The 52,851-nt window shown below is 37.4% G+C and overlaps 1 protein-coding gene across 5 annotated transcripts; it reads right to left on the bottom strand.

The window, feature by feature from the left end:
- Positions 1–974: 974 nt before the first annotated feature.
- On the bottom strand, positions 975–51,313 carry THOC1 (THO complex subunit 1). Of its 5 annotated transcripts, none has more exons than XM_063796018.1 (22): positions 50,905–51,010; positions 50,460–50,821; positions 47,976–48,049; positions 47,822–47,882; positions 46,540–46,606; positions 42,686–42,804; positions 42,183–42,231; positions 41,680–41,775; positions 36,771–36,853; positions 35,046–35,119; positions 33,573–33,681; positions 32,040–32,171; positions 12,827–12,927; positions 11,266–11,332; positions 11,018–11,068; positions 10,853–10,923; positions 10,043–10,138; positions 9,408–9,473; positions 5,350–5,433; positions 2,947–3,094; positions 1,890–1,965; positions 975–1,375 (listed from the first exon to the last, which is right to left on the bottom strand). In XM_063796018.1, the coding sequence occupies exons 2-22, from the start codon at positions 50,511–50,513 to the stop codon at positions 1,080–1,082; spliced, it is 1,974 nt and encodes a 657-aa protein (XP_063652088.1). In that variant the 5' UTR covers positions 50,514–50,821; positions 50,905–51,010; the 3' UTR covers positions 975–1,079. The 5 variants fall into 5 exon arrangements, with proteins under 5 accessions (XP_063652088.1, XP_054527986.1, XP_512049.2 ...); XM_054672011.2 differs by lacking the exons at positions 50,460–50,821; positions 50,905–51,010 and adding exons at positions 48,538–48,647; positions 48,749–49,387 and having other exon boundaries at positions 10,043–10,159; XM_512049.9 differs by having other exon boundaries at positions 50,460–51,313.
- Between the last annotated feature and the right edge of the window lie 1,538 nt (positions 51,314–52,851).

Raw genomic sequence — 52,851 nt, 5'->3', positions numbered from 1 at the left:
TAGGCCAAAAAAAAAAAAAAGTCTTGATTCCTGAATGTGCCTTATATGCTGTGCCACTCACACCAAGGCCATCATCATCTCAACATTAGACTTGTGCTGGATTACTGCTTGACTGACTAGCTAGGTTAGGCCTAAGAGTGAGTGTTTACAGAATAATCTGCACTCAGTAGCCCTTCTTCAGGATTAAAAACGATGATGACCTCATCTTAGAGCCCTAAAGGGAAATGCTTATGTGGGAACAGGAAAAGTTGGTGGTACTGTCTTCTGCTACTACTACTTAGTGCTTTGCTGTGTATAGGGTGTGTTAACATATATCTCAATTGAATGTCACAAGAATCCCTGAAGTGATTGATTAAAAGTCTTGAGAGGTCAGGCAATTTTTGTAAGGCCAGAAGGAAAAGTGAGGTTTTAGACTTCATTTCTTTTAAAGAAGTTGGCAAACATTTTCTGTAATGGATGAGATAGATTAGATAGATGATTGATAGTAAATTATTTCAGGCTTTGCAGGCTATAAAGTGTTGCAGCTCCTTAGCTTTGCTGTTATAGTGCAGCTGGAGCCATAGACAGTTAGTTAGTTAGTTATGAGTGAGCACAGCTGGGTGCCAGTACAATTTTAATGATCAAGACTCGTGGCAGGCAGAAAAAAACATCATTTGTTGATCCTCTGCTTGAAAGCACGAATAAGTGAGAACAGAGCAGTCATATGGTTTCAGAAAGTGTTATTCTGGGATTTCAGGATAAATTTTGTAACTACTAACAAACAGCACACAGGAAACTAATTTGGTATAAGAAACGACATATCCCTAAATAGTGCTTATTTAACTTCATTATAAATATATCTACTTAACAAAAATATATTTTGTGATCTTGAGGTCACTTCGTTTAGGTCATTATCTCAACCCAACCTCCCCAAACTCTGGTTTGAGCCAATATGTGTTCTATTGTTCTCAGAGCACCAGTCGACTGTACAACAATTGTTATAAAAATGTTTATTGTTTACCAAAACCAGTGGACCTCTTATCAAATGCTGCTTGGTAACAAAATCTATCACAGTTTTAATAAAAAGAAAAAAAAAGAAGCTAACTATTTGTCTCATTGTCATTAGTTAGACTTTCTGCAAGGTCACTTAATCCAGACTTATTCAGTGCATTAATCAGATTCTCAGGTGTTGCATGAACTCCCTCTTGATCTTGCCAGGCAACCAGAAGCTGCTTAGCTCTCATCTTCATGTCTTCACTGTCACACTCAATCTGCCTAATTTCTGAGTCTTTCATTTCCAAGTAGGGAGCCAGAATCTTCCATTGTTCACCCAGCTTGTTGGCAAATACCTCTATTTGTTCTCCTGTTACAGGTTTGTCTCGCCGAACATCAGGACCTAGAAAATGAAGAAAATATAAATTATGTGCAATTCTAAGTATACAACAGAAATGGAAAGCTATGGGGCCAATAAGTTTTATTAACCACCTTTAGTAGACTTTATTTTAAAAGTAAACAATTATTTTTTATATTCTCCATAAGTTGAATACCACTCTTAATAAGCATGGTCAATAATCAAAGCTAAAGCTGTTACCTATGTTATAATTATGTAGGCTTTCCCTGAAATGAGGTGCTCCCCCTCCAATAACCAATAATTAACAGAGCTATGGGTCGCCTTCAAATGTATTTTCATTCCCTTTTAAAGTACCATTACTTCCCAATTTTATTGCATAAAATGTAGTGTTTTAAAAGTTATTATTAAGCAATGTTTTAAATTCCTCACTATAAGTCAGAAACAGTTGAGATAAAATGGGAGAAGTTGAGAAGTCGATCAAATTAAATAATGTACCTATCAACAAAGAACCCCAATCTTCTTCAATTTTGTTAAATAACCAAGAAAATTCAGTTCTTACTTTCATTTTCCTTCAGTAAAGCATCATTATCTTCCTCATCTTCATCCTCACCTGTTTTTATTTCTTCAGAAGGAGGCTAAAAATGAGAAAGAAGAATGTTTGAAAGAATGCCAGCCTCTGAAGTAAGGTAACAGGTATTTTGTTTGGATAAGGACGGTTGTGAGATTCCAAGTACAGGGTGCCAGAACCTCACCCCTGAGAGCGTTAAATGACAGTGTCAGGTAAGGATCCTAAGTGGGACTATCTTCACCTGCAGAAGGAGTGAACTTGGGAAGACCTCAGAGTTGGAAAGACTCCCCACCCCCAATCTGGGAAGCAGGAAGTCAGTAAAAAGCACAGTTCCAGGATTTGCAAATACCCAGGGTTTATTTAGTAAAGACGGCCTCAAGGAAGCCAGTAGCAACAGTGTCCTTAAAAGTTTCTGATTCTTATCTTTTATCTTTGATAAAAGACAATATAATGCATTGGCAAACAGGAAAAAATTCATGTCTGTGTGTATAGATGCATAACAGTTTACCTTAAGTATCACGAACTTTAATTTTTTGAGACAGAGTCTTGCTCTGTTGCCAGGCTGGAGTGCAATGGCGAGATCTCGGCTCACTGCAACCTCCGCCTCCCAGGTTCAAGCAATTCCCTTGCCTCAGCCTCTTGAGTAGCTGGGACTACAGGCACGTGCCACCACGCCTGGCTAATTTTTTATATTTTAGTAGAGACGGGGTTTCACCATATTGGCCAGGATGGTCTCAATCTCCTGACCTCGTGATCCACCCGCCTAGGCCTCCCACAGTGCTGGGATTACAGGCGTGAGCCACCACACCCACAGCCCTGTTGAACTTTAAATTACATGCTGTACAGAAAATTATCAGTTACTTCTTTATCAACTCATGTATTTCCTGTAAATGTATATTCCAATGTGTTTTTCCCTCATTCTAAAACATGGGAGCTTGTGGATCACTGGTTTTTCACATGATTAAGTCAGTTTTTTGCTCACATAGTGACAGCAATTTTAAAGAAGATGTCAACTAAAGGGTATGAAAAGTTGATCTATGGTACTTACCGGTAATTCCTTGGCTAGCTTTATTACCATATTTTCAAGATATTCTGGTAAACTTTTAAACTGCTGGTTGGTTGGCTGGAAGAAGTGAGGGCTTCTCCGTGCTAATAGTCTCAGGGCTCTCCAACCATAATTTGAATTGTTCACAGCCCTATAAAAAGAGGTGTCAGGCTTGTAATTTATAGTTTTGTATTTCTGTATTCCCTTCTGCTCAGTTCTGCCATGTGTAATTCTGTATTTAAGGTAAATGGCTCAAAGTGCCATTCTTTGTATTTGAATCTTATTCCTAAAGAACTTTTCGGTATGTAGTCCACTGATAATAACAAACCAATAGATGCACATGTAACTAATCACAGGAACCAACAATGCCTGAAGAGGCAGGCTCATATGCAGCAAACACATTTTCAAAGTTTCCGTTCATTCTGTTTAATTTTAACAAGTCAACAAGTGTGTGCAGTACTGGCTGGATGCAGTATGTATACAACAGGAATCATCCATCTAGCTATTTGGAATCCATGAACTGTTGCCTAATGAAGTATAACAATGATCAGGGTGGTATACAATCAGGTGAGAAACAAACTGCAGAGAAATTCTAAAGATAATGCTCCAGAAATATGCAATGCTGCAGAAGAAACCAAACCACAAATTTATTCCATTTAAGAGTTTTGGATTGGAAGTCTCTCCCTCCCCTAAGAATAGCAATTTGGTTTATTTGGTCACCTCTTATAAATGAGCATATGTTACCTTTAGGATGTGCAGGTACCACTGAAGACTTAACAAAAACTACCCATAGACATTGGGGACTCTTCCCAAGTTAACACCTGCTGTGAGGCTTTGCCTAAACAGTTAAGAGCCTTCCTCTCTGACATATCTCTGTTTAGACAATTTGATTATTTTAGGCATTTTCAAAATTCACTGTCAATTATACACATCATTTTTCTTATTCTCCACAAAACCCTCTTTGGAGATAATAATTTGAACTATCACTTTAGGAATGAGTCCACCTAGTCTTATGTAACAGTGATAAATTAATATTCTTTCAATCGACAAACACTTTTGAGCCAGGCACTCAGTAGCTGTGGAGAGTACCTGAGGCACAGTAAGGCAGGCATTGCTAGTGATAAACACACAAGGTATAAGACAATTTCATAAGGATGAGGAAAACTTGAGAAATGAGAAAGTGGTAAGTGCCACCTTCTCATTTGGATAGTGGTAAGTGCCATGAAATAAAAACCACGAGAATGCAAAAGAGGAGACCAGGGAGGGGAAGAGCTTCCCAGCCAGGGGGACTTAAAGCCACGGCAACCTTGGGGAAGAAGTGGTTCAAGCAAGTGAGACAGTAAAGTGTGAAGGTCCTGACAGGAAAGGGAAAGACAGGACCAAGAGGCCTGCTGTGGTTAAAGCAGAGGGGAGGCATGGCCACACAGGAGAGTATGAGCCAGACCAAGGAGGTCTTTTAGGTCCTGGGAAGGAGTCTGGAATAGGCACTCACTGGGAGATTTTAAGCAGATTAGACTTGGACAATTATTTTAAAGATCACTGGCTGATGCATGGAGCACTGACCACAGCTAGAGAGATTAGTTAAGAGGTCACAGTAATTAACAACTCTGGTCACAGGGTCACACTAGTCACAAATACTGAGTGCTAACTACATGCCCTGTAGGGTTGAAAGTGCACTGTCTTATTTAATCCTCAGAATAACCCTGTGAAATGGGTACTGTTACTATTTAACAGATGAGGAAAGGGAAATGGCGGTTTAAGTATTAAATTAGCCTTAGTTGCCTGGTAAGTGGTAGAGGGGATCGAACCTATGCATTCTGACCAGAGGCCTCTTGCCTTTAAACCACTACTCTTCAATTCCTATTTAAAGCCATGAGACTGTGGTGTCACCCAGAAGGTTCTAGATAAAGAGGCTAAGACCAATTCCTGATGTTACTCCAAAATTTGAGTTAGGCGGAGGATGAGGAGGCTGAAATGGAATGTGAGGTGGAGTGGGCAACGAGGGCAAAGGGCAAACAGAAGAACCATGGATTTGGATTCTCATGGATGCCAAGAGAAGAAAACATTAAGGGGAACAGGATAGGTTAACAGCTGCTGTGAGATACTGTGCTTTGAAGGGTAGAGAGAAAATAACTAATAGTTGGAGAGAAATGGGGGTCAGGGGGAGTTTTTTTTTTTTTCTTATATTTTGAAACAAGGGTGATTCCCAGTCACGCTTAGTTAACAGGAATAATCCTTGAAATCAGGATGTGCACTAACAAGAACTTGGAACATAAACTCACCTAAGAGAAAAAAGCACTACTCTATCTACTGCCTCTCTTAATAGGCTTTCTAGTATACACACAATTCCTAAGGAAAAAACAAATTGAAGAAAATTAAAAGGAGCTAATGAGAAACATTACTTACTTATATTCATTTTCAACCATATTTTCAGGGTCTGCCTGTTCAATGGCTTCTTCAAAGAATTCCTCCAAAGTGGGCATGTATTCCCTGAGCAGGATAAAATAACTAGTGAGGATGACATATATTCTTAATAATAAATACTCATAAAGTGGTGGCAAGACAAGATTCTAATGGCCCCATACTTTTAGTTACAGTTTTGATTACTTGGGAACTCCAGACTTTTAAGGAAGTAAAACCCTCAAAACTAAATTCAAAAAGGACAATAAATAAAGGGGATAGTCTAATACTAAATATTACATAGTATTTACTACATATAATATTATATACTTTAATTACACACTATAATATATAAATATGTTGCTATTCAAAGAGGGCAGCCAGGGGATTTTATAGCATTTGAATTTTACCAGCAAATAAACTTTTACATTAAGTCCCTATCCATGAATTATTTTTTCTTTAAACCAGAATTAAACCAAAACTAATAATCAGACCATAATACGATTTCAAGGGTTTAACCTTTAGCTCTTATTTAAATTGTTACCATGGTAGCATGGTTGATTTTTAAAATGCATCTTTCTTGAATTTGTTTTTAGAAATAAAATTTTGATACAGGGTCAAGCAAAGAAATGAGGTCTCAGGATCAGAAGACATCTTCTAGAGTAAAACTAGGAAAATGGGCTCTCTTAAGAAAACTATCCCAATATCCATTCGTTTTCTAATGCTATAGATACTATATTCCATTTTACGAACATGCCCCAAGTTATCCATGTCCTGCCCAGAGATATTTGTCTTCCCACTCTTTGCTCTGACAATGTTAAATGAACATTCTTGCACCTGTCTCCTTGTAGATGAACTGATTTCTTTAGGCACTGGGCCTTCAAACTTCCACTGCAACCCACAGTAAGAAATTCATTTTACACTGCAACCCAGTACACACATATATGCAAGTATATGTACAGATATATATAAGTAAAGCTAATGCTTCACAAAAGTATATTTCCTATTTCTTTTAAAAAATGCTAGTTGAAATTACTAAATTGACTTTACAAACCACCAATGATTCTCAAACTTAGTTTTTAAAAACACTGTTCTCATCAACACACCTACTAGCGGGGCACAGACATCTTTAACATTCAGATAGAGTGACTGTGCCATCAGATTCCTACCAGCAGCACTGGCAAATTATTTTTATCCATAATTCTTACAAAATCTGGGTATTTTTACATTACTGAGTCTCTTAGCTGTGAAACTGCTTGCTGTAGTTTTTAACTGTACTTCCAGTTACTAGTGAAGTTCCCCATCTTTTCAGAGGTTTATTAAGGTTTCTACTTCTGAATCTGACTATTTGTTTGTCCATTTTTCTACTGGGTTGATTTACTCTCATAGATTTGGCAGGAATCAATCATGTTAGAATTTTATCTATTTTTCCTGGTCTTAAAAAAAAAACTTTTTGATTTTGTTGATCTTCTCTATTGTTTGTTGTCTATTTTACCGATTTCTAATCTTATTTTACTTTCTACTTCTATGAGTTTACTTTTCTTCTGAATGACTCTCAGTGTCAGACTCTTATTAGCTTGGTTTTTAGATTTCATTCTTTTTGAAAGTGTAAACACTTAAGGTTATACATTTCTCTTCTGTGTTCTACTGAGTTAGATCTCAAAGTCTGAACATGTAGTGTGTTCATTATTATTTAGCTCTACATTTTCTAATTTCCATTATGACTTCTTTGATTCAAGAGTTATTTAGAAGTGTGTTTAAAGGAGTTTTAAGTATTTTTGCTTTTGCTATTCACATATAATTTACAAAAACTTGTGGTTTCTGTAAGACCAAGCCTGTTAATTCTTTTGTTAAATTCTAAATGTATTACACTAAGTTTTTTCCACCAAATTTATTAAATTCTGAGAAAGGTCTGTCAAAATCCTACTAGATGGTAGGTTTTCTGGGTGGTGGATGGTGAAAACTGACCCTGGGTCAACTTCTCATTCTAATTTTGTCAAATTTTTGAGAACACATTCTTAGAAAATAAAGTTTAAAATGTGTATATTTCTATTTTTTCCTTTTATCTTTATGCAATGATTGCCTTTATTTTTAATACTGCTTTCTGCTTTTAAGCCTTTTCTATGCCTTTTAAAAATTACGTCTTTTAAAAGTTCTTTCAGTTTCAACCTTTCCATATCTTTATTTTTAAGGTATATTTCTTATAAACATATAGATGGATCTTTTTTTTTTTTTTTTTTTTTTGAGACGGAGTCTCGCTCTGTTGCCCAGGCTGGAGTGCAGTGGTGCAATCTCGACTCACTGCAAGCTCCGCCTCCTAGGTTCACGCCATTCTCCTGCCTCAGCCTCCCAAGTAGCTGAGACTACTACAGGCGCCTGCCACCACACTCGGCTAATTTTTTGTATTTTTAGTAGAGACGGGGTTTCACCGTGTTAGCCAGGATGGTCTCTATCTCCTGACCTCATGATCCGCCCGCCTTGGCCTCCCAAAGTGCTGGGATTACAGGTATGAGCCACCGCGCCTGGCCAATAGATCTTTAAAATATAACACCAATTTCTGTCTTTGAGCCAGAAAGTCCATTTCCATTTATATTTGAATTTAACCATACTGTTTTGTACTTTCTGCTGTGTTTTCTGTTCTTTTTTTCTCCTCTCCTACCTTCTAATTTACTTGCTTAAATTTTCTGTATTTACTTTTACCCCTCAATTTATTTAAAAATTACATATTCCATTTCTTTCACATACTTTACAAGCATGTTTGACTTAAACCATAACATTCTTTAATTCTGACCACGCCTTCTTGTCTTACATGTCACTTTTATCAAGTTTACCTTTTAAAATAACCCTAAATAGTAATTATTACTATTTTATAACAGTGAATTCTTGATAAGATTTATTCAGATTTCTTCATGTTTACCAAAGTGTCTACACAGTAATCCTTTCTGCAATTTACTCCTTTCTGGGTTCAGTTTCCTTAAGACAGCTTTTTTACTGGGGACTGTTGATAATTTCTCATAGTTTTAGTCAATCACTCAACCACAACTGTTTAACTTGTTACAGAATTTTTTAGTTGAAATGTTGAAAAAGCAAGTAATACTTCTAGAAATGAGAAAATATAGTCATTGAATTTACAAAATGAGCAGGTTTAACAGCAGTTTAGACATAGGGAAAGTAAGAATTACTGGATTAATGATTAAGAAATCACCCAGAAAGCAATACAGAAGGAGCAAGAGTTGGAAACTATGAGTTAATGATAGTTGAGGAGGTCCAGCAAACATCTAATGGCAGAAAGAAATAATAGAGAATGTGAAAGACATTTTCAAGCACTCATCCCACTGTCTTCTGATTTCTTTTGTTGTTCTTGAAGTCAACTGTTAGTTTAACTTTGCTCCTTTTTAGGTTGTCTGTTTTTTCTCTCTGGTGACTTTATTATCATGTACAGAGATATGGATTTATTTGGTTTATCCTCCTTAAGTATTATACTTCTTGAACCTATGAATTCATGCCTATTCTTAATAATTAACTCAATTATTGCCTCTTTCCCATTCTCTATTATTTCTTTCTGCCATCAGATGTTTGCTGGACCTCCTCAACTATCATTAAGTCATCGTTTCTAACTCTGCTCCTTCTGTATTGCTTTCTGGGTGATTTCTTAATCATTAATTAACCCATTAATTCTTACTTTACCTATGTCTAGACTGCTATTAAACTTGCCCATTTTGCAAGTTCAATGAACTTTTGTGACTATTAAAACCCAAGTTCCCTGGTTGTCAAAGCTGGCAATCATTAGTACTGCTGCCCTAGAACCGTATCAGTTCATAGGCTTACTCTTCTGTTTGTAGTTTTGATTCCTTTTGTGAATCTTTATTTTTTTGTGATTTCTAAAATTATTTTATCAGCACTTCGAGGAGTTTTATGGTGGGAAGTTATACTCTGCTGTGCCAAAAGTCAACCACAATAAACTTTTAAATTTCATTTGAGCTCTGATCATAGCTGAGAAAAGGCTCCATTCTACTCAACACTTGACAAAAGCAACACTTCAATTTGAAAAATGTTCAACTTGCCTTGTCTCTGATTTACAGGCTTCCATATTATCAGGACAAAGATTCCAAAGCCTTGTTAACTCCTCACTACAAAATAGACACAGAAATAAATACATTTTTTATGGACACCATCCTCATGTGCCTTGAAACTGAACAGAAAAACAATACAATGTAAACAGTGGATTTAGGGATGTTGATAGTATGAGTTTTACTTTTCTCAATAATTTTTGGTATTTAAAATACCTAAAATTATTCTCATATAATCATTAATCATGACTAATGATAATGATATAATCTTTAGTTTTTTCTAAAAATATTCCAGCACAATATAAAGCAATGGATAGTTAACTGGAAGGTAAGAGAACTCAAGGATTATGGTACCTTGCAACAACTGGAATCTAAACAATTCTACTGTCTGAAACGGAAAAAATGGCACAGCCTAGAGACACAGATTTTGGAAGCTGGAGACAAAATGAAGGTTTATCTGGTGCATGAACCCAAACAATGGGCAGTATAGAGAGTGCGGTTTGCTTTGGCTATCTATGTGTGTACCAAACACAATCTCATACTATATTTTGGATGGAGAGTTCTTAAAGTAACATCTTCAAAATATAAAAATAACTAAGAACATCCCACATGAAGACAAGTTGACCTACTTTCCCATCAGAATTTTTTTGCTGGGTCCTTTCCCTAGGAAGTCCTCGGGTGCTGTTCTCTTCCGAATTATTCTCGTAGGTTTGGTATCTGATGTTCTGTGGTGAACAAAACATACACTATTTTTTGAATTACAAATGGATAACAGAAATAGAAGAATGTTTAACGTAAAAGAAAATTTAGTTATTGTTTTCCTCTTAAAAAATATGAAAACTGGCTGGGCATGGTGGCCCATGCCTGTAATCCCAGCACTTTGGGAGGCTGAGGTAGGTGGATCACCTGAGGTCAGGAGTTCGAGACCAGCCTGGTCAACATGGTGAAACCCTGTCTGTACTAAAAATACAAAAATTAGCCAGGCATGGTGGTAGGCGCCTGTAATCCCAGCAACTCAGGAGGCTGAGGCATGAGAATCGCTTGAACCCAAGAGGCGAAGGCTGTGGTGAGCCGAGATCACGCCACTGCACTCCAGCCTGGGTGACAGAGTGAGACTCCCTCTCAAAAAAAAAAAATGAAAACTTCATATTATGATAGAACAATTATCAGATATAAGATAAAAATGCCACATTATATGGCAAATTACACGGAGTAGATATATAGTATTCTTCTCAATAATAAGTTGTTCCAGGAATTTAATGACAAGAAATTTATGAGGGTTAAAAAATACAGAGGTAAATCAAAGTGGTTGTACTCTTACAAAGTTCAACTTACATTTTTTATGTGAAATATATACACGTATTTTTACATGCTATAATCATATCGGAGCATATTTTCAAAAGCCTTTCTCGTCGTTCTTGTGATGAGTATGTATTTACCTTTCTTTCACAAAACTTGGGCAACCTTCATTTTTCCACGAGTTCCAGTTTTCTTCAGTGTTTAATATATGCTGGGAAAAACAAAGCGATTACATTTAGGTTAATGGAATCCTCTGAAGTTCTATTTCGTGCTAAGAAGAGGATGTAAGCATAAAAAACACATACCTCTACCATCTTTGAAAATCTTTCTCCATCGGGGGGGTTTTCAGATAGTAGCTGTGATTAGAAAGAATATACTAAGCTTTCAACAACTTTCTGCATCATAGGAGTGGTTTGTAGGCAGAGAACCAAGGAGTGTTTGTGGTCTTGTACCTGAGCTTAACTTTATCCTTATTTTCCTATTTGGGGCTGAAACAAAGAAAATCCTATATTTCCATTTTTTCAATCATGGGTTTGTTGCGTGTTGAACTTACTTGATAAACTGATTTTGTAGTATCTTCAATCCAAAGTGATTGCTCATCAGTTAAAACATAGTTTGAACTAGGGAACAAAGCAATGAAAGCATGCTTGAGTTACAGCAATGCATATGCAACTTTAAGGTTTAAAAAACACAAGGCATGTAACATGTAACTATACTGTGGATAGTGTCAAAAATTACCAAGACAAGAATAATCACAAATGAGAGGATTATAAGAGAAAATTCTTGCACTTCTTCCTCAAGAGGGTTGGTACTGAAGACATAAAAGCATATGCAGGGAATAAAACATTCAATTAATCAGATTCACTATGAACAGAGCAATATATGTTTCCTAAAATAAGCTGAGTGTGAAACGAAAACTTCTGATTTGATATTAAGATATGTGTATACATGATGCACATTCAGTATGGCATGCTACATTAAGATTCATTCAAAATACAACGAATAAAACACCCAAACCCTAGAAAAGGCAACAGGCAAACCCAAATTGTTAATAGCTGCCACTAACTGAGCTCCCATAATGCACTAGGTGATTTAAAGACATCCAATAAATATTGATGGCTAGGATCTGAACACTTTACATACATTATTCATTGAATTCTCAGAACAAGTACATGTACATATTAAACAGAGACTACCGTGTCTCACTGATTTGCCCAAGGCCATAAAGCTTTAATTCAAACCCACGTCTCACTTCAAAGTCCCTCATCTTCCTACTATGCTGTTATACCAAACCTCCAAAATAGATAGAAGGATAAGAAATAACATTTTTTGAGTGTTTACCATGTGCTACTACCTTAAAATTACAAGTCTGAAAGAGCTGCACTGCAGCCAGCAAATGACGAGCCTGGGATTCAAACCCAGCAGGTAGTGAAGTCATTATACAACTAATACGGCATTGCTCAGTGTCCTTAACACAAATACCGTTAAGTAACAGTGGGCTCCACCTTCAGTTATGGACAGGATAGGAGGAAATGGATGGAAGTATTTAGATAGACAGTAGAGAGCCTAATGAGGTTTTGTGAAACCCCAAATAAATGAACTCCCTTTTGCTTAAAAATTTTCTTTGCATCTTTTAGCTTGAATGTCCTACAGAGCTCCACACCTTGTGAGATATGTATTACTGGCTTAGTCTGCAAATCGGCTTTGGAGGAGGTCTGAGGGAGGTGAGAAGGGAATGACGGAATTTTGGAGCAGAGACCTCCACCTGCCAATAAAGACGACAATTCCTGGCAAGCCCTGGAGTTGGGCAGGAAAAACTCACACTGACAGATATATTTAACATCTTTTCCTTAAATATCCTAATATATAATATATTATATAATATTTAATATATAATATATATTTAATATATTATACATATAATATATATTATATAATATATATAATATATTATATATAATATATTAAAAGCCTTCAATGTATCAGCTGCAATACATGTGTTTTAGGGATACAGCCTTAACATGAAATGGACACATACATAAGAAAAATCATAAGCAAGTCCTTTTTTTTCTTGGCTACTGTTTACAAATTGTTTACTACCCATATTATCTTACCTTTTGAATTTGACCTGCCCCTTGAGATATTGGAATAAAATGAGATACTGCAACAGGATGTGTCGACGAAAGTTACTGTCACTCAGTTGTAAATCCATCAGCTACTCAAGAAACAAGCAAACACATACGAAAACAACACATTAAAATCAAGTTTTTCCTAAAGGTACAAAATGTGCTAATATAGAAATGGAAGATTCCAATTCAATTCAAAAGCCATTTGTTCAGAGTTCACTGCATGTGAGGCATTACCGCACAAGCCCAAAGACAGCCCAGTCAAGGTTTCACTTAGATTTCTTGACTGTTTTATGCCATGACACATTCTTGCTGGTGGATAACAATGCTCTATCTGTGGTCCAGACATGAGGATAAAATAAAGCAGAAATAGAAAAAAGTAAGCTGGGCATGGTGGCACAAAGCCTATTATAGTCCCAGCTACTCAGGAAGCTGAGAAGGAGGATCACTTGAGCTCAGGAGTTCGAGATCAGTCTGAGCAACATAGCAAGACTCTAAATTTAAAAAAAAAAAAAAAATTAAAAGTAAAACTGAGGCTACTACTTTCTCACATATGAAGAAATAATGGCTAAAGAAGATATGGATAACAGCACAATATCAACGGGGACCACTCATTTTTGTAGCCCTATAAAGTGCCTGCAACAGAGGTATTACTTGACAATAAACAAGAAATTAGAGGTGAAGATCATCTCTGATTAGATGGGCTTTGTTTTTTTAGCTTTTAGTGAGAATTACATCATACTTGTATTATCACACAATCTGGATTAGAAAGGACTTGAAGGTCACTTATGAGGAAGTTCTTCTTCAACCACCCTGCCATCCAGCTGTTAAGAATAACCTGCGGTGATGAAGGAAGGTCATTCTGATTATGTGCATGGAACACTGAAGGAAGGCTGAAGTCTGTATCCACAAACTCATGCTCGTTCTGCCTTCAAAAACTACAGTAACAAAGGAAAGCCACGTTCTTCTAAATGAATCACCAGTAAGGCAGCTGGAAGCGTCGAAGATTGGTTTTGGTTCAATGTCCCAAGTGCTGGTGGCTCTGCTTTACGTGGTTGGTACCATTTACGAATGCCACCTAACACGCACAAGCCTTCCTATTCACTAGCAACCCCTTCCACACTGCGACTCCAGGTCTTAAAAAAAAAAATTAATGATCAGCCTTCCAGTCAGGTTTCCCTCACGTTTAAGGACTGAATATATTTGACTGTTATTTATATTAACTCTCCTATCCCAAATTGGAAATGTGAATGGCCGGCCATCAGCCTTCCCTTCCTCCAGCCCCTGGGCAACTTGACTGTCTCCACTCAGGCTGTTAGTTCCTTGCCCTTAACTCCAAGGACAGGCCCATCTCTGCTCCAGCTACCCATTACTGTGGCCACAGCTAGACCTGGGGTCACTCACAGCTGCCCCAGATCTGAAGTCTTCAACTCACAATCCTATCTCACCATAACCTCTATCCTTCCCAGGTCTCTCGCTCAGTTGCTTCCAATATACCTAATATTTGGATCTTACCGAGACTTTAAGGCCCTTGACCCGTCTATTCTCTGCCTGTTAGTCCCATCCCATTTTATTATAATCCTATTTTAGTCTAGATAAGGGGTCAGCAAACTTTTTCCTGAAGTGTCAAATAGTAAGTATTTTTATTAATAGGTTATGTGGGCTAAGAGACATATTATGGATATTATGTAGGTATTTAAACATCTAAAATGTAAGGGGGAAAAAAAAACCAAAATCACCAAAAACAACCAACACAGGTGGTGGGCCAGATTTGGCCTGTAGGCTATAGTCTGCCAACTCTTGGTCTAGACTTCATGGTTAATCTCTTCGGCCATTTTCTTGCCAACTTCCTCAACACACTTGTCCCATATTTCTTTTGTCATGTCTAGTGAGCAAACAGCAACCTTGAATAAACCAACTGTTAGTCACCTTCCCTATACCAACCCTCAGGCTTCCAATCTCAGCTGAAAGTGAGGTGCCTGAGTGAATATACCAAATTACACAGCTATGCAGAAGACACCACTGGTATGTTGTCGCCACCTTAAACATCTGTTTTTAATCAGCAATCTTTCTTTATTCTTCAAGGCCATTCTCTCTCCTATTCTTCACAGTAATGATTTTAAACCTTTTCCACTTAGCAAAAATACTATTTTACCACCCCTTCTCACTTTCAGTAGATAACTACTTTTGCCATCAATGAGGAGAAAAATTAAATTGGAAAGCATTTCATTTCTTGGCCCCCAAAATGACAAATCAGCTGCACCTACACCTTTGTTTACTTCATTTCCTTCTGTCACAACTCCTTCACGGCTAAAGGTATTCCATCTGGATTACCTTCCATCTGGAATCCCAATATCCCTAACAATTGAGTTCCATCAACTAACTGCCCTGGTTTCTGTATCTACAACCTCTTCTTTCCAAGCTCCTTTCCATAAGCATTAAATAAGCTCCCTCAAAAATCTCCCACATTCTCACCTCACCCTTTAACAGCAAAGCTTCTTAAAATAATTGACTGTAGGCACTGTTGCCAACCAGCTCCTCAACCTGCTATCATCTGACCGCCTCATCCACTAATCCATTGAAAGTGTTTTTGTCGGCTGGGTGTGGTGGTTCACGCCTGTAATCCCAGCACTTTGGGAGGCTGAGGCGGGCGGATCACAAGATCAGGAGTTTGAGACCAGCCTGGCCAACATGGTGAAACCCCGTCTCTATTTAAAAAAAAAAAAAAATTAGCGGGGCGTGGTGGTGCATGCCCTGTAATTCCAGCTACTCTGGAGGCTGAGGCAGGAGAATAGCTTAAACCTGGGAGGCGGAGGTTGCATTGAGTCCAGACCATGCCACTGCACTCCAGCCTGGGCAACAGAGCAAGACTTCGTCTTGGGGCAGGGGAAGAAAGTGTTTTGTCAAGATCACCAATGACTTATTTGTTGTTAAATCCTGTGAACACTCTTTACTGTCCTCATCCTATTTGATATGCTTGGCTTCCATGAGTGCATGCTTTTCTAGTTTTTCTCTAATCTCACAGGTTACTCTTCAATCTTCTCCTCTTGTCCCTTCATTCTCCCTTAAACATGGGTTTTCTTCAGGATTTCAGTATTTTCTTCTCTTCTGAATCTACACTCTCCCCTTTAGCTCATTTCATATACTCTACAGTTTGAATTACCATTTATAAACTGGTAACTCCTACAACTATAATCTCAACCTAGATCTTGTTCCTAATCTCCAGATTTGTATACTAGACAACCTATTACACATCTCTACTTGAATGTTCAACTGACACTTGATCAGATTTCATGAACAAAGTAAAACATCAATTTCCTCCACAAAAGCTGTTCTCCAGTGTTGGCTAATTCAATGAGAGGCTCCAACATCCATTTGCCCAAGCAACTCTAGGAAGGCTTCCTGGAGAAAGCAGCATCTAAACTCTCAGCAAGGAACAAACCTAAAGGTGGAGAGTGGGGGTTGGGGGACGGTGGTCCAAGAGGGGGAGCCAAATAAGAGACTGGCCTATTTGAAGGACCAAAGTACACAGTTCAATACATCTGGAGTAGAGATGTGAACCCCTAGCTTAAAGAGACGAACCAAAGTGGCTAGGTGATGCTTACTAGCTGTTCATTTTATTTTTTTATGTTGAAAGATTTTCCTTGATAGAAACAATGGATTGAAAATAGGAGTCAACAAAACACTGAATCAGGGGTGGAAAGGACCTAATGTGATTCAAGCTAACTGCTTCACATTATACTTAAGGAAACTAGGTCCAGAAAAGTTAAAACTACCTAGGCAAGATTACACAGCTAGTTAGCGACACAGCTGAGAGTAAAACTAATACACTCAATTGTACCCTTTCTTTCATAATATCTACTATCTAGTTCCATTTTTCTTTGGTTATTTAAAAAATTATATCATTTACACTATGTCATGGGTCAAACATTTCATTATTATTATTTTTAGCAACAGGGTCTCACTCTGCTTCTCAGGCTGGAGTGCAATGGCACCATCATAGCTCACTGCAGCCTTGAACTCAGGGGCTCAACCAATTCTCTCGCCTCAGCCTCCTGAGTAGCTAGGACCACCGGCATACGCCACAATGCCCAGCTAATTTTTTTCTTTTAAATTTTTTGTAGAGACAGAGTCTCACTTTGTTGCCCAGGCTGTTTTGAACTCCAGGCTGTTTTGAACTTCAAGCAATCCTTCAGCCTCAGCCTTACAAAGTGCTGGGATTACAGGTGTAGGCCATCATGCCTGGCCCAAATGTTTCTTTGTAAATGTCTTTGTATCTTGAGCAAAGGGCTTTTATTATCCTTAGCTGTATGTATGTATGTATTTAGTACAGAAGGGTCTCGCTATGTTGCCCAGGCTGAACTTGAACTCCTAGGCCCAAGTGATCCTCCCGCCCCGGTCTCCTAAATAGCTGGAATTTCAGGCATACATCACTGGACTAGGCTACTGTCCTTAGCTTTTATGGCACATCTTAGCTCAGGCCTCAGTTTTCCTGATATTCTAAACCTAAAAAGGCTCATGCTTTTCATTTTAGTCATCCTTACATGCCTTTCTGTCAATCAATTTTACATATAAATAATATTCCTGGGTAAGATTAAAGTGTATGAAATCTTCCATTTCTATCAATTTAACACAAAATACATAAAAAACATGCTAGAAAACAAAATATTCAGAACATTCTCATTAAAATCTTACCAACTGTCATAACACATCAGCTGAGATCAAATTATCCAATTTTTAAATTATGAAATATTTTAAATGTTCAAAAAGGTATAGTTAAGTAATACAACATTCATGTACCCACTACCCAGCTACATATAAAATCCTAACATTTTTACTTGTTACATATCTGTTAAAGAAACAGAATATCATAGACACTGTTGAAGCTCCCTCTATAACCTCCCCACTCCTATTTCCCTCCCTCCCTCTACTATGGTAACCACTACCATGTATTTCACGGTTAGGATTTTTATACACATTTTATATTACTACATATGTAAACATCTATAAATAATATATGGATGTACTTTGCACTGTTTCAAACTCTACACAGTATGTGCTATTCTGCAATTTGCTATTTTCATACAACACTATGTTTGAAATTTACCCATCTTAATACATGTTGCTCTAGTTCAGGGATTGGCAAATCTTTTAAGGACCAGCCAGAAACTATTTTAGGCTTTATGGACTATATATCTCTGTCACAACTACTTATCTCTGCTGTTACAGAGCAAAAGCAGTCAGAGACAATCTAAATGAATGAGGGTGGCTGTGTTCCAATAAAAATTATTATTCTTATTTATTGTTTTCTGAGATAGGATCTGACTCTGTCACCCAGGCTGGAATGCAGGAGCATGAATATGGCTCACTGCAGCCTTGACCTCCTGAGCTCAAGTGATTCTCCTGCCTCAGCCTCCCCTGTAGCTGGGACTACAGGCATATGCCACCACACTCAGCTCATTTTAAAATTTTTTTGTAGAGATGGGGGTATCACTTTGTTGCTCAGGCTGGTCTCAAACTCCTGGTTTCAAGCAATCCTCCTGTCTTGGCCTCCCAAAGTGCTGGGATTACAGCCACTACACCTGGCCCAATAAAAATTATCTACAAAAATAGATGATAGGCCAGATTTGCCAACCCCTGCTATAATTAATCCATTTTCAGTGCTTTATAGAACTGTCACATAAAATTATCACCCAGTCTTCTGCTTGTGAACATTGACACTGTTTCTAAACTTTCATTTACAAATACATCATTTACAAACAATGGTACAGTGAATCTTCTCAGAGATTTCCTTGTGTATGTGGGTCCTGTGTAGGGGGCCATATTTAGGAACAAATTTTAACTTCACTAGTTTTTACAAAAGTATTCTGCAAAGTGGTTGATTCAATTTATATTTCAACAGTGTATAAAAGTTCTCATTTTCCCACATCTCTGCCAATACTAGTATTGTTAGGCTTTTCAATTTTGGCCAGTTTGCTAAGTGTGAAATGGTTATCTCATATTTTATCTGCACTAGAGATTCTTAGCAACTTTTATAAGCTCATTCACTATTCAGTTTTCTACATCTTTAAATTACTTTTTCTTATCATCTTTTCAGTTTTCCATTTGGTTGTCTTTTATCAATGGAATATTTTGAATACTAATTTTTCCTGGTTATGTAGGTGACAAATAATCTTCTCCCAGTCTGTGCCTTGTCTTTTTACTTTGCCTATGGTATCTTTTGCTATTCAAGACTTTTACATCTTAATATTAAATCTTAAATACTAAATTGATATTTTTCCCTCACAATTTGTGCTTTTTGTAGCTCAAGAAATCTCTCCCTACTCCAAATTTACATATTTCATGTTTTCTTCTAAATGTTTAAAAGTCTTGCTTTTCTCATTCATACTTTCAATTAACCTGGAATTGATTAACCTAGAATTGACTGTACTGAGGTATAGACTGAATTTTAATTTTTCCATATGGATAATGAATTGTCCAAGCAACATTTATTAAGAATAGGCCAGGCCTGGTGGCTCACACCTGTAATCCCAGCACTTTGGGAGGCTGAGGCGGGCAGATCACCTGAGGTTGGGAGTTTGAGACCAGCCTGACCAATATGGAGAAACCTTGTCTGTACTAAAAATATAAAATTACCTGGGCATGGTGGCGCATGCCTGTAATTCCAGTTACTCAGGAGGCTGAGGCAAGAGAATCACTTGAACCCAGGAGGTGGAGGCTGCGATGAGCCAAGATCGCGCCATTGCACTCGCCTGGGCAACAAGAGTGAAACTCTGTCTCAAAATAAATAAATAAATAAATAAATAATTCATCCTTTCCTCACAAGTTTATAATGCAAACTCTTTTGTATATTAACCTTTTCTACAATTTGGACTTTCTATTGTTTTAGTTTTCTTCTTCTGTATATTAGTACTAATAATTACCTGCCCTAATTACTATTGCTGTATAGGTCTTAATATCTGACACAGCAAGTGTCCCCGCTTTCTTCATAGTTTTCTTACTCTTGGCTCTTTGCTTTTCCATAGAAATAGTAAGACTAACTTTTTGAGTTCCCATGAAAAAACCCATTTGGTCTTTATAATAAAACAATTTATATTCCTTTGGGTATAACTCAAATTAAAAAACCCATTTGGATACTGATTCAAAATATACTGAATCAATAAATCTGGGGAGAAGGGGCACTGGGTCTGTATCTATAAATGTAGAAACACTGCTCCATTTTTGTAATGTTTCTCTATGAAGATTACGCCTAGGTATTGGAGAGCTTTCACTGCTATTCTGAATAACATGTTGTAATTGATTACTGGTTTATAAGAACACTATTGATGTTTCTCTTGCAATCTTGCTGAAGTTTCATTAGTTCTAACAGTTTCTTGGTTCTCTTGGATTTTTCTCTGTAGACAGTTATATTGTCTTCAAATGGGGATAGTTTACTCTTTTCTTTCCAATACTTATAACTCTTACTCCTTTTTTGTTTTTTTCTCTTAGTGAAATGGTTAGATCCTCCAGTACGGTGTTGAACAGAAATATGGTTAGTGTCCATCCTTGTCTTCTTTTTGGATTTAACGGGAATACTTTCTAAAGTTTCATAATTGTGTATGATGTTTGCAATAGGGTTTTTAAAATCAGTCCTTTATCAACTCAGAGAACATTCCTTTCTACTTTTTATATTGAATATTAGATTTTATTGAATTTTCTTGGCTTCTGAGATGATCATACAGATCTTAAAAATCTTTAATCTGTTTTTTTTTTCCAGACACGGTCTTGCTGTGTTGCCCAGGATGGTCTTGAACTCCTGGGCTCAAGCAATCCTCCGGCCTTGGCCTCCCAAAGTGCTGGGATTACAGGCGTAAGCCAATACGCCCAGCCAATCTGTTGTTAATCTGGCATTATATTCATCTTTCTGATGAACCATACTTACATTCCTAGGATAAACTGTATGTCTCTATTTTTAAAAAAAAACTACTTCATTTAATTTGTGAGTTTGTAAGACATTTTTTATTTCTATAAATAGAAAACATTCTATTTATATGTGAGATGAATATACATACACATTTTTCCTTGTTCTGTCCTTATTGGGATTTTAAGTTATAATCTTACATAATGAACTGGGGGGCTTCTCCTTTTCTAACTTCTGAAAATTTTCATTTATGGTAGAAATTATTTATTCTTTGAAGTGTTGATAAGATATGCCTAAAAAACCTCTGGGCCTGATGTCACTCAAAAAGTGTCATTCTGGCTGGTATTTCTTTAATGGTTGTTCATTTATTTGGTTTTCTATTTTTTTTTTTTTTGAGAGTCTATTTCGGTCATTAAAATTTTCTAAACAATTCCCATTTTATTAGGCTTCAAAACTTATTCGTAGAAGTTGTTCATAATATCCTCTTAATCATTTGAAATATCTCTATGTCAATTTTTACTGTTAATATTGTTTGCTGGTATCTTTTCATTTTCCTTGCACAAGCTCTGGATTTCTTTTTATAACATTTTCTTTTCAAAGAAACAACTTTCAGTTTTGCTGATATGTTTTAGTTTGTTTTATTTCACTAAGTTGTGCTATTATTACTTCCATTTTCTTGAGCTTTATTTTGTACTTTTTCTAACTTCTTGAGTTGAACGCTCAATTTGTCACTCTTTCTTGACATTTTTTCCATTAATGCATATGAAGCTTTAACTGTCCCTTTACATCTCCCTTTATTTGCAACCCACACTTTGGACATGTAATTCTTCCTATAATTACAATTTTGATATACATTTATTACAAATTTGGAATTTCCATTATGATTTCTTCTTTAACTCCTGAGAAATGCATTTTTATGTTTTCATATATTTGCCTTTTTTTAAGCTATCCTTTTTGCAGCTCTAATTTTAGAATTCTAATTTGATTACAGAGAAATGTGGCCAGAGAATGTGTTCTTCGTGTATAATCTTTGAAATTTGCTGAGAATTTCTTTGTGACCTAGTACATGGTCAAATTTTGTGAATGTTCCACGTATACACAAAAAGAAATATGTTGCTTCTATTTGTTCTATACTACACCAAGCTTATTACTGTCATTGTTCAAATCTTCCATATACTTAACTAATCTTTAGTCAACCTGATCCATCAGAAGCAGTTAAAAATACATACTGTAATTGTGGGCCAACTTTTCATAATTTTGTAAGTTTTTGCTTAATATATTTTGAGGGTATATTGTTAAATACATATAAGTTCATGACACCTTCTTGGTGGTTCATTCCTTTATTATGTAGTGTTCCTTGTCCTATTTATACTTTTTCCCTTAAATTCTATTTTATTTGTTATTTATGTAGCTTTCTTTTTGTTGATATTAGCCTGGTATGTCTCTTTCCATCCTAATATTTCAATCATGAGTTTTGTTTTAGGTATATATCCCTTGTGGATACAAACTGCTCCATCTTCAATTTATTAAATTTTGTGTTCTTTTCTTTTCCATGTAAGTTTTAAGCTTCTTAGGTCCGCTTTTTTCCTTCTTACTGAAAATCATGGAATTACACAACTCAGTTTTGCATAACTAGGAAAGAATAAGATTCTAAGATGCAAACCTCATTAAAAGGAAACTGGTGCCCCCGGAAGACAAATGTACCAATGGCAATTTGGTACATGGGAAGCTCAGAGCATCTGTGTAAATGTGATTTTATGTTTTGCTCTTGAGCCCCAGTGAGGTACAGTACACAAAAGGATCGCTTCTATTAACCTTGAGTTAGTTCAGAATGTTTTCACTCCTTCAAAGTGCTCTTGTATGACCTCTAGTTGGCCTAATAATTTAATAATTTTCCTGTTGACTGAGTGTTAGGCTTTTTTTTTCTTTTATGTGAAAACCCATATGAATTGTGTGTCAGGGAGTGGGCAATAGGGTAGTCTTTCTGTAGCATGACTGCAGGAGTTGCATATTTCTCAAAAAAGTATTAAGTCTCTGAAAAGAACACAGCTGTACAGTTTCTATAGTATATAAGTCTGATCAGACTGTGTGGCTTGAGAGATTTCTAGAAAAGTACTAAATCTCTCATGTACTGGATTTTTTTTTTTTTTATACAGAGTCTTGCTCTGTCACCCAGGCTGGAGTGCAGTGGCACAATCGTGGCTTACTACAACCTCTGCCTCCTGGGTTCAAGCAATTCTGCCTCAGCCTCCTGAGCAGCTGGGACTACAGGTGCGCACTACCACACCCAGCTAAATTTTGTATGTTTAGTAGAGATGGGGTTTCACTATGTTGGCCAGGCTGATCTCAAACTCCTGGCCTCAAGTGATCCACCCACCTTGACCTCTCAAAGTGCTGGGATTACGAGCGTGAGCCACCACACCAGGCTTCACATACTGGATTTCCTTTTTAAATTGTTGAAAGGCACCACTAAGTGCTTACATAATCCTGGACGAGCTGTTAAAATCTGCCCAGACAATTAAGAAATCAAGCCTAAACACCAAATGTTTTGAATATACCCATTTTCTCCCCAGATTACGAAAAAAAAAATACAGGTTCCACAGTTAGTATGTTTACAAATATTTCGCTTTAAACTTTAAACAATTTAAACTTTTAATTTTCACAAATGTGTTAGATATTAAATTAGGGTTTAGAGGACTAAACTGTACAATAGTTTTCTACCTGGAATAGTACCTTCCATATAACTTACTCAACTGAAATAGAAAACATTTGGTTTCTGAGAAAAAGAATGTGTAAACAATTGTATAAAAACAACTAAATTATAAATTTAAATAGTATTCCTTCTTTTTTTTTTTTTTTTTTTGAGATGGAGTCTCACTCTGTTGCCCAGGCTAGAGTGCAGCGGTGCGATCTTGGCTCACCGCAACCTCTGCCTCCCAGGTTCAATGGATCCCCATGCCTCCGCCTCTAGGGTAGCTGGGATTACAGGCACGCACCACCACGCCTGGCTAATTTTTGTATTTTGTGGAGATGGGGTTTCACCATGTTGGCCAGGCTGGTCTCAAACTCCTGACCTCAAGTGATTTGCCCACCTTGGCCTCCCAAGGTGCTAGGATTACAGGTGTGAGCCACTGCACCCAGCTCTACTCTCTAATAATTCTTTTCAAACTGTCTTTCAAAAAAAAGTTCTTAAAAAAATGAAAAATCTAATTTTAGCTTAAAGGTCTCTCAGTGTCCCTGCTGAGTTATAAGATAAAAGGAGATGCCCATTGAAGGCAGGAGCTATCAAGTCTCAATCCTTTTATTTAGTAAAAAGATAACCTGAAGATACAGTCTCAAATTAAAAAGTTTTAAGCAACTTTCTGCACTAATAATGTGTCGCTTACCTACAGGGATACATTCTAAGAAAGGTGTCATTAGGCAATTTCCCCATTGTGTGAATATCATAGAGTGTACTTAACAATAGAATTGCCTACTACACAACTAGGCTATATGGTACAGCCTATGGCTCCTAGGCTACGAACCTGTAGAGCATGTTACTGCACTGAATACTGTAAGCAACTGTAACACAATGGTTAAGGATTTGTGTATCTAAACATAGAAAAGGCAAAGTAAAAATACAGTATTATAATCTATAATCTTACAGAACCACTGTTGTACATGGGGTCCACTGTTGACCAGTTATGTGGTCGTTATGTGGTGCCATTATGGGGTGCATGACTGTACTGTGAAGTAGACTTAGAAGGCTACAGTATTCCTCAATAAAATAAATATCAAAAATTTACATTTCATTTTCCTTAATACTCATAATCAATGTAACACAAACTCTTTAATGTTTTACATTAGTACTGTTTGAAAGTTTTCAGTTTAAAAGATGACTTTATGACTTTTCTTTGATTAAACAACAAGGTAGAAAAAAGATACAAATATAGATTTTTAATAAACATAAGACTTTTCTACCTTTAAAAGGCTAAAATGAAACTTTCTAATTAATATTGGTTATTTTGTTGTTACCTGTATTATTAACTCAGGATTATTTACTCATAAACATGGGTGAACAACTAAATCAAGCTGTGATTAAACAGCCAGTGTTTATATATTGGTTTTCATAAATCTCAGACAATACTGAAAATTATATGAATTTACAGAATATTCTTACGCTACCCGGTAAAGTTTTAATATTCTATAGGATTACAGAGTATTGAAAAAATTTCTACAAAAAGTTAAAATTCAGACACAGAAAACATAAAAAGTCCCTAACACATGATTCTTTTATTTTATTTATTTATTTTTTGAGACAGAGTCTCACTCTGTTGCCCAGGATGGAGTGCAGTGGTGTGATCTCAGCTCACTGCAACCTCTGCCTCCTGGGTTTACGCAATTCTCCTACCTCAGCCTCCCGAGTGGCTGGGATTATAGGCACCTGCCACCACGCCCGGCTAATTTTTTGTATTTTTAGTACAGACAGAGTTTCGCTGTGTTGGCCAGGCTGGTCTCAAACACCTGACCTCAAGTGATCTGTCTGCCTCGGCCTCCCAGAGTGCTGGGACACAGGTGTGAGCCATTGTGCCTGGCCTGATTCATGTTTTTAAACCTATGTATCTCTGACTATACCTTAACATGTTTGTTCTTCATAACACTCAGGATGAAATAAATCAGTTAATGTTTACATATTAAACATGATTGATAGAATTGTTTTAAAAACCAATTTCAAAGTTTTAAATAATACTGTTATTAAACACTGATCTATTAAAACATGCATATCAAAGTATACTGAAAACTAATAAACACTTGTATATAATAGAGGAGGGAGCCCAATTAACGCAGATAAAAAATTTTTTTTTCCTCTGGGTATGAAGTCCATTTATAACCAGGTAATATTTTTTTGCCCTCTACAGAGTCTGTCCAGGAGTCCAAAATTATTGTCCTCATCAGAGAACATTTTCTTTTCAAAGGTCTATTAACATTTATAAATATGACTTTGTTATGCTTTTGTGTAATCATGACTATACACTGTTGTAAAAATAATGAGTTCTCATTTCTAGAGGATCTAAAATTTGTAATGGTCTTTCTGTTATAGTCAGTATTAATTTCTATTACTTTGGCTAATAAGAAGGTTGGGCGACTTCTTATTCTATCTCTGCTCTTTATCTTATCAAATAACTAGTCTCCTCTGCTAAGCCTTTCAGACTTTGCCTCTCTTCAAGATTAGGCTCCAAATTCAGAGCCTACTTTGGCAGTACATCTTCTGCACCCTGTCTTTGGTCTTTCCTAGAGGGCTGCTACTTGATAGCATCACTTTACTTTCTTATCTTGCTTGTATAACCATGGCTTGACTCACACACAGAGGTTATTCTAAAAATAACAATGGCAGAGTATGCTCTAAGTTTTCTAATATGCTCAATGATATTTAAAGAACTGTTCTATCTGTCAGGACCAGAGTTCAAAAATGTCAAAACAGAGGGTAGTTCATGCTTTCCGCCCTGAAGACCATTACAAGTCAATTTTACAATCATATGAAAAGGTTTTGGCTATAGTATTTACCTTAACAGGACGAGTGAAAGCACACCCATATGCTAAGACTGACATGACTGTCAGCAAAAGACTTCTAAAGCAGGGATCCCCAACCTTTTTGGCACCAGGGACTGGTTTCATGGAAGACAATTTTTCCACAGACCAGGGGTTATGGGGTAGAGGGAATGGTTTTGGGATGATTCAAGTACATTACATTTATTGTGTACTTCATTTCTATTATTATTATATTGTAATATATAATGAAATACATATACAACTCACCATAATGTAGAATCAGTGGAAGCCCTGAGCTTGTTTACCTGCAACTAGAAGGTCCCACCTGGGGGTGGTGGGAGACAGTGACAGATCATCAGGCATTAGATTCTCATAAGGAGCACACAACCTAGATCCCTCATGATCAGTTTACAATAGGGTTCATGTTCCCATGAGAATCTAATGCTGCTGCTGATCTGATAGGAGACGGAGCTCAGGTGGTAATACGAGTGATGGAGAGCAGCTGTAAATACAGATGAAGCTTCGCTTGCTTGCCCACCGCTCACCTCCTGCTGTGCAACCCTGTTCCAGAGCTATCTAAAAGCCTCCCATGCCGAGAACAACTAATGAGATAAAAAAAAAAAATTGTAGGATAGTGGTTAGCCTGCCCACTTTGTTAACAGGAGGGTCTTGCTTCTGCCTTAATTTGCTCCTAACTAGGCTATAGTGTATCTTATAAGAGACCCACCTTAGCCGTTACTACATAAAGATTCAACCTCTCAAATGGACATAAAAAGTACAAAACATTTAAGGCAGAATGACTATATGGATAGTTTCTTACTGCCAGGAACTTTTTTTAAAAAATGACCAAAAGTCCTAACTAGAGGCCTCTTCACACAATGCAGAGACCAAGCAAAATTGTGAATTTTCTTTTCTCCATGAAAATGAATGGCCTAATGACCACACTAGGGTCAACAGTACATAACTGTGGGTAACCTCACCCTGGTAACTGCTAGCCACTGAGTATTCCATCTGATCATTTTGGTCATTGAGTCTCAGATGGAAAGTGAGAAGTGTATTATTCTGAAGGACTGGGTAACCCTAAAGCCTATATCTAATTAGTGTTATTACACTCTTTCTGTGAGAACTTAAAAGATCCAAAAATATATTCCTTTAACCATCATGGTAATACTCATGGTACTTAAACGTTTTGAAATGTTGTTCTGCTTTTACATGCTACATAGTACAGAGGGAGGAATCCCTATAATACCAGTGCCTTTTATTTGGTATAAGTTGAACAATTAGAGGTAAAATCCTCCCTTAAAATTTCTGAGTATGATCCTGGACTAACCTTAAGGAACAGATACTTTTCCACTCCATTAAAAAATAAACAACCCAGGTATATCAGCACTACATTTAGCAAGTAGTATCCCTGGATTATTTTGCTCTGCTAAAAAGGGCCAACTATACTGTTGGGCATTAGTATTTAGAATCACACTCCACGTAGTACAAAAATGTGGCACTTTGTTTCTAGGGGAAACTTCCGTCTTTAAGAAGGAAGACACAATAATTTACAAAGACACCCATTTTATTTGTAGAACCTCTGCCTACCTGTAGTTGCCACATGACTGGCCTATCTCCAACTATAAAGTTTATATCATCTGGCTGGGCGTGGTGGCTCACGCCTGTAATCCCTGCACTTTGGAAGGCTGAGGCAGGCAGATCACCTGAGGTTGGGAGTTCGAGACCAGCCTGGCCAACATGGCAAAAAACCTGTCTCTATTAAAAATACAAAAATTGGCCAGGCATGGTGTTGGGTGCCTGTAATCCCAGCTGCCTGGGAGGCTGAGGCACGAGAATCGCTTGAACCCAGGAGGTGGAAGTTACAGTGGGCCAAAAAAAAAGTGTCTCAAAAAAAAAAAAAAGTTCGTATCATCCTTGCCAAGCATTATTTCCGGACTATCCCTAAGGAAAAGTCTGACCAGATTCATGTAACAAAACACAATGCTTCTGGATAATAATATTCCCATTGGATGGGGTCACGGCTCTATTACAGAGATGAAAGATCTAACCTTGTAATGACAAGCACTTTTCTAAACCTGCTCACCAGTGAAATGATAGGCTAAAGAGTTATGCTCCAAATAATCATAGCTTTAGATTTCACTTTAGCTAGCTCTTACTGGCAAGGAATATGGCACCCATATCCCTGAAAAATCCAGACCTTTCTCATGACTTACCAAATCTATATCAAAAGTTGAAAGTAACATCAGGCCCAAAACTGGCATATATTTAGGTGTGAAGGCCTTTTTGGGAATCCTAGTATCAAAACACCATGTAAGGTACAGAGATGCTGGAAGGCTTCTTTCAGTGAAGCAGTAAAGCTTATAAAATGTTGCATATTTTTCATGATACACGTAATGCATTACAAATATTTTCACTTGTATATTAAGTAGTAAAAACTAAAAATACACCGAAAAATATGAAGAATGTACAAGGAGGACTGTAAATTTAAGACAAAGTTGTTGCTTAAGGGGCAACAAAGGGAAATGAAGATGCAAAACATTACATGCCTCACATTCTCTTTGGTACAATTTTGTGCCTTTTTCTTACTCCTATGGTATGTTTTAAGTTTCTCAAAGCTGTTTTTACCTTCCTCGTGATGTGATATTAATTAATGAAATTTCAGTGCTTAATCCTGAAAGTTCATGTTCTAACTGCTGGTGAAAGCAAGTTCACAAAGAATCAGAAAAGGAGAGATACTATTAGAAAGCCAAGTGTGACAAAGTGAATGGACTGATATAAAAGCATCAATCCCACATTCCAATGTGGAGATTTCTCTGAAAATGTTTAATCCTGCTGTTTTTCATTACTAAAATGTCTTTAGAAATGCTATTTGTTCGGGAGGTGGAGGCAGGAGAATCGCTTAAACCCAGGTGGCAGAGGTTGCAGTGAGCCAAGACCGCGCCATTGCACTCCAGCCTGGGCGACAGAGCCAAACTCCGTCTCAAAAAAAATATATATATACATATATCAATTAAGACATCCAGAGTTTTGAAATAGCTGTCATGTCCTGAGAAATGTGGACCTGTAACTCTTAAAAGTACACAACTCTTACTGGTTGTTTTATTTTGTAACTTTTTTGCCCTGATAATATTAAACTGACACCTCTGCATTCTAAAAGTAGGTAACCTTGGGAAGGTTCTTTGTTAAGCAAGAAGAGCTTTGGGATTTTCTTACACATGAGGTAGAATAAAACTTTTGAATTCTTTAGTTAACCAAAAGGTTTCTATATTTGTTTCATTTAAATTAACAAATATAGCTGGAGTTTTAAAAATCCAATCTGATAAAGTCTTATTAGGTAAATTAAATCAGTCTATACTTGTTATTACTGACGTATTTCTCTCCTCCTTTCTCTTCCTTTTTTCTGCCATTTGCTGGATTTATAAAGTGGTCTAGATTCCTCCCTGCCTCCCTTTGATCTCTGCTCTTTGAGAGCAACAAGTTGGTTCTCTTTTGGTGGTTACCCTTTTAATATACATGAAAAGGAATATTCAGTATTCCTTTCCTACTCCTGAAGATTACAAGGACTGCCATAATTTTAAATTACTCACTAAACATCTCTGCTTTCCCCTTCCATATTATTACTGCCATCTAGTTAAGTTCCACGTGAATAAAATTTTTTAATTAAAAAAATTTTAACTCATTCATGACTTTTTTGTGTTTATAGTCAATAGTAAATTTACTGTCATATTTTTCAATTTTTGTGCTCACCGTTGCCTTCTGTATCCCACTCCACTCTTATGGGTTCAATTTCCTTCCTCCTGAAGAACATCCTTGAGTAGTTTTTTTCAAAATGAGGGTCACTGAGTGGTAAGTTATCCTGGTCTTTAAATAAAAATGTCTTTCTTTCATTGACAGTCTTGAGTATATTTAACTTGGTATAAAATTCTAGATTGAATGTCATTTTTCTTTCAGCACTTTAATATTTCTCTACTGTCTTCTGGTATTAATGGTTGATATGTTAGAAATCTGCTAACAGTCAAACTGCTGTGCCTTCCCAGTATATTTGTCTTTCTTATCCCTTAGTGGCTTTTAGGTTTTCTCTGAATGCCCACAGTTATGGCATGATGTAATGAAGAGTAGATTTATCTTTCTTTATCCTGCTTGGCAGTTGTGGCACACTTTTAAGCTGAGGATTTGAGATTTCCTTCAATTCTCTGCAATCCAGTTTCTCTACCATTCCCTCCATTTTCTTCTTTGGAAATCCTACTAGACAGATGTTGGAAATTCCCAATCTATTCACCATGGCTTTTAACTGCTCTTCCACTTAAAAAAAAAAAAAATCTGTCTGTGCTGCTTGCTGGATGAAGTTCTCATCACCTTCTTCAGTTCACTAGTTCTTTGTTCATCTATGTCCAGTGTATAGTTTAATTCTGTGTGCTGAGTTTTGGTTTCAATTATTGTTATTTTTCATTTCCAAGACTCCGATTAGTTGTATCGACTGTCCTACTTCATTTCAGCCTGCTTTTGTTTCATGATTTCTTGTTCCTTTTCAATGGATGTTATCTCATCGATTATCTTTTTGAGTATCCAAAACATACATAAAGTCTTGGTCAGGCTATATATTTCATCTGGAATAAATATATATATATCCCAATAGTTGATTTTGCTGGTGATCCTTCTTAGCATTAGATTTATGGATTTTGGAATTTTAATTTATCAGAGTTTTGAACAGGAGCCTTTTCTTTTGGGATGTTTGTTTACTTCCTTTCCCCTCCCTCTCTGCGTACATCCTTCCCTGTCTAGCAGTTTTGCATCTGCTTCTACCAGGGCCCCTGAGTCCAAAAGTCTAGAAGAAGTCTTATGATGACTTCTTGGAGCAGCTGTTTCATAAGTATACTGAGCATATCACATATTTGGTCACTGAGCAAGCAGATGGACACAAAGCTGTCTTTGTTATCCCTAGGCTCACAACTTCCTATAAAACCATAGCCCTTGGCAGAAGACTGGCAATATTTTTTCTTAGTTTCTTTCCAAAAGTGGATAAAAGTTCCACCCTAGTCCTTGGCTTCAAGAAGTGAATCTGGCTCTGGCCCCTTGTCCCACATGGTGCACATTTAGTCTCTGTTACTTGTAGCCAAATTCCTGGACACCACCACCTGCCTTGGATAGAGAGTCCAGCAGGCCCAGGCTGCAGTTTTGCTCACTACTTGGCATTTCTGGTCCATGAAGATATTTATCTTGTTTCTGGAAGCCCAGCCTTGTCTCTTTTGTTTTCTCGTTTATATTTTACCCGTCATTGCTATGTGTTTGGAGCAAAGGGAGTGAGTCGAAACATAAACTCAATGTGCCATCTTGACTAGAAACTTTACATAATCTTGTAGCATTATATTTGAATAAAATTTACTTTTTAAAATGTATAAATAAGATTAACAAGGAACTTTTAAACCCCTTACTTGTACCTAAATAATAATTATGAAATATTTTCATATACAAATTAAATCCTAACTTGACATTTAAAATATATAGACATGAAAGTAATTAAACTGCATTTATTCCAAAATTAGTCTACAAAACAGACTTAATGTAGAACTACTTTCACCTTTGAAACCAAATTAGTCCTACTTCTGAAAGGAAGAAATGGGACTTTCAAACTAACATTAATCAATCAGCTTTAACCCAAAGTAAAATAAGAAACATTTCTATTCAGTTTAACTTAGAAAGGCTGTCAGCTAAACGGAAATAAAACAAGACCATTTCTTATTATGCTTAATGAAAAAGAAAAACTTATACCTTTTCACTTGTTAAAAATTTTGCAAAATATACATGTTCTCCTCCTGTTTTCAATTCTTCCATCTTTTTTCTTGAGGCCTGAGTATCATCTAATTTATAACTCTTAAAAACAGCTAAAACTTCTTCAGAATACTGCAAAATAAAAATATTAGTTTTATTCGACATTGTTACCCAAATTTGTTTAGTGCTTTTCTGCATCAAAATGCCTAGAATTTACTCCCAGTCAATCATGTATGTAGACTGTATATTGCAAGGCACACTAACAATAAAAATTATGATAGCAAAATGGGAGTTAAAACTATTTTGTATGATATTTCACTTGTTGTAAAAGTAGGTACAAGCTCCCTACTCCTAAAGAAATATGATTTCTTGGCCAGTGGTGGTGGCTCATGCCTGTAATCCCAGCACTTCGGGAGGCGGAGGTGGGCAGGTAACTTGAGATCAGGAGTTTGAGACCAGCCTGGCCAACATGGTGAAACCCCTTCTCGACTAAAAATACAAAAATTAGCCAGGTGTGGTGGCGGGCACCTGTGGTCCCAGCTACTCAAGAGACTGAGGCTGAAGAATCCCTTGAACCTGGGAGGCTCTGTCTCAAAAAAAAAAAAAAAAAAAAAAACAAACCAAAGAAATATGATTTAAGAAGTTTGCGTAAGGGACAAATAGATTAGGGAACATTTTTAAGAGTGTACAGAAATTTACCAGTGAAATTGTTTAACCACCTGTGGAAACTCTTACGCATTTCTTGTGCTAAAAACTGAGCAAATAAATTCCACCAAATTCTGTCCAGTTAGAAGACAATTCCAGATTATTTCTCACTAACCACTTAATCTGAATTTGGATGGTGCTGCCCCCACAAAAAATTGCATATAAAACAAAAACTATTAAAAATAACATAACACACACCATGCTATTCTGAGAACTACCTATTTATCTTAGATTTTGATTATGACAAAAAAGGACAACTGATCTTTAAGTAGCCAAGAAAAATACAACAAATTCTTCTAAAACAGGATTGGCAAACTTTTTCTGTAAAGGACCAGAGAGTAAGTATTTCAGGCTTTGTGGCCTTTATAATCTCAGTTGCAACTACTCAGCTGTGCCACTATAGTGCAAAAACAGCCACACGTAAGTGGATGGTCATGGTACTATTCCAATAAACCTTTGTTTATAAGCAGTAGGTTAGATCTAGCCCAGAGCCATGACTTGAGGACTTCTGTTTCAACAAGATAGCTAAAATAATTTTGTACAAAGATAGAATATATTCTGCAAAATATCAATTTATGTTAACAACACTCATTATATTCAAAAAAAGCAAGGCTGTAATGACAAACTTTTAAATATCTGATTCTTATATACTACTTCACAATATTAGTGGTTTAAATATTAATTTATAATTTCACTTGTTATGAAATGGGTATAAAAATGTAAGAGGCAGAATTATATAGTGAAAAGTATGTTAGACAAGATTAAGTTTTAGCTCTATCACTGGCTATAAAATACTGGGCTTCTGATAGTCTGTCACTGGCAACTTACCTTGAGAAAAGTTTTCCATGAAATCTTCTCATAGCATTGCACAGGGTTCCTGAAGTAATCCTGAAGTGACCAGAATTTTCGATACAGGTTGTAATCAATTGGAATAGAGCTAACAAAATAAACGTTATATTAAATAAATCATTCAAATTCTTTTATAAATATCTAAATATTCTTAGCTTTGGTCACAAACCGTTTTCAGAAGCTAATGAAAGTTATCAGAAAAGTACACATTCACAAATGCTTATATAAACTTTTACAAATCATTTTAGGGAACTCATAGACCCCAATAGACTCTTTATCTACACTGGTGGAGCCCCTGAATTTTGGAAGGACACATGGTTATTCAGAATTAAAGATTATGTTTCCCAACCAATCTTGCTGCTCGCATGGTCATGTGATTAAATTCTGGCCAATCAGTTGAGAGCAGAAGTCATATGTGCAACTTTTGGGCCATATTTTATCACTGGCCTTTTCCTCTTCCTGCTGGCTAGAATGCAGATGTGAGCATGAGCCACCTTGCACTACAGGAAAAAGGGCAAACACCAAGATGATGGAAGAAGAAGGTAGAAGAAACCTGGGTCTAGGCAATCTCACTGAGGAGCGCTCCCTTACCAGCCTTGGACTGCCTGCTTCTAGACTTCGATATGAGGGGGAAAAAAATCAACTTTTATGTTATTTAAACCAATGTTAATCTGAATCTATGTTAAAAGTCACAGGTATCATATCCTAACTAATAATATTATATCCTAAGAAGCACTAGTATGAGAAAAACATATATGGTACATATCAAGTTAGCATCACAAAAATAAGCCCTTTATCTAGTAACTGCATGTATAGCTCACATTTATTCAATGTTTAATAACAGAAGCATTTTGATCTTTATCTAGGAGTTTGGTGATTGTTTTTGTGACCAGAAATAGGCCATAAGAACCTAACTTTTGTTTGTTAGCCTATGGGAAAATTGATTTCATTATACATCATTTCACTTAATGTTGCAGTTTCTAGAACCTATCTATGCCACTGAGGATTGCTTTTGGAAAGAAAGCACAGGGCTACAGAGGAGGAGATAAGAAACAGTTTTAAGAGCAAGGGGAGAGAAGGAGGAAAGGCTTCTTAACTTGCCTATTTCATTAAAAGTTAGCCCAATACACACAGGCACTGGGTCCACAAGTTTAATGGAAGGGATTAAGGGGAGGAGCTCCTAAGGTTGCCTGTGGCTGGCTTTTCAAATGCTGGGATTATGCATAGGGTAGGCTATATAAACAATGAACTGTCTGCACATAATATAGAAACCAGCAGATAAAGCCCATTAGTGATTTACGATTTATTAAGTAATATACATGAAAATTACAAATGAAAGAAATTTCTTATAATTTCTTTCCTCCTTGTCTTATCTCCTCACTCCAGAGAGGATACTCAATAAATTAAGAGATTATCTCTGTAAGTCAAAAAGCTTAGGCTCTGAAAACTCACCACGTTGTTGGAGCTTCCTCATCTCCCATTTCGCCTTCTTCTACATCCATTCCTTCTTCTCTATCTTCAGTGTGCTAAATTGAAAAAAAAAATGTATAGCCTGTCATGAAGCAGTCATCAGACAGAAGAGATAAATGCTAGAATAACAGGTCAGTTACACATTCCTAGGCAACCCACAGTTAGAGAAATATAGTCACTAACTATCTAGACCTATAGTTAATCTGTAAGGCAATCGGAATTTTACCTGATGGACAGAAGAACTCAAGAGCAGTATGACAATGACATAACACAGTCATGAAGATAGTAGAAAGTTTCAAATCTGCATTTCTAAACATAATCAATAGATTCCCTCTGGGAATAAAGGGCTAAATGTTTTGGAAATGCACAAGACAATTCAACAATAAAATGAGCAAACAGCATGAATAGCTAATTCACAGAAGAAAAATAAATTCCAACCAACATATAATAAGTTCCTCAACCCAATAATGATCAAGGAAATGAAATTAAAACTAAGAAGACTTATTTTTCAAATATATACATCAATTAAGCCAATATTTTTAAAAAATTGATAATTCACACTGTTGGGGTGAGGCTGTGAGGAAAAAGGGCAGGCATTCTCCATGTGCCACTGGTGGCTGTATAAATTGGTATAACCTTTTTGAGAAGTAACCAGGCAATAGCTATTGAAATATGAAATACGCATATATTTTAACCCAGTAATTTTACTTACTGGAATTTATCCTAAAAAGACATCTGCATAATTGATGCAGACGATGCAGACTGATGCAATATTATACACTACTAGACACTGTAACATTGTTTTTCACTATCAGAGATAATCTAAATGTCCACAGGCAGAGAAATGTGATATATCCACTCTGAGATTTATCAAGAGCCATTTAAAAACTAAGATAAAACTAAATCTTAAAGGAAGAAAGTGAATTTCAGAATAGTATGAATGACCTCATTCTGGAGAAAAACAACATGTTTGTACATATACACAAAAAGTCCTGGTATGGTGAGACAGAGAATGTTATGAGTGGTTATAGAAATAATATGAATTTATAGAAAAAATACATATTCTGCAAAAAATAACCCAATGTTTAAAACAGAAAGTACATCTATTCTATAATCTACCTTATGATTAACACTATTAAAACAGAAAGTATAGCTACTTTGCTAATCCACATTAATAGAAAGCTATGCCATAATCTACCATGGTCTACCTTGGATTACAGAATAACTGTACATTCTATCTTAAACACTGGTTGAATTTTTTACATACAAAACATTATTTCTGTAAGTTGGAAATAAAGTTAAAAGTTTTTAAATTTTTGATGACTTATAGGCCCAGTTACATGAATTTTTTTTTTTTTTTAATGAGACAGGGTCTCACTCTGTCGCCCAGGCTGGAGTACAGTGGCATGATCAAGGCTCACTGCAGCTTGACCTCCCTGGGCTGAGGTGATTCTCCCACCTCAGCCTCTCGAGTAGCTGGGACCACAGGCGTGCACCACCATGCCCTGCTAATTTTTGTACTTTTTTGTAGGAATGAGGATTTGCCATGTTGTCCAGGCTGGTCTTGAATTCCTAGGCTCAAGTGATCTGCCCACCTCAGCCTCCCAAAGTGCTAGGATTACAAGTGTGAGCCACTGTGCCTGGACCCACTATCTTAATAACAAACTTGCAAATATGTTATCTGAGAAGATTTCAAATCAGCCTCACCTTCTGACCCAGGGTGCTTTCCTGCTCATTCGTATTGAAAACAGTGACATTTTCCAGATTAAACTGACTCTGCAAGTTAAGACCTAGTAAAAAAACAAAAAAAAAGATGCAAAGCAAGTCCAGTGACACCTAAACTTATGTATAACTTGTGTCATAATCAAAACTACAAAATGCTAAATCCATAAAGAGCAGTCAAAATTAACACATTTGATTTTCAAATCCTTTAAAAAATTCATTTCTTAAAAGTACCTTTGGAGTATGGGCATACCTTGTTTTGTTGTTCTTCACAGTTTCTTGTTTTTTTAAATAAATTGAATGGCAACCCTGCATCATGCAAGTCTATCAGCACCATTTTTCCAACGGCATATGCTCACTTCCTCTGTCACATTTTGGTAATTCTCACAATATTTCAAACTTTTTCATTATTATTGTATCTGTTATGATGATCTGTGATCAGTGATCTTTGAGGTTAACATTGTCATTGTTTTGCCACAGATTTGTTTTTGCCACAAACTGTGCCCATCTAAGATCTAAGACAGTAAACTTTTTTTTTTTTTTTTTTTGAGACAGCGACTCACTCCTGTCACCCAGGCTGCAGTGCAGTGGCATGATCATGGCTCACTGCAAGTTCAGCTTCCCAAGCTCAGATGATCCTCCCACCTCAGCCTCCTGAGTAGCTGGGACTACAGGCAAGCACCACCATGCCTGGCTAAATTTTTTTGTATTTTCAGTAGAGATGGGCTTTTGCCATGTTGCCTAAGCTGGTAAGATAGCAAATTCAATCAATAAATGCTGTGTGTGTTCTGACTGCTTCACCGACCAACCGTTCCCATGACTCTCTCTCTCTCCTTGGGCCTCCTTATTCCCTGAGACGAAACAATATTGAATTTAGGCCAACTAATGACCCTGCAATGGATTCTAAGTGTCAAGTAAAAGGATGAGTCTCACATCTCTCACTTTAAATAAAAACCTATACATGATTAAGCTTAGTAATTAAGGCATGTCAAAAGCCACGACAGGCTGAAAGTTCTCTTGCGCTTAACAGTTAGCCAAGTTGTGAATGCAAAGATAAAGTTCTTGCGGGAAGTTAAAAGTGCCACTCCAGTGAATACATGAATGATAAGAAAGCAAAACAGCCTTACTGCTGATACAGAGAAAGTCTGAGTGGTCTGGATAGACAAGCAAACCAGCCAGAGAAAGGCTTTAACTCTTTTATTAATTCTGTGAAGGCTGAGACAGGTGAGGACACCACAGAAGAAAAGTACGAAGCTAGCAGAAGTTGGTTTACGAGGTTTAAAGAAAAAAGCCCTCTCTGTAACATAATAGTGCAAGGTGAAGCAGCAACTACCAATGGAGAAGTTGCAGTAAGTTATCAGAAGATCTAGCTAAGAATATTGATGAAGGTGGCTACACTCAACAGATTTTTCAATGCAGATGAAACATTCTGATATCGGAAGATGCTGTCTAGGACTTTCATAGCTAGAGAGAAGTCACTGCTTGCCTTCAAGGGACAGGCTGACTCTCTTGTTAGGAGATAATGCAGCTGGTGACTTTAAGTTGAAGCCAATGTTCATTTATCATTCTGAAAATCCTGGGGCTCCTGAGAATTATGCTAAATCTACTCTGCCTTGGCTCCATCCATAAAAAGACAAACTCTGATGACAGCACATCTGTTTATAGCATGGTTTACTGACTATATTAAGGCCACTGTTGAGACTTAACTGCTCAGAAAAAAAGATTTCCTTTCACAATATTATTGCTTATTCACAATGCACCTGGGCACCCGAGAGCTCTGATGGAGATGGGCAAGGAAATTAATGCTGTTTTCATGCCTGCTAATACATCATCCATTTTGCAGCCAACGGATCAAAGGGTTATTTCAACTTTCAAGTCTTATTATCTAAGAAATACATTTCATGAGGCTATAGCTACCATAGTGATTTTTTTTATGGATCTGAGCAAAGTAAATGGAACACCTTCTGGAAAGGACCTACAAGTCTAGATGCCATAAAGAACACCTGTGATTCATGGAAGGAGGTAAAAATATTCACATTAACAGGAGTTTGGAAGAGGTTGATTCCAACCCTCATAGATGACTTCGAGGGGTTCAAGACTTCAGTGGAGGAAGTAACTGCAGATCTACGTAGTAGAAATGGCAAGAGAACTACAATTAGAAGTGGAGCCTGAAGATATGACAGAATTGCTGCAATCTCATGATTGGATTTGAAACAGATGAGGCGTTGCTTCTTACGAATGAGCAAAGAAAGTGGTTTCTCGAGATGAATTATACTCCTGGTGAAGATGCTGCGAACACTGTTGAATGACAACAAAGGATTTTATTTCTGAGACAGAGTTTCACTCCTGTTGCCCAGGCTGAAGTGCAATGGTGCGATCTCGGCTTATTTTTTATTTTTTTTCTGAGACAGAGTTTAGAATATTACATAAACTTAGTTGATAAAGCAGCGGCAGGGTTTGAGAGGACTGACCCTAACTTTGAAAGTTCTACTGTGGATAAGATGCTACCAAACAGCATCATGTGCTACAGAGAAATCTTTCGTGAAAGGAAGAGTCAATTGATGTGGCAAACTTCACTGTGCTATTTGAAGAAAATTGTCATAGCCACCCCAACCTTCAGCAACCACCACCCTGGATCAGTCAGCAGCCATCAACATCAAGGTAAGACCCCCCACCAGCAAAAAGATGACAACTTGCAAAAGGCTTTGGTGGTCATTACCAGTTTTTAGCAGTATTTTAGAAGTACGGTATGTACATTTTTTTTAGATGCTATTGCATACTTAATAGACTACAGCATAGTGTAAACATAACTTTTATATGCACTGGGAAACCAAAAAATGTTGGTTGAATGAATATTGCTTTATTGCAATATTCACTTTATTGTGGTGGTCTGCAACAAAACCCACAGTATGTCTGTAAACAGAATTCTATATACATTATAATAGAGTTGATCCTTATTATTCATGACTATTCCAGAACAATTCCACAGAATGCAATACAGAATCATTTATAATTCTGTTGGAAGCACAAATGTAAATTATATTAATGAAAAAGTGATAATGTATAACAAATAAGTAAATACATTATAGTTAATGAGAGCCAAGTTTCTTACTGTTAGAGAAAGAGGTTAATAAACAGATCTACTGGTGCTGGATTCAACTCAGAGGTATCAGTAGAATCTCATATTTTTTGCTGCTGTTCATGTAAAATATATACTGACAGATACAGAAACAAATACAGATGAGTATGGTTAGTATACACATATGTCTTTCCTAGCTCTGGTCTCTGAGAGGGCCTAGAAGTAGTGATACTCCAGTAGCAGTGAGCACTTCTTCTCAAATGTAACAGCCAATGATAACCAGCCACACAAAGAGGCAAGATACCATGAGTGAGAAACAGTCAAAACAGACAGGAGAAACAGACCCACCAAGACTTATTTAAGGTATCGGCATTACCAGATACAGACAATAAAGTAACAATGTTTACCAAGTTTAGAAAACTAAAAAAACAATTCTTAAGAAATTATTCAGAATCAGGTAGAGAGAGACAAACAGATGAAAAAATATATAAGGAGTAAAAAACAGAGGATACAGTGAGAGGGTATAATGGATGTTTAATTGAAGTTCCAGAAAAAGAAAAAGATAAAGAGGCATACACAATATTTGAAGAGATAATGGCTAAATTTTTACAAACTAGATGGAAGAATCTAATCCATACATTCAAGATGTCCACAATCCTAAGCAGGACAAATAAAAAGAAATTTACACAAGAGATACATCATAGTAAAACTAAAAGAAACCAAAGGAGAAAAAAAAATCTTAAGCGCAGAGAAAAAAATCTAGATTATCTTCAAGAAGTGAGACTGACATCTGACTTGTCAATAGAAAAATGGGAAACAGAAGACAAAGTAAAGATTATTTCCCGTGAGATGAAATCCTGTATCTAGTGCCAATCTAGAATCTTATATCTATTGGGAGGAGGTCAAAATACCAATATTAACAGGAGTTTGGAAGAAAGAAAGGAAAAAAAATAAAGGAGAAGTAACGATTTTTAGGCAAAACACAGACCTGCACTGAAGAAAAGTCTAAAAGGGAAAATGATCACAGACAGAAAGCCAGAAATACAAGAAGTGGTAAATCTATATTAACCTTGACCACATAAAATAAGTATGAAAGAAAACAGCACAGACATAGGATGACAAAAAGAAAGCACATAAACCACTGCTAACATACGCTATAGGTCTTTCTACATGCAGGCACTATTGTAAGCTCTTCACATGTTTTAATTCATTTAATCCTCAGAACATATGAAGTAGGTGGTACATTAGCCCAATATTAAGGAAGGGAGGATTGAAGCAAGGAGATATTAAAATCTCGCATATTTGAACATACTGGGGAGGCGGAAGGCTCTGGAGAACAAGCAATGTCCCATTTCAGGAGCTAGATAGTGGTTATACAGTATTCGTTTCATTATTATTCGCTTTATGTACTTTTCTATATGAGCGTTATATTTCACAATAAAAATTTGTTAAAAAAAGAGAAATGAAAGGAAGTCTATATAGTTAATAGTTGTGACTGAGAGAAAATGCAAACACAAAAATAGGCATACATTATGAAATACAGATATGATGGTTCATATCTACATGTTTCAGTGTGATTCAACTTTACATTAATAAGCTTTGAACTTAAAAGAATCCATGACTTTGTTTCAGGATTACCTGTATTATATACTAGGACTGCTATACATTTATAAGTAAAAGAAAATAAAGTGACAATTTCTATGATGTCTTTCAACTTTTTAGAACCATTTTTCTCATTATCATGACAGATTTTAATCTATTAAAAACTGGAAAAGATTTTCCTGCAGAAAACTCATTTAATGTATAAAAGCTTACCTGATTTCTCAGACAGAGGGAAAAGCCTGGCCAAAAAGAGCTGAATCCGTCCACAGAAGACTGTATTCTGGGATTTAGACAATCTTCTTAGGAGATCTAACAATATATGAAAATGAACGTTACACAGAAAAGATAATTCTATGTTTATTACAACCACACCTAAAAGTTTCTAAACCAGTTTGTCAAGAGTATTTTCCTAAAGCAGTAGTTCTTAAATTGGGGGCCGAAACCACTGCCACAAAAAAGTACTATACATTAGGAACAAAACAAGTTCAACATGACATGAAAAAGACAAACTTTACTACGTTTCTGACTTTAAGCTTATGCCCAGAACAAAAACAGTTTAAAGTGAATAATGAGTTCTAAAAAATCAGATTGTTAGTTAAAAATGCAGATACCTAATCTATCTTTAAAATGTTATCACTGGTATTTAATTCAACCATGTGTTTTTCTGGGCATATTTACACTTTAAAAAGCAATCATTTTATCACTCAATTACTTACCATTGCACATACGTAGTAAGTAATTTTTCCCAGCAGAATAGAATGTATTCTGAAATTAAGACGGAAATTATCACTCTTCTTCAGAACTTGTTACACATTCTTCAATAATAAGTTGCCGGAAGTGAAATATTAAAGAACACTAACATGCACTGAGAATCTACTATGCCACTTTCACTTTTTTTAAGCAAATAACATTTTCAATGAAATAAAAATATTTTCAGATATAAGAAAACATGATACTAAGTAACTGTTTTAAACATGTGAAAGTGTGAATTTTCAAGTTAATTTTTATTACACAAATTAAATCAAATTTTGTATTTCAAGTTTTTCTCCACACATGGTTTTTATTTGGCTCTCCCGAGAGAGCAGTATATAATTTTTTCATAGGCACAAACTTGTTGGCATTCAGCAATACTACAAATAAGTTAAAAAAAAAATCTACCCTCAGAATTCTGGATCTATAGAAAGATAAAGTTAGCAGGAAAAGAAACTAAGGCACTTACTGATTTCCAAGTAGCAACATTTTTTTCCACAAAAGTGAATATTGTGTCACACTGATCCAAAGGAAGACAATCCAAAACATCTCCCAACAATACAAAAGGTGTAGATGCGGTACAAATACCTTCAAGTGGAGCACAAGCCAATTTAAAAGTTTAAAAAATTGTAGAGTAAAATAGCCTATGAAAAATAATTCTGAAGAATATCTTAAAAGGTACACTTTGTTACTCATAACAAGGTTTTAAAAGGACAAGAAATGGAAGCAACCTAAAAGTCCCCAAATAGGACATACTTAAGTAATTTTTGATATGTGCACTCAGTAATGATGACAATAATTCTTGACAAGATCTAGAGCATTTACTATATGTCAGGCACACTAAGTACTTTACATATGCTAACACATTTAATCCTTATAACCCTATGAGGTAGAGCATATCATTATTTGCATTTTATAGAATGGGAAAACTGAGACACAGAGAGGTTAAATAACTTAACCAAGATCATAGAGCCAGTAAGTGGTAGAGCTGGGATACGAACCCAGGCAGTCTGGCTCCACAGTCTGTTTTCTTCACCACTAAGCTATTCAAAAGAATATAATGCAGCCAATTAAAAACGATGGTTATAACGACTATAATAACTTGGAAAAATGCTTATGATATAATGCTAAGTGAAAAAGGCAGGATTCAAAATTGTATGTACATATGGTTATGACAATAAAAAAAATTCTTAAAAGACTATAGAAACTAAAACCATTATACCAGATGAATGGTAGCTTTTAAAAGTAGAGGAATTAAGAGTACTGTTTTCCCTTCTTATTTCCAAATGTTTTGTAATGTTGCTAAATTGTCTTTGTGATTTGAAAAGATTATCTTCAAAAAATAACAAGGTTTGATATTAACTATGATTTAACATTTAAAATAACAGTATTGTTTCAGGGGAAAGAATGGAAAAGTAGAAAGTTACTGTTTAAAGAACAACAAAATTAAGATTTTTCTTAAGAAAAGGTCTACGTAGTCTATCTAGACTACTTAGAATACTTTTATATCCCTACTCATTCTTCCTTCTATTTTAAGGCAATGAGTACTTACTAACACTCATAAGTGTTTAAGAAAAGTAGTCACTTAGGCATGGTATATGGAGGAAAAATATCTAGGGTGATCTAAGCCCAAAACAGTGCATTAATATACTATGTCCAAAAAAAAGGAAGAAATATTTCCAGCTGTACTCTGCACTAGTAAGATCATATCTGGAATGCGACGTGAGGGATACTGCCTAGAAGCAGTGGGTGAAATAAAACAGCAGATTTCAACTCAATACAAGGGAACACACCAATAACCACATTTGTCTAACAGGACTCAAACAGTGAGCTCCGCTAATGAGCACGATTCAGCAGAGGCTGAATGACCACCCACCAGGGATGTTACAGCAGGGAAGCAGTCTAGGCCAAAGATGAGACTGGACTAGGTGACCTCTAAAGTCCCTAACAATACTTAGATTCAATGATATTATATACCCTGCACATCCAAGAGATTTGAGAAGCATATTTTCTGCCCTTAGTTGCAGTATAGCCTGGAATAAGTTAACTCACATTTAATAATTATAGAACTTTTTCTAGATTCTACTGCCAAAATTCTGAGTCAGTAGAACTAAGCAAGGTTTGGGAATCTCATCTAAAAAGAGATTCACTGGTGGTTCTGATGAGCCAGCAAGTCTGGGAACCATTGGGTTATAGTGTGATTCCCCCAAGAGCTTTCACAACCTGTGTCCCAGCTTCCACACCAATCTCTCTCCTTACCCTTACCTGGGCCACAGACATCCCTCTCTAGTTCCCACTCCCCAGTTCCCAAACACCATGCCATGTTCATCCTTCCATGGTTTTGTTCACAATGTTGTTTTCTGCATACTCTTCCTCCTCTTTACCACATGGTAAATTTCAACTCCATCTTTCTAAGCATAGAGCGAATGTCAGCTCATCTAAATAACTCTGATATCCTGAAGCAGGCTACTTCATCTATGCTTTTGAAGCACACTCTACATAAATATACTGTAGCATTTAGCACATCCTAACTAGTCACTTTTGAATGTAGATTATGAGCTTTTTAAGGTTAGGCATTTTTGTATGCTTTAACCAGTAGCATCTCACACTGAATAGAAGCTCAATAAATATCAGCCAAATTGAATTTAACAAAATATATTTATGGATAATTTAAAAACATGTCACATAACCAAACAATTATAGTCTGTCTCAAAAAGAAAAATTCTCCCTAAAATAAAAATGCACTATGCCTTTACAGTTTAAGCTCTTAAGTCCTTATCCTTCTCAAAAGTTCCAAGTATAGACTAGACTTTGTACAACTTCTTCATTAAAAACATCACCAGCTGTGCAAGAGTAATGTATAAAGGTAATCAATGAACTAAGGACACACTGAACACTGTTTGACAGAAACTAGACAAGGAATATTACATTGTGGGACTCACCTAACTATGCCTAATGAATGAATGATTAGGCAGCTTGTATAAAAGTTTAACAACGTGAATTTATGAACTTAAGTTCATAAAATAGTTTGCCCCCTATACTGGGAGGTGTGTGCCAGTTTTATAGAAGCATCAAAATAACACATAATGTGAATAATGCTTTACAGATTAAAAAGGAGTTTTCACATATATTATTTGAATTAATCAAATGAGTATTTTAACCAAATTGGTTAAAGAAGAATGCTGATAAACTAATTTTTTATTTCTTCTTTCTGCAAATATTTAACGAGCTCCTATTATGTGTTAGGCTCTGTGTACTATGTGCATTGTTTACCCAAAGTCTTCTAAAGCTATCGCACACAGCCATTTTAACAGGCCCCTGCCCAGTTTTCCTGCCAGCAGTGACTTCAAATGGAATCATTCATCTGCAGCTGCTCTTTTTTTTCTTTTTTTTTTTTTGAGATGGAGTCTTGCTCTGTTGCGCAGGCTGGAGTACAGTGGCTCGAGCTCAGCTCACTGCAAGCTCCGCCTCCCGGGTTCACACCATTCTCCTGCCTCGGCCTCCCGAGTAGCTGGGACTACAGGCGCCCAGCACCGCGCCCAGCTAATTTTTTTTATTTTTAGTAGAGATGGGGTTTCATCGTGTTAGCCAGGATGGTCTCGATCTCCTGACCTCATGATCCGCCCGTCTCAGCCTCCCAAAGTGCTGGGATTACAGGCGTAAGCCACCGCGCCCGGCCTGCAGCTGCTCTTTAGTATGGCACCCAGTGCCCTTTATAAATGGACCTAACCTGCTTTCCTCATCATTCTCGTTGTCCTCTCCTCCTCCTGCTCTACACAATTCTCTAGCTATTCCCTTCTTAGTATGTCTAACAAATTCTTCATACCTCACATTCTAGTTCTCATGTTCTTTTCTAAAACCTCTCCTGACTCCTTTAGACTGAAGTTTAGAGAGCCATGTTGGCTCTATTCCCTCTAACTACACTTCATTCCCACTTCGACCATAGTACTTACACCATAGTAAGGCATGCATACATCTGTTTCTTCCATTAGCTCCACGTAAGCAGGGGAATATGTTTTATTCACCATTGAATCTCCAGGTCCTAGCTCAGTACCAGGCACATAGTAGATGCTCAATGAAAATTTACTGAATGAACAAAACAACTGGAGAACAAAGGAAGTGCCAAAATGTGCACTGCATAATAGAGATGAGAAATAAGAGTAAACTAATTCAACTGGGACTTCTTGGCAAAGTTGGGAGTCAGGCAGAACTTGAAGAATAAACAAAATCAGATAGGTGGAGAAGTATGGGGAGAAGACGTTTTAAATAAAGCATGTCATGTCCAAGATTACTTTAAACAAAACAAAATGGAACCATACTTACCTTCAGTTACTCCCCCAATAGCAAGAGAAATAATAGCTAAAACGTTTTCACATGATGAATGATTTATCTACCAACAGAGGAGAAACAATTTAATTTAGGGGCAAGAGTTCAGACTAAACTCTATTAACAGTAAAAACATGTACTCTGATATTAAATTGACTATCAGAAATATGGAATACAATATTTCTTATAGAAAACAATATTTTCTAATATGAAGTTACAAAAATGTAACAGTAACATATAGAATCAATAGTTGTAGAAGTATGTCAAGTAACAGGTAGGCAACTCACTCAAAATCCAATGGTCTCAGGAAAATGGTTATATTAGTAAGATGAAGGCTATAAGCTAATCAAGGACAGAAGTGCTGAAGCCATAACTCAGCCAGTGGCACAGGGCAAAGGCAGGGCTAGGAGAATTAACTACTAATACACCCATGTGTCTGAGGGGTGGTTTTAATAGAAGGAAGGCAGTGCTTAGGTTCTATAAAATCATAATAACCAGCATTTACTGAGTGTTCATTAAGTGCTGTTTTACACACAACAACACTGAAAGAACGGTATTTCCCCTCTCACAAAAGAAACTGAAGCACAGAAAAGGAAAATAACTTGCCCAATGCCTCACAATGGAAAAGTGACTAAGTCTGAAGAAAAGGAAAGAATCATTTTTTAATCAGACTTGTCTGAGAGAAAGGGACATTGTATTATGGCCAATAGAAGGGAATCTAGCTTTTGGGGACCCAACCTTTGCTTGACCAAGAATAAACTGTTGAAACTTTTCCTTTCATTCAGGTACCCCATTATTGGTAAACAAATTCAGATTTTTCATGGTTAGATTTCTCTACCGAAGTTGGAGAGCCCTCAGTTATTTATGTAAGTTTACTGATGAGGAGGATGCCAGAGGAAAATGAGGGAATGGAATCCCAGCTCCTAAGCTAAATATTTTTGGACTAGACCTTTCGTGCCACTACAGGATGTATCACTGCTTATACAGGAAAGTGGGAGAGCCCACCTTCACCTCTAGTTCTTCCTAAGACCTCATGTCAACTTTTCTTATTTCACTTGGAGAGGGCTCTTGTCATTTATTAAACCAAACCCTTAAAATGTACCTGTGCTATCAAAATCCTTAGAGAAATCGTATAGTCATCAAGTCAACTTTTACAAAGCAGAAAGCTTACTCTAAAAAAAAGATGTTTAAATATCCATTCTAAGAAAAAAAGCAATTTTTAAATAACATGGTTTATTAATTTGTCAGCAAAATGTTAACAATGGAAAAACATACTTACAATTTCTTCTTCTAGAATACCTCTGAAAGCTTGGTCAAGGGTACATTTTTTTTCATTTTCACTATTAAAAACAAAAGACATCCTCATTTTTCAAACAGCTCAGGGTATGTATAAAGATTGAGGCAAGTATTTTTCATAGATATCAATGCCTTACCTGCCAGGTACCTGGCTGAAGGTACTTAACAATGGCTTGATGTTTTTGTTGTTCAAGGCCTCTCTGGTAGACTTCTAAAAAAAAATTAAAATGGCAAATAATTGTAAAGATTTTGCTTATTATTTGCTGAAAAATATATCGTTCATTGATAGTGTATCTAACTAAAAAATGCTTATACCTGGGAAAAATTACCTATCAGTCATTCTCTCAGTAATCCTTATTCCAACGCTACTTAATGATATGGATCCTCATCACTTTAAATCTAGCAAGAGCTTCCTTGCTGGACTTTTTCATTCTAGGTGATATTTCTGTCTCTTTAAATATCACATTCATGAGAGTATTGTGCTTACAAAAAAAAAATCTCCAAATGGCTCCTTATTTGCACGTTTTAGTTTTGAAGCTTCACAGCTCCCTCAAGGTCCTTGATAATGTTATCCCAATTTACCCAAACTTAATTCCCAATACTCCCTAACACATACTTTGCACTAAAGTCTAGCCATTTTTCATCACTTTATATCAAACTCATTCTACTGTATTCACACATTCATGTTGCTCTTCCTACCTGCTCATCCAAATTCTATCCATTCTCCCACACCCATGTCAGGTCTCGCCTCCTGGAGGTATCTTGTTCAGTCCCTGACACGTAGCACTCAATAAAACCATGCTGACAATCTGTAGATTGTTTTAAAGTAATCATAACTTAAAGACAAAAATATTGCAAAAGGCATTCATTCTATGAACACTCACATACACTTGGAAAGTCATCTTATTACCTCACAGGAATTAGATCTATCCTAAAGGTGTCCATTCCTTGCTCTGCCACTAACAGGCTGAGTAATTTGGGGCCTGTTCCTTTATCTCTTTGTGCTTCATTTTCATCACCAGTTAAATAAGAGGGTTGTTGTAGATTTTTACTACCAGCAGCAGCTACAGTGGCATCACCTAGGAAGCTGGTAGAAATGCAGAATCTCAGGCTCCCTTCCACACTTACTGAACCAGAATCTGCATTTCACAAGAAGCTTGAGAAACACTGAACTAGATGATCTCCAATTTCATGGTCCTTTTCAGGGCCAGTATGATTTTTTTTTTTTTTTGAGATGGAGTCTCCCTCTGTTGCCCAGGTGTTGTGCACTGGCATGATCTTGGCTCACTGCAACCTCCGCTGTCTGGGTTCAAGCGATTCTCCTGCCTCAGCCTCCCAAGTAGATGGGATTACAGCGCCCACCACCACGCCTGGCTAATTTTCATATTTTTAGTAGAGACGGGGCTTCGCCATGTTGGCCAGGCTGGCCTTGAACTCTTGACCTCAGGTGATCCGCCCGCCTCGGCCTCCCGAAGTACTGCATTTACAGGCGTGAGCCACTGCGCCCGGCCGCCAATATGATCTTGGATAGTCCTAACAGTTACTCTTAGCAGGCTTTCAAAGCACCAGAGATTGCAGCAAAACGCACACAAAGAAAACGATTATGACGACATACACAAAATATAATCCATTTAAAAAAAACCTCACACTGTGTGTGTGTGTGTATATATATATACACACATATATATATAACCCTGCAAACAAGAAAACTACTTACTACAAAGGATGAATTTTTCTTTCACACAATTTTCATCCTGGCATCCCTATAACTACTAAAACACAGCCGAATATCTGAGAAATGTTGGTGCAAATGCTAGAGACGAATACAGTCAGGCAACTTAAAAGTGTTCTTCATACTTACGTTGCTGTGACGAGCAACATAAAAAGAACAGAGTGTCTAAAGTCAGAAAAACCAGTGAAGTCACAACTTTTTGGGGGGTGTCAGCTTCTACCTCATGTACCAGGAATAACCAACTTAACCTACTTCACAGTGTTACTCTAATAGTTAAATGAGAAAGTGCTCTGTCAAGTGTTTCCCAAATGCTCAAAACCACCCTTCCACATGGAGCAAGAATAAAATAGCATCTGGTTACCCTTCCCAAGGTGATCTATCTGCCTTTTCCCGCTTAGGATCTCATCGATCGCTTAGGAGTTAGACACGGTGGGTTAAGGGGTGGTGAAGAGACGGCGGGAACAAGCACTTGGTAGCTCAGAAGGCTAGGGCGGGAGCCAGGTCTTTGGACTGAAACCACTCCCACCCTCCCCCTTCAGCAGCTCCCCTTCCCCTTCTCGAGACATCTGCCCCACTAAACGAGCTGAGAGGATGGACCCAACCAGAAGTAGTCTGCAGGTGGGCACTCCAAGCGGGGAGCCGAGGCGCCCAGCACGCAGAGTCCGGGGACCCGCTGGAGGGTGGGCGGAGGCGGACGGCCCAGCCCACAAGGAAGAGGCGGGTAGTGCGTCTTTCCCTACCCCTCAACCTCCGACGGGGCCCGGAGCGGACGCTGAGGCGGACACACCTCTGTCTCACTTTACCCCAGGGCAAAATTCGAGTAATTTCAGGGAGTAGAGGGCAAAGCATAGCGCCGGGTCAGGCCTGCACCCTCCCCGCTACAGCTCACCGTAAACCGCGTCCGCGCTTCGGGCAAACTGAAGAGCGGCGGCGTCGGAGACATCTTCTCGGCTGCGCGTGCCCGCCACTGCGCTGCGGCGCCTGCCGATGACGTCAAGCCAGGAGCAACGAGACTGCGGTCTCTGAGCCCGGCTAGAGTGGCCTGTGAACACCGGTCAGGCGAGCTGGCAGTTGGGAGTTTCCCTAGCGACTCAGTTCGGGTGGGCGTTGGGCGCCTGAGTCAGCCAAACAGCCTAGTCGGGGTTCTTGGGTAGCCTTTGGGGTGAGGGGACTTGGGCGGCCTTGGTCTGTAAGCTCTGCGCTCCCGGGCGTGGAAGAGACTGGCCGCGCACATGCGTTTCTGTGGTTTTCCTGGTTTGGGGAAAGCGGGTAAATGGTGGCTGGTTGCGGCTAACTGGGCCGCGCTAAAAGGTAACCCAAGGCAGGTGGATTACCTGGGGAAACAGCTGGAGCAGTGGTCCTGGCCGCCAGTCCGCGGTCATCCCGGGAGCTTAAGATTCGGAGTGGTGATAGGCTCCGGATGTATGAGCCCTGTGGCTCAAGGGCACTGTTCTCTCTGCTCCGAAATAGAAATAATACCTGTCTCACAGAGCTGTTGAAAAGCTCCACTGAAATAATGACCGCAAGTGTGAATTGTAAAGCAATGTAAGTAGTATTTATTATTAAAAGGTCTCTACTGAAAGAAAAGATCTAGGAGGAATGCAGTGCCCGGCGCTGATTGGAAAACGGGTGGCGCTGCGTCCTGGGCCGAGGCTTCCCTAGCAAAAACCTTGTCTCCCTCGCCATTTCGTCCCTTGCCTGCCTTCCCAGGAGAGACGTGGCCAATAGAAGCCGAGTGGCAGTAACTCTAAGTTGGAGTTACACGGTGGAGAAGGAAGCACTGACTCAGACTCGGGTAACTTCCTCTTATTCCCTCACACGTGTATCTTGTTCCCTTCTTCGAAGTCTGTAAATTTAAAATCCTAAGCCCCCCAACAACTGAACAGACCCCCTTGGGGCTAAGGGGACACCAGAAAAATCTTAACAACTGAGTTCCCAGTCATAACGGCATGGGAGGTCAGACGGACCTGGTTATACCCTCTCCCTTTTGTGATTTAGAGGAGATAGGTGACTGGCCATAAAGTTAAAATAGAGGCCAGGCGCGGTGGCTTACGCCTGTAATCCCAGCACTTTGGGACGCCGAAGCAGGTGGGTCACCTGAGGTCAGGAGTGGATCACCTGAGGTATGGCAAACATGGTGAAACGCTGTCTCTACTAAAAATACAAAAATTAGCCGGGCGTGGTGGCACGCACCTGTAATCCCAGCTACTCGGGAGGCCGAGGCAGGAGAATCGTTTGAACCCGGCAGGCGGAGGTTGCAGTGAGCAGAGATCGTGCCATTGCACTCCAGCCTGGGCGACAAGAGTGAAACTCTGTTTCAAAAAAAAAACGGAGATGATAGGACTGACGGAATTGACTCCATGGCAATAAGATACCAAAGTATAAACAGGACCTAAGCCCATGCCAAGCAAGGGTTAAAAGTCATGCATCCCTACGCTTAAAAAATAAACTATGTTCTCACTATGCTTCAAGGTTTTTCTTTAGCAGCTAAACAAGCGCTGGCCTCACAGTATTAAAACAATTTGCAGTTCATCGACCACCAGACACTAACAACCCTCTCCCACCAGCCGTAACTACAGCTTTTATTGATTTCAGTTACTTTCTCCTGATAAGAAGGTCACTGACCATGGACTTGTTCTGGCCAATTTATAGTGACTGCATGCTTATGTAACTTCCTGTCCTGAAAAGACGTTTTGATGGATAGGACCTAACTGTAAATACATTTAAATGTTAAGTCTCCACCCCAAAGTGAACATGGGTTGTCTGTTAAACATGCATATTTGTTTAATATGCGTGTGTCAAGACCACCTTCATGAATATTCATAGCCGCTCCTCTAACTTGTTGAATATGTATGTTTAGCCAACCAGTTAAGCATAAAGTTCCTACTCCAACTCCTCCTCTGAAGTGTCTGTATGTGGTCTTGGCTGGAGGCATGCTTCCCAGCCTGCAGAATGGCCACCTTGCAGGCTGTAACTCCTTATAAGAAACAAAGTCTCTCCTTTTCTAAATCTATAGATCTTACGATTTTTTAGTTAACATACACAATAAGAATACAGGAAGCTAAGGAAAAGATAACTGCAGAATCTTACTCCTAAGTGGGAATTGTGAACAATAATGACTACCTGAAACGTTACAGGCTTTTTAAGAATCAGCAAGATCATTCAGGTTTGGTTGTATACATTAAATTTACAAATTGGCAAAATAAAAATGATTTAATTCAGAATTATACTTTGTTTATCTGATACTAATTGTTGTAATAGGATTATCATATTACAGATGA

Source organism: Pan troglodytes, chromosome 17 (assembly GCF_028858775.2).
Source record: "Pan troglodytes isolate AG18354 chromosome 17, NHGRI_mPanTro3-v2.0_pri, whole genome shotgun sequence".
NCBI lineage: Eukaryota > Metazoa > Chordata > Mammalia > Primates > Hominidae > Pan > Pan troglodytes.
This window is presented reverse-complemented; position numbering and strand designations above follow the sequence as displayed.

Bases quoted from the DNA above. Each gene is read 5' to 3' on its own strand.
- THOC1 (XM_009433771.5), bottom strand. From the start codon at position 50,513: ATGTCTCCGACGCCGCCGCTCTTCAGTTTGCCCGAAGCGCGGACGCGG. The intron at 42,232-42,685 runs GTAAGTGCCTTA...TCTTAATTTCAG, and splicing joins ATGTTGCTACTTGGAAATCA to AATACATTCTATTCTGCTGG. The intron at 10,160-10,852 runs GTAAATACATAC...TTCAAAAAATAG, and splicing joins CCAAGTTTTGTGAAAGAAAG to TGTATGTTTTGTTCACCACA.